The sequence below is a fragment of the Bidens hawaiensis genome, unplaced genomic scaffold, assembly GCF_021521415.1.
Source record: "Bidens hawaiensis isolate Kalapana, Puna unplaced genomic scaffold, B.hawaiensis_p1.1 tig00013005_1, whole genome shotgun sequence".
Classification (NCBI taxonomy): domain Eukaryota; kingdom Viridiplantae; phylum Streptophyta; class Magnoliopsida; order Asterales; family Asteraceae; genus Bidens; species Bidens hawaiensis.
The window spans coordinates 277529-349617 of NW_027492091.1; the positions used below are offsets into that span (position 1 = coordinate 277529).

The 72089-nt window shown below is 38.1% G+C and overlaps 3 protein-coding genes across 4 annotated transcripts; 1 reads left to right on the plus strand and 2 right to left on the minus strand.

Moving 5' to 3' along the window:
* Positions 1-14375: 14375 nt before the first annotated feature.
* LOC143542929 (E3 ubiquitin-protein ligase RHF2A-like) lies at positions 14376-20525 on the plus strand. The gene is made up of 8 exons (XM_077035387.1): positions 14376-14445; positions 14664-14826; positions 14885-14931; positions 17790-17852; positions 17965-18070; positions 18849-19234; positions 19972-20076; positions 20146-20525. The coding sequence occupies exons 2-8, from the start codon at positions 14695-14697 to the stop codon at positions 20426-20428; spliced, it is 1122 nt and encodes a 373-aa protein (XP_076891502.1). The 5' UTR covers positions 14376-14445; positions 14664-14694; the 3' UTR covers positions 20429-20525.
* A 2317-nt stretch (positions 20526-22842) lies between these two features.
* On the minus strand, positions 22843-27914 carry LOC143542927 (uncharacterized). 2 transcript variants are annotated; one of them, XM_077035385.1, is made up of 3 exons: positions 27682-27914; positions 27372-27604; positions 22843-23482 (listed from the first exon to the last, which is right to left on the minus strand). In XM_077035385.1, exons 1-3 carry the CDS (start codon positions 27839-27841, stop codon positions 23096-23098), a joined length of 780 nt encoding a protein of 259 aa, XP_076891500.1. In that variant the 5' UTR covers positions 27842-27914; the 3' UTR covers positions 22843-23095. The 2 variants fall into 2 exon arrangements, with proteins under 2 accessions (XP_076891500.1, XP_076891499.1); XM_077035384.1 differs by having other exon boundaries at positions 22844-23482; positions 27372-27610; positions 27682-27907.
* A 16825-nt stretch (positions 27915-44739) lies between these two features.
* Positions 44740-46341, minus strand: LOC143542931 (putative monoterpene synthase 8). The gene is made up of 5 exons (XM_077035388.1): positions 45971-46341; positions 45660-45878; positions 45449-45587; positions 45130-45381; positions 44740-45030 (listed from the first exon to the last, which is right to left on the minus strand). The coding sequence occupies exons 1-5, from the start codon at positions 46339-46341 to the stop codon at positions 44740-44742; spliced, it is 1272 nt and encodes a 423-aa protein (XP_076891503.1).
* Positions 46342-72089: the final 25748 nt, after the last annotated feature.

Below are 72089 nucleotides of genomic sequence, written 5' to 3' on the forward strand. Positions count from 1 at the left end.
ACACAGCCATCTTGTTCGCCGGAGGATTAGTGGCAACAGATCCCTTCGTCGGATACTCAGGTTCCCACTCTGGCACTATGCCATAAACGTTGACAATGTCTTGATAATCCCTCTCCTTCCAACGTTGAACAACGTTATTATTGAAGCGTCACCTTTCTTCTCTTTACCCATTTTAGATCATCGAATTATTAGATGCTAAAAGCAATTGAAAGTTTCAGATCTGGAAGTGAAGAGAAAAAGAAGTGGAAGATAAATATGAAAGAACGGGGGAAACACCCTATTTATACACATCGCAGTTAATGCGATGAATGGGATGCCAGTGGAAAGAGAAAAATATAATCCAATCAACAGGTGACACGTTATGCGGGAAAGACGAAAAAACACAACGAACTGTAGAAAGACGTTAGAAACGTCTTATCAACTGTCCAGCAATATTTCTCTTTCCGCCACGTCATCTTTTTTCTCCCACTTGCAAAATCCAAAAATATCCCACAAGATATTATCATAGCAAAAAATAATACAAAACTCACAAGAAGACAAAAAGATTTCTTTTCATTCATAATATAAGATAATTATAAGATATTAAAAGAAATTACAAGTCCTAATCTACCCCAAGGGTCTTGGCGGATGAATCTTCTGGAGGAGTGGGCGAAGTGTCTTCTGTCCCTTCCCCCAAGTATTCCTTCAACTGCTCCACGCCGACACCGGCTGCTGCAAATTCTGGAAACATGTTCTCCAAAGGGAATGATAAGTTATCATACTCATTAAGGCGCATACATACTATTGGGCAACATTTCGTCCATGCAGCAGGTGTTCTTCAAAAGGACGACCGGCTTGGGCATAGCCCATTCCTTCGTTAAATCCCAACACACGGCCGGAGTTAGAGGAAGCAGCATGCAGGAAAGCCAGGCTATCTGTCAATTCCATTCCTTCCTTGATATGCTTGATAACCTATATAGAAAAAACAGATTCGGTAACGATGGCTAAACACAATAAATATTGGTAACATCGGAAGAGTGGGATAACATACCGCGTGAAGACCTTGGCCCAGTAGCCAATGTCGTTCCCTCTCTGCCCGCTCCGCCCTCTCCTGAAGCTCATTATACCCGTCAGCTATTTTTTGCTTTTCATTTAAGTGTTCCACTGCACGGGCTTCCGCTTCATCACGCGCCTGCAGATGCGAGTCATAAGCGGTTGCATGTCATCAGCTCTTTTTTCATTAAGCCCCGCCCGCTCCTTCTGCACCTTTGATTCCGCCTCGAGCTCCTGGATAAGGACGCCTTGGCGGGCCACTTGTTCTTCCAACGCCGAATTGGCTTCAAGTGCCTTAGCCAAGTCATCCTTCTTCTTTTGAGTTTCAGCCCGAGCAGGTTGAAGAACGATGTTTTGCTTCTTGCAAGCTTCTTCCCATTGACGGGTAGCAGCCGCATGCCTATATTTTTCATTTCTGAGAGTGATTTCAGCATCAGACTACTTCCACTTGGCAGTATTGGCAGCCTAGTGTTGCTCACGAGCTTCCTTCTTCAATTCTTCGGAAGATTGAATTAGCTCACCCCATCGTTCCCCCATTGATCGCCACTCGCGTAAAATTTCCTGTCCGCAAGCCATAGTATTGGCTAAATATGAGGAAGAGTCGAGATAAAGATCTTGGCGAGGGCGACCACACTGATGGGTTCGCTCCGCAGGCGGGACACTATGATTGACATAGGCCACACAGGTGTCTGAATCGGTAAAGCGAGATCCCTTCGCAAGATTCTAACCAGGGATAAATAAATAATCATCTTCTCCCGAATTTGCCTCCCAATAGTATTCGGAATTTAATGCTTGTGGACGCACCGGGATAGAAGAAGATGCATGAGGCAGGGATTAAGGTTGTGAACTTCCTCCTTCACCCATCAGAAATGGTGAGGAAGAAGTCAGAAACTCTGGGATAGTCTGGAGTGGCGACGTCTGTATTTTAGATGCCTCCGCATCAGTAGCCGGCTCTTTTTCCTTCGAGCTGGAATCATCCCCGTCCTTAAACAGATATGCTAGAGGATCTTCAGTTTCCGATGGAGGAAGCGGATCCTCTTGATTCCTTTCAGGCGGAGGAGTCAGTGGCTTATCCTCTTGCTGCGGAGCTGGAGATGGTAGTTTTTTACCTTGAGGCGTTGGGGATGGTAACTTGTCTGATGTATTACCTCCACCAACATTCGCAGATGGATCTACATAGCACAATCACACATAAGTATTGGTTAAAACACAGAAGCAAAAAATAAGGGTGTTAAGATAGCTTACCAGCCATTCCCTTCATGCGTTAAGGAAGGCTAACCCTCTTCTTTGGGCGTTGTGTCCGTTGTTTCTTTGGAGCTCGACCTTCTTCGGTATAGGCGTGGCCAGCACCCGCGTCACCTGCCTGAAGAGATTGAAGAGTTCTCTTCCGCTCCAACTCTGCCAACAGATGCGAAACAGATGAAATTTCAGGAGCATCATCAGAGTCTTCTTCTTCCTAGGACGAAGATTCGTCACTCGAGGAAAGAATGACGATATTCCCATCAGAAGTAAGAACGCTGAGCGGACAAGGGTTAAGGGTATACGCACCTGTTTGGAAGGTAGCCTCTAAGGCTGCCGGTTCAGCACACACTTTGGTAGGAAAAAGAAACTAACCCCGGGTCCTCTCCAGGACGGCGTTTCTTTCACATCACGGATATGCTTACCCGTAAAACCCCGTTTCTCGTAAAGGGCATTCAGCATAGGCCCTTCACCTGAAAAATACAAAAACAAGAGATCAATAAGAGGTTTAATATGAAACAAAAGAGAGGAAAAAGAACAAGACTTACGTTTATTTACGCCGTTAAAATCAGGCTCCAACTCCGGATATGGCCACTGGCGGCTCATTCCCGTCTATACTAGGGCCTCCTCTGGCAGGGCCCGCATCGGAGATGGTTTTGACACCAAAGTGCGGAACCATTCTTGGCCTTCATGAGGAGCCGTGATGACTTCCGGAAGGGCCTCGTTGGCTGGACGGCGGACCATAGCGTTAGGAAAAACGTCCTCAGAAATCCAAAAAAACTTGTTGCGCCAGTCTTTGGAACCCCCCTCGGGCACAATGTCGATAACCCGGTCGGGTATCGGAGCACATTTAAACCACCCGCCTCGGTTAACCATCCGATAAAATGCAGGGAATCGGTTAATTCGGGGCAACATCCCTTTCGCCTTACACATGAATTCTAAATGACGAATTCGTATAAGTGAAAAAGGATGTGACTGGGATAAATGAATCACGTAGGCACTTAATACTTTCATGAGGAACTTGGTTATCGGAAACCTAAGATTACCACAAGTAAAGAAGTCAGTGTATACTGCCATCTTGCCGATAGTAGGCAAGCTCGCAATAGATCCGGCAGTGGGAAACCCTGGTCCCCACTCCATTGGAATACCATAAATACGAAGCAATGTTTCATACTTGGCTTGATTCCAGTTGATCTCTACAGAATCGATGTTTGGTATCAACGATCCTGTTTCACTAGCCATCGATCCAGCAGAAAAAGGGAAACAACGAGCAATCTTGAAACGAAACTGAAAGGATCGACAAAGATCGAGAGAAAACAAAGAAGAATTAAGAAAATTAAGGGTGATAAAACTTCGAAAGGAAGATAATCCCCACTATTTATACCCATAGCAATTAATGCGATGGGATATGAACAGTGGAGAGAGAAAATCATCGCCCACTCGGTAGACGCTAGGTCACGCGGGAAATTCGAAAAAGAGTAAAAGGTGTACAGTCGAGTATAGTGACAGCCGTCATAAACGTCCCATCATCTGTTCACGCGTCTGCAAGTGGTCAACTTGTCCTTTTTCGCGGTTATCCACACCACCAACAGAAGATATTTCTACCAAACTCCAAAATTCAAAAATCCCCAAATATATCTTAAGTCCAAAATTTCACCCGCAAAAAAACTTCACGCGGAAGAAACACTGGAGTAGGGGGACTTATAGAGGTAGGGTACCAAAAAGACCCACATACTTTTAAGTATCACCCGTGGGTCGGAGAGAAACCCCTCGTATGCCACCCGCGGGGCATATGGATCACCCGCACAACTTATCTTACGCGGAAGCATCCAGGCACCTTCAAACATCATCTGTGTGATAGCACATATACCCGCCAAGATGACCGGGAGGCAATGCCAATAGGACAGCTGTAAATAACCGACTGCCTTCTAGAATGTTTACCAAAATGCTTTCTTGGGCAATACGTGATCTCTCAACCAATGGATGAAGGACACCTGGCCAGGTTGTTATAACCGGGCACATGGCCAGGAGTTAACTCGTCCTATCATAGAGCGACACGTGTCCAGGTTGTTATACCCATGCACATGCAACATATAGCTCAACCTGTCATGTGAGGGCACGTGTCCAGGTGGTTACGAGAGCATTTTCTAGAAAGGGACAGCTGGCCCAATCACATTCCCGAATCCTTCGGCTATAAATACTCTCTCAATCTCCATGAGGCATTCATTCACTCTCAACTATCTATTTACGTTACTTAAGTACTTCTTCTCTGAAGAACGGTACTTATTCTCACGCCGGAGGGTGGTTACGGGAAGACCCCCCTCTTGTCCCACCCGTAACGAGCTCACGGTGTCTATTTTGCAGGTTCCAGTCACTGGACTTTGGGAAGTTGTGCTCATATCGTGTTAGTTGTTATTGTATCCAACCCGGTTGACTCATTGGATCCAGGACCCGTCTAGGGGATTGGATCTGTGTTTCTTCAAACGAAGTTAATTGGTGTTACATGTCTTGGCATGTTCCTTGTAAAGATTTGACTGTCATGATTATTATTCTTTATATACTTGTCTATTGTGGCTAGTAATTCAAGTTAACAGGTCGACGAATTTCAGTCTTAACTTTTAATATTTTTGCAAGACAATCTCATTGTAACGAGGAAATAACTTTTCCTGAATCTCACTGTAACGAATAATTAACTTTTCATGCCCATAATAGTGTGACAGTTGACGTGCCAATTGTGTTACAACCTGATATTAAATACCCTTTTTTGATTAGTTACTGTTTGCAAGTAAACTGTTGATTTGTTAGATTTATATTTTTAGAAAAATGTAAGCTATGGAATGAAGTTTTAGTTTAGTTAGCAACCTTTTTGAAACATGTTGCAACCTAATATCAAATATTTTGTTGAAGAAATTGTCATTTTATGTTGATGTGAATATTCTTCCTTCCAATTTTGAATTCAAATTAGTATGTACGCTGTTATGATGCTATTGAAGTACATTTATATGTGAAATCAATAAATAAAATCCTGGGTCAAACAGACCATGGTCATCCTGTAAATATGTGTGTCTAGTTTCAGTTTTGGTTTGGTGTGATGCATGTTTTTTTTATTGTATTCAGGTTATATATATATATGTGTGTGTGGGAAGGTTAACGTACAAATAAAATTAACGTGCTAAACGTGAGAATCAAGTAGAGTAATTATATATATAAGTAGAGTAATTATCATAAAGTAATTACATAATTAATCTATGATAATTACTCTACTTGTATATATAATTACTCTATTTGATTGTCACGTTTAGCACGTTAATTTCATTTGTATTTGATCCAAACCCTATATATATATATATATATAGGATAAGAATCATGTGAGAACCATTTTGAAATTGAAAACTTTGAGAACCATTTTGGACCATAAAAATATTCTTTTTAAGAAAAATAAAAAGAAATTATAAAACAAAAATAACAAAAGTAAAAAAAACAAACATTTGTTATTTTTCATCCCGGTTTCATAAAAAAATAAAAATATAATAAAGAATAAATATCGGTTTAGCAAAATTATACATATATGTATAATACGTGTTTTTTAATTTTATACAAGTTATTCTTTATACACATATGTACAATCAAGATAAATGATAATATACATGTGTACATTAAGTAAATCTAGATTAAATAAAAATATACATATGTTATAATTATTTTTATTTTATGATAAATAATATACATATGTGTATACATATGATAATATACATATGTGTACCAATTCAACTTCCCCTAAGGATGCAGAATCTAGTATAGTCATTCAATATACCTCTTGGTCGCTACAAACCTAATACCATTACTACACCGACCCATCTCCAATTTTGATGTAAAAATTAGCTATAAGCATTTTAACAAACACCTTATGAGCAATTGAGAAAATAATGGTTATTCGTTTGATGAAACCACTGTCGCCGGCAACAACAGTATGTACAAGTGTTGGTGGGAGGCTGTGAAACTGGGATGAGGACCACTGATTGTGTAGGAGAGGGTTTTGCGTGTGTAATCATGGAGAAAGAAGAAATAGGTGATGAGAAAAAACACGTGGTTGGTGTTAGGTTTCATTAGTATGACTCAACAAGAAACATTATATAAAGTGTAAACCCCCGTTACCGGTGCCTCACTTTAACATTGGATTTACTCATAAACATAGTTCTGAATATCAGAGTTAATTAAAACTTTCGCAGAATAATATTAATAGTCAATCATTCATTACAAATATTCATAACTTGTCTTTTTAAAACATAAATAAAACATAGTATCGATACATCATGACAAATCTTCAGATGCCAGCCACTTCAATTTTGCCATGTGTCCTGCTCAAACCAGCTGTCTCAATCTGTTAACCTGCGTGCATACTAAAAGTCAGCTATGCTGAGTGAGTTCTAGTTAATCAGACAACATACGATACATCCACATACTTACATATGCACCCGAAGGTACATACCTTCATATTTACTTACATACTTACATACATACGTACTTTCATTCTTTCTTTCATACTTACATACATACTTTCATTCATACACATACGTTTAAAGAGCATTTCGCCCTATAACCTTCGTCTATATTATTAGGGTCGGTTCCTACATTCGCCGACATTATTAGGGTCGGTTCCCTACATTCGCCGACATTATTAGGGTCGGTTCCCTGCCGACATTATGATGGTCGGTTCCCTACATTTGCCGACATTATTAGGGTTGGTCCCCTACATTTAGTACATTGTACCATACCTATCTTACATGCTTTCCTTGGAAATACGTGCAATCTCCGAGAGCGTTCACGTACCTTCAACATGTCATACATACCTTATTCATACATCATATATATATTCGAACATACATCATTCATACATCATACATATCAATCATATCTTTAACTACCACTTGACGGTACATGCAATATCCGAAGATCGTTCACGCACCGTCAAGAAATCATCATACATAAATTATACAAGGCATACACTTACCACTTAAGGTAAGTGTATTAACTATCACATCGAGTATGCACACAGCCCCGAAAACATAACAATGAAGTGGGGCTAGAAACTCACCTGAACTCGATTACGTTCACAGTTAATTGTTATTCCTTTCCTTAGCTGTGCTCGACTAACTGTATAACAATTACACGTATCAATTAACTATCACTACTCACATCGCGTTTGTAGTCTAGTAATAACCCTCAATGAACGGGGGTCCGGGGGCAGCGCCCCTGGCAGCGGGGTCTAGGGGCGGCAGCCCCTAGCAGGGTCCAAGGGGCAGAGCCCCTGGCTGGGGTCGAACTGCCAGGTCAGTTTGGAAAAATGTTATTTCCATTAACTGTCTTAACACATTTTCCATTAGAAATTTGAATCATTAATTAATTGGCTAACTTAAAAGTTCAAGGGCTTCTTTGTAATTAAATCGTTCTTTGCTAAGTCTAGGGACTGTTCTTGTCATTTATCAAACTTCTAATTCGTTACTGGTTCATAAAGAATTGGCTTATCTTAGCGAATTGGTTCCCATAGCGAATTGAACCCTTTAATGAACTGGTTATTAACGAATCGGTTCACGTAGCGAATCAGTCCAAATAACGAATCAGTCCATGCAACGAATTGGACTTTCCAATTCGTTATCTCCTTTAACGAACGACTGTAACGGATCAAGGGTAATTCGTTATACTTTTTCCCTTAACGAATTGAAGACGAACTAAAGCTAGTTCGTTATGTTTCCTTTAACGAATCAACTAGCGAATCACCCCTAGTTCGTTAACTTCCCGTTAACGAATTAGGGTTAGGTCAGAGAATGTCAGAACATTCTCTGACATTCCTCTAATCTCGTACCCCTTTTCCGGCGCCGCCGCCGGAAAAACGCGGTTTCGTCCCGTTCGATCCACAAACTGCATGGCATGTATTTTTGCTCCATTTTCACCGTTTTTTCGTCCCGTTCGATCCAGATCTGAGCTAGGGTGACCCCTAAGCTCATCTTAGGTTTGGTTTATACCCAATTTCACCCAGATCTCGTGACTTTAATGGTTTAAAGGTGTCGTCTGGTCGTTTCGCAACTAGATCTAACGGGTTTGAGCTCAAATAATATCATATTATCATTACCTTGTATCGGGATCTGTTTTCCTTGGTGATTTCGGCTAAAGAGAGAGCTTAAGTGTGTGTTTAGGGAGGTGTATGGAGTGTGTGTGAAATGAAATTAAATGAGTGATTAAAGGTTTTATATTTATGGATCATGGGCTTAAGCCCATGGTCTTTTCCTTCTTTCATAACCCAAGTCCATAACCCATATTCATATAACCCAACACTAGCGCGACTAATAATAACTCATATTCCATTTATTAACCGGAACCTGAAAAATGGGATGTTACATAAAGGAGGAGAAAGTTACAAAGTTAGATGCACGTTTTACAACATAAGAAAGTTGCGATCTACCTATATAATAATTGATAAACATTTGTCCTGCTCCTAACATTTGTGTACACATGTCAAGCTTTGAAGTTGTTTGCCGACTTGGCAATCAATTATGATGTCCACGCGAGTCTTCATATACAAGCTTTATGAGAAACTTTCTCCGGAAGTTTGATGCATTTCTCTCTCTACTTTATCTACTCTCCCTATTTCAATTTTCAAATGCAGATCCCATTAAACATTCATCTTCTAGATAATCATAGATCTATGGCTTCATCGTGCTTCTTCTTTTTCCCTGTAACCCTAGAACTAATCTTTTACCATCAATCAATTATCTCCCTAATGTTCCACCACGAAATAACTCTCTTTACAAAGCTACAATTCCATATTTGAGGACACAATCAGGTATCAAATCCAAAATTATCATTCATTTAATCTCATCACCACATTTTCAATTCTCATTATCATTAATGTACAATCAATAATGCATTAAAATTTTAAAATCTAGGGGTAATATGATATTTTTGCCATATGATGTATGGTTAAGTTAAGTGGTTATTGTGACTTCGTCAAAATCGGGTCCCGTTTATACTCGTTATGTTCATTTTATGGTTCGTTTATTATGTAAACCGACCCGTTTTGTAAACCAAAACTTATGATATAATCAAAATGATGGTTTTTATGTTACAATATTGTTTTACACTTGTCGGGTCTTGAAAACATCCTTTACGGGCCTTAAATCGCGTTAAAATCACTTAAAACGAACTTCGGGGGGCCAAAAATGTCATTTTTGAAAGTTTTAAAAAAACGTTTCAGCTCTACCCCGCCATGCCGCGAGACGGGGAAACCCCTTGAGGTCGCAGGTAGCGGCCACCTGCAGACATAAATGTTTCTTATGTTCCCTTGCTTGTTTTATTGTCCAATGAATCCAAATTTTAAGCATTAAACCTCTTGTTTAACCCACTTAAGCTTGTCCTATAAATACCTAACCCTTTCCAACATAAATCCCTGCTCATAACTCTTTCCCTCACTCAAAAATTCAAGATCATACAGGGTTATTTTCAAGTTTATGTCAAGTTTGACTTCCAAAGTCAAACTATGCTAGTTTTTCATTATTGTTTGTTTATCTTAGTCTAAATCAATACCTGAAGCATATGGCACAACATATACATAATACAGCCCTTGTTACCTTTGGTAGTTACTTATCCGGCCCGGGTTGGTTAAGTTTCAGGTCTCGTAAGACAAGGCTACATGGACGACTTTTGTGGTCTTTGTTATATATTTTCCGCATCTAACCATCTAACTTTATAATTGCTTACTAAGCATGCTAACTTATACTTATCTTGCTTATTTATCAAGTTCCATGGTTATGGGTTTGAAGATTCTATGCCTCGGTTTAACCATAAATAGCTCAAAATCGTAAACCGAACTTTGTTTACTAGTTTTGTTAAATAATTGTTTAAACATGTTTTATGTAGATTTAAACTTCTAAAATCATTTATACAAGTTCTTTGATATTTGGGCATGCGGAAACCATCTATGAACTTATTGTGAGATGGAAACCGAACCAAACCGAACTAAACCGATTTTCACTCGCTTAAGACACACACGTGTGTTTTTAGCTATCAAGACTTGTATATTTATTTAAAAATACTTTACAAACTGACTTTAAATATTTTATTAAAGTACTTGGAATGTTGAATCCAACTTGATCTTATAACAAGTTTGGACCGACAAAACGGACACTCGCTTAACGTGCGTTTTTAGTTCTAAAACAATAGAACTACATATTTGGTTAAGTGTTAATATATTTTTATGAGTTATCTCATAACATTTAATATTCCGGAAAGTTGACTTTGGGTTTGACCAAATATCAAGACCTGAACCAACAACCCGAACACTCTTTAAAACCCATTTTAGTATCTTTATTATAATGGAACTTGCATTCTTGTATTTTTACCCACCTTAGTACTTAACATAGGTTGAGTAAATATTAAGTTAGATACTTTAACCCAGTTTCGAGCAAACTTACATTTTTAAAGGGTTATTATTTTAATTTCTTAAATAGTTACACTTTAACCTTAAACTTTAATTGTTTATATTTCTTAACTTTTATTTTAAAGCTTTCCCAAAACAACCCTTCTAATACAGGCCTTTTATTTTTATTTAGGCCTTGCTCGTTAGACTCCATCCTCCCAATTTTCTCGTCGTTTACCGACCAAGTTTTATACTTGAATGTGAGTACTTTCATACCCCGTTTTCCATCTTTTGTTTTGGGGGTGACATTTTATACTTATTAAACTAAATGCTTTATACTTGAATCTTAAACCACAAACGTTATTGTATACTTAACTTAAATAATTGCTCGATTTGGTGTTCTATGATTATATTATGTTTATCGCTTTTGGTTGGTGGAACTATAAAATCCTAGTCTATTTGGCAACCCCTTATAGCAAGGTGTCGTTAACGTAATGCAATTATAAAATCCTAGACTATTTGGCATCGCCCCTTATAGCTAGGTGTCGCTAATGTGTTAGCGAGATCTATTTATCCAAGTTCTTGTTCTTATTTATTGTTTAGTATACGAGTTTTGTGGCTTTCCTTACTATATACTAATATGCTCAAACTTATGAATTGCTCACCAACCTTTGTGTTGATAAACTTTATTTTATGAAATGTTACAGGTTTGCATTTAGGTTGACAATGGGAGCTTGAAGAAAACGTCACAAATACCTTTAGGATACTAGCAAAACGAACAATATATTTATTTCTATATTTTGTGATGATCATTGTATGAACAAGTATGTTATGTGACGTTATGATTTTGTGAAATTAAACGAGTTGTTAAATATTGTCGCTTTAAATAGTGTCATGCGCTTATGAGCAATCCGTCGCATCCCGACACGTTCCGCCGCCTTTGGTCGGGGTGTGACAGATTGGTATCAGAGCCTTGATAATATGATAAGTAGTTAGACGTAACGACCTAGTATTGTTATGCTTTAGGGACCTATACGTGTGCTTATACGTGTTTACTCTATTTGATTGTTCATTTCGCATGATTATCTATAAACTTGTTTGAAATTCACCAATATCATAAATGTACACATACACATACACATACACACACTTTCATAGAAATTTCAAGGTATCCTTACCTTAAAACGCAAAAGTTAGATTTTTATTGTGTTTTATGGATCACAAGATTAACTTGGATCCCGTTATTTAAAATCCCTTAAAGATTGCATTTTTAGCGGGTTTGTAGCCATTTTAGAAAGCGAGACAATATGAAACGACCAATTGACAAAAAGATTCCATGAATCGAAGGTGAGTTACTTACCTGGGATGGTTGAATAGTAGTGGTCGTTTTCTAGGCCAACGAACCGTGTTATATATGTCAATACATTAAGTAGTCGAATGCGAGCGTTCCGGTCGCCATCCTAATTTTCGGTGTTAAAACATTAGAGCCACGGTGGTTCGTAGACTAGTGTTTTGACATGACGTTGTATCTCGATTTATTGTGTTATTATCGTTATTTGAGTCGAAAACATGAAAAAGTCGCGGTGGTTCGTGCATATGTTTAGACTCCAACGTGGTGTTTTATAAAACTTTTTAGTGTCGGAATATCAAATCATAGTGGTTCATGTATGATTTTCCGACTCTACAAATCTCAAAATCTCAAATTTTCAAGCTTTAACCTCTCAAAATCATTTACGTTTTGTTTACGAATTGTTATTTATATACAAAGTTTTATATAAATTTTTATTTAACACTAACATCTCCCCCTCACTAACTCTAGGATTCACAATAAAAAATTGAAGTTTATTTTATTTTTATACACCCTCATATTCATTTCTTTTTACCTCAAACTTATCCCATTTCTTTATAATTTTTAGCATGCCTCCAGTAAGTCGCCACCCGCGCAAGAAATCCAACCGACGTATGGCCGCGTTCGTCGTCAAGCAAATGGCCGTTGTGATTCCCGAACTTATAACCCAAATCCAAGCTACCCAACCTACACCCATTGTTGCACCCGTTGAACCCAAACCCGCATCTTACTTGTTTAAGCAATATACTAGTGCTAACCCAACCGAATTCCTTGGAACGAACTGTGCGACTACTTTGTTGCAATGGTTCGAATCTATTGAGAATGTGTTTCGATACAGCGAGTGCCCAGATGCGAAAAAGACAAATTTCGCTTCGAGCATGTTTAGAAAAACGGCTCTTACATAGTGGGGTAGTGTTATGCACGTCCAAGGTTCGGAAACGGCTATGGCTCTTCCAAGGTCCGACCTCAAAGCACCCATGATGAAGAAATTCTGCCCTAAACACGAGCTCTAAAAGCTCGAGGAAGAATATTGGAACCTAAAGAAAGATAGTGGTGATAATGCCGCTTATTCACTATGTTTCCACGAGCTAATCATCCTCGTCCCTCACTTGGTTACCCCTACCGAACGTGAACTTGACAAATACATTGGGGGTCTACTGATGCAAATCCGGGGCTCAGTAATGAGTAGCAAACCCGTAAACCTTGAAGACGCTATCACTCTAGCCGGTGCGCTATCGGAAAATCATGTGAAGGCGGGTACCCTAACCCTCAAGAAATCAAGTGAAAAAGCCAAGCCCGAACCCGCACCACAAGCGAAGGTTGAACCCGCACCACAAGCCATTAACTACTTCAACTCTTCCTGCCACAACAACAACAGCAACAATAACAACAACAACAAAAAGAAACCCAAAACCAACTACCGAAACAATGCCGTTACTCAACTCCAACCACAACAACAAACCCAAGCCCCTCCTCATACTTGAAAACCCTATGTTGGTACCTCCCCGCTATGCAACAATTGCCAACTCCACCACCCGCCAAACATTTCTTGCCGCCATTGTACCATTTGTAACCGACTTGGTCATCTCAACACCACCTGCCGATCCGCCCAACGAACCAACCTAATCAACCAAGGACCATTCCCCCAAACAACCAAAACCGATATGCACCCTACCCACAAAATCCTCCCCAACAACCCCAAACTTGCTTTAACTGTGGTGATCATAACCATTTCCACAACAGTTGCCCTCGCCTAGCCTTTGCTAACCAAGCCCAAACCGTGATCGTTCCCTATTACCAAACCCAAGCCTACCAAGTCCAAACCTACCAACCTCAACTTCCCCAACTCAATGCACCACTTATATCCAAACCATGCAAGCCATCCAACCCATGCAAGCCATACAAGCACCTCCTCCTCCACCTCAAGTAACCTAAGGAAACCATGGCAATCAAGGGCGAACTTTTATGATGAATGCAAATCAAGCTCAAATGGCAAACGATGTTGTGAACAGTATGTTTTTGGTGAACCATCATTTGACTTCTATTTTATTTGATATCGGTGCCGATAGAAGTTTTATTTCTTTGAAATTTGAGTCTAAACCTGCCGATATAAGTTTTACTAGATACACGTTTCACAAAATCTAATAAAATATTTCTCAAGAGAGTAAAGAGAAAGAGAATTAGGCTTCCATCCCTGTAGAGTGTAGACTATAGTTAATTTATTTTTACTGTGGTCGGCAAGATATTACTTACTTTCTAAACGCGTACTTTGAGAGAATAACAATAATAATGATAATATATAGTTGATTGAAAAGCGACCTGGTCTCTCTTTCTATCTTGAACATTTGATCCTTGTCTCACCGATTACTTCAACCACCGAATCATTGATTCATCCTCCGATTCGATCCCTTCCGTTCAATCAATCTCCGGTAACTTTCACTTCCTACTTAGGGTTTACTTTTATATCTGCAGATGCTCTGTTTGTATACCTTTCTTTCTAGTTAGTTATGTCAACATATTTTGAATTAACTTGATTGATTGTGTGAATTAAATTTCTGGATGTTTATTGACATGTGATGAGTACTGTAGATTTGTTTTAATGACTCACTTTTTATTTGGATGCCAAAGCAGGTTTTCTTTTGGTGTTTATATCTGCACTGCAATGGAGGAGGGCACCAAGTCTAAAGATCATTTGATATCAGCTGCCGCTTTTGTTGAAGCTGGAGCACAGGATGCTTGTGATGATGCTTGCAGCATATGCCTTGAACCATTCTCTGATAGTGATCCTCCAACGGTACCATTTATATATTCTAAATAAATATAACATACATATTATATTTTTCTTGGTGCAGGTTACGGGTTGCAAGCATGAGTTTCATCTTCAGTGCATTCTTGAATGGTAATCTAAACTTCACTCTACTTTGTGTCACTCTTATAATCATTTATGTTTAAACTTGCGTCTCTTTTTCTCAGTTTTAATTTTTATTGGTCTTATTGTTCATGACATTTATATATATATATATATCTGTTTTAGTTGAAGTTGAAAACATACATAGTTACATACTAATCTTAAAACCTAAAATGTGATGTTCAACTACTCCACATAGTTCCATAGTAGGGGTTCAAATTATAAATTTGTCTATTAGGATGATAAAGCGGAGTTTGTCATTTACTTCAATAATCTCTCTCATTAATTATTGAATAACTTTAGCAAAACCTAGCTTCTAGTAGATTTGTTTGATATTCGTTAGAGAGGTGAAACATCAAGCACCGGGTGCTTCATAGTTCATGCTAGCTGTAATGTTGGCTTACTGCTAGAATCTAACTCATGCCCTGTGGAAAATATAAATGTTATGAAACTATCTTTTGGTTACATATAATATAAATTTATAAACAAATCCATATATAATATAATTAATTTAATAAATAATAAAAATAATATATATTTTAATGCCACATCATCAACAAATAAGCCATCACCATGTAATCACCACTTTACCTGCCACATCATCAAAATTTAACGCAGTTAACAATTTGTTAAACTAGGACTGTTATTGGTAATAAAAATGAAAGTTGGGATTGCCTCCGGTCAGATTGTTAGTTGGGATTAATATTGGCCAATAGTAATAGTTTGGATAATCCATTTTTCCTTTTAATTATTGTTACTTTTTTGGTACTATCACTATTTAGGTGCTGTTACTACTTCAGTACGTGCTATTTTCTTGGTTGGTTAGAGTTTTCTAGCATATTATTTTTGTACATCTCAGATCTTCTAGTTTGTAATGAATTTGAAACTGGAAATAGCAACCATAGCGTCACTTTAAGATCAAATCTAATTTTATTATAGACTTAACAATCTTCTCCTTTTAATCTCAAACTCACTGAAGTAACTTGTCAGACTAACCAGTTTAAGTTTATGAATAGAGAACTGTGGAGTCAGTTTTAACTTTTAAAGACATTATGCAAGTTGCAAAGTTTATATGTAGAAAAGTCGGTGTTTTAATGCTAAATAAATTGCTATCTGTATTTCAAATAGTTTGCCACCTATTACGAGTAGGTTGTCATCAGTTATTTTTTTTTAATGTGAATGAACCTAACAACTCTGTTCTCTTATGGTATATATAATCTTCATGAATTTATATCAATTTTAATTTCCGGTAAGAGATACCATTTATTAGTTATTTGGTGTTATTTCTCATTAGTTTTTAGGATCTAGAGGGCTTGATTTTAGGAGTAGGCTGTTTCTTGAAAGAAACACATGGTGAAAGTCCAAGAAAGAAGTTTAGAGTGTAAATTGGACTGAATGTGTAAGTGACTGTTATAAAGAAACAAGATTTAGGAAGAATGTTTCTGATTTTCTGGTTGCATTTAAAAGAAACATTGACAAGGTTATTATTATTTCACAGTAGTATGTAATTAATAAGAGAGATCTTGCCATTATTAGGTTTATGATTTCCAGATTAGTTAAATAAACTAACCTAACCTCTAATTAGTGGAAAATAACTTACAAGAGTTCAGCTAATCTCTAATAAGATAAACTAGACAGATTTTATGCCGAAAAATTAATTTAAACTAAAAGTTCTCTTGTATGCAATTACTCGCCTAGTCACTCACTTGTATAGAATTAGTTCTCTAGAATCCTAATTCTAATGCATATTCTTATCATAGACAAATCTTTATAAAGTATAAACTACTTTTTAATACATACATTTTACGTTTATTGACCATTGACAATAGCAATCGGTTAGTTTTAATGGATTGCAAACACAAACAAGTGGAAATAACCTCAACTCTGGAAACATTCAATCAAAAATAAATATCATGACTTTAGATAAAAATAATTCATACCCCACAACTTGCAAGGGTTTTATCGTCACAATGTGTAAACGAAATCTACTCCATACTCATGGAATAGGAAACAAGAATACAAAAGAAAGCAAATCTCCTGAAAAGTAAAATAAAGAAGTTTAGACAAAAACTAAGCCAAAGTTGTGACAAGTTTGATTCTTGAAAATGCACCTGTCAAATGTTGTTACTTAAGATCTGGTAGCTCGTATTTAGATACTTGAATGAAAAGATGAAAACTTGACTTATTTGGTTGCTTGAAATATCTGGAATTCCAGTTCTTGAGTGTTGGCAGCGTGGTCAACATGTTTGACTTTATTTTCTCTTATAGGCACTTCAGCCTTCTTATAAAGTATTCATTTTCCTTTTACCTTTTTAAAGAAAGTTTCAAAGCAGAAGTTGCCTGCTCTGGTGGGATGAGGCATCTAATTTGATTGGTGTTATGAATTTTTACATGTTTAAGTTACACAAAAAAATGCAGAAAGAAAGGAAACAGAGTTCTGTATTTTTTTTTCCTTACTTTTTTTTTTCCTTTTTAGTCATGGGCCTTTAGAAGGTTTAATTCATTTTGTATGCACCTGCATGCCTTCCAAGTTCCAATCAGTTTGACTCGTTTTTATTCAAATGCTTTTTAAGTTACACAAAAAAATGCAGAAAGAAAGGAAACAGAGTTCTGTATTTTTTTTTCCTTAATTTTTTTTTCTTTTTAGTCAAGGGCCTTTAGAAGGTTTAATTCATTTGGTATACACCTGCATGCCTTCCAAGTTCCAATCAGTTTGACTCGTTTTTATTCAAATGCTTGTTAAAATTGCAGGCTTTTGACCCGTTTAAGATAAAATATACATCTCAAAAGCATTTAAACGGATCAATATTACCACTTTTAACTGAAGTTTATGCAACTTAAAAATGTAGGTGCCAAAGGAGCTCCCAATGCCCGATGTGCTGGCAATCCATCAGCTTGAAAGACCCAAGCAGGTTATGTTTTTTAAATAATCCATATGTCAATTTCCCTAACATATTTTTTTATTTTTTCTAATTTATTCATCGCTTGCTACCGATTCTTACATCATGGTATTTTGATTGACAGTCAGGAGTTGCTTGATGCAATAGAACAAGAAAGAAGCATTGCAAACAACCCATCTATGAATACTACAATATTTCATCATCCAACTTTTGGTGATTTTGAATTACATGTACCCAACTATTCCTATATTCTATGCAGGTTGGGCGGGGTCAACATGAACTAAAAAGTTCTAGGCCTGCAAGCAAACTGAATGAACACGAACAGACTGTTCGTGTTTGTTTTTTTAACTTTTAACCAACAAATGATTGAACAGAACAATTAAACAAGCGGGGTGTCATGTTGTGTTCGTTTATCAAAAAAATGATTGTGTTCGTGTTTGTTTGTTAATAGCATAAGCGAACGGTTCACGAACTGAAATTAGATGAACATAAACGATGAACGTCAGTTAAAAGTAGCTGCGAGCATCAATCTGTTGGGCCTAAAAAAGTTATTAAAACTAGTCCAAATTGTAGTGGGTAAAAAGTATTTTAATGAATAGAGAAATGAACGAACGTAAATGCACAAACATAAATGAGTGTAAGAGAACGTTTACGAACATAAATGAACGAACAGGACATGTATCCATGTTCGTTCGTTTAACGAATTGAACACAAAGTCCTATTCATTATTGTTTGTTTATTAAATAAATGAACATAAAGGAGCATAAATTAACATAAATGAGCATGAAGGAATGTACGGGACATTTATTTGTGTTTGTTCATTAAACTAAATGAAGAAGGTTTTGTTTATGTTCATTCCTTTATTTAATAAACGAACTTGCTGCCAAACAGTTCACTGAACATTCAGTTCGTTTACCTGCCAATTTTTGACCTATAAGTCAACCTGTTCATTTTGCTACCTTTAAGTTTAAACCTATTTACATAGTTAGATGTTTTTTAACATTGCAGTTGCCTGTTAGTGCAACCGAGGCCGAGCTTGAGGAGCGTATAATACAACACTTGGCTGCAGCAGCAGCAATGGGCCGAGCCCGCCATATTGCTAGGCGGGAAGGTCATAGAAGTCGGGCATCAGCCCAGGCCCGTCCCCGATATCTGGGCTTTTCTGCACAACCTAGTGTACCTTCCCCGACCCGACCCGCTTCAACTGATGATGTGGAACCTACTACCCCTGTAGTCGGTGGGCCTCCCTTAGGAACCGTGCATGAAGAATCACTAAGAGGGACCGCACCATCGTCATCATCTTCATCCTCTGTTCATGCTGGTGAACCGCCTTCTTCACCATTGATCCCGACAATCGTTCCTGCACGCCCACGTGAATCTCCCTCTACCGACAGGTTTACCGATTCTTATAATTATATTTTATATACTTGTAAATCATATGACTTACGGGTGTAAAGAGTTGGGCCCGAGCTCGACTAGGCTTGAGCTTGGTTCGTTTAACTTACTAGAACTCGAGCTTGCCCGCTTTGAGCTCTATCTCGTGAGTAGTTTTAAGTTCAAGCTCGTATACATTTTTTTTATTTTTTGTATATATATTTTAACTATTTTATATATTACACAACATATAGATTATTTAGTTATGTTTATCATAATAAAATTTATAGTAATAGTTATATATACTATAGGGTCCGGATCAGGTACAAATAAGAAAATAACATGCAAAGCAAAAAAACGTGGTTGTATCTTTGTAAATAGCGTAACTACGCTACAACCATTTTGAACTGGCGTAATAATAAATTCGCTACAGTTTACGAGTAGCATGATATTATTGCCACCTGTGTTTCTTTCTCTTCGCTTCGTACACTTTGCAAGCTAAGAATGATTTGTATTTGATCCTTACACTATAAATATATATTTAGTATGTGAACTATAAATTGTATTAATGTAAATGATAGAATCGTTGTCTTTTGAGGTAGCCCAAGCTCGATAAGTGAACCTTGGGATTGGGCTTATTTTTGAAACACACTTATTTTTAGGCTCAAGCTTGTTTAAGCTCGGCTCAATTCGTGCTATTAGGGACCCGATCTCGATTAGCTCACGGTAATATGACTGATTATTCGTCATTTTTTAGTAGGTCGATTATGCACTCATCCCCAAACTACCAAGATAGAGCAGGACCTTCTGAACAGAACTCGTTTTCGGATTTCAAAACTCGAGTTAATGCAATATCTATGAGGTAACTTATGTTTTCATTTGTTAAACTCGTTTATTTAATTTTAGTATTAATTTAATTTTTTTTATAAAGATACAAAGAATCGATTACACAAACCACAAAGAACTGGAAGGATAGATTATTCTCCCGCAACAACAGTCCTACGGAGCATGGTTCTAAAGGCCCTGGTGAGAGTAGTGCCGGAATCGCGACATTATCGCGTATGATGGACCATCTTCAACATGATTTGTCACCTGTCAATTCAGCCAACAATTCTGCACGTCGGAATGAGATGACAGGCTTACATGCACCGCCAACACCGCCACCACCATCACCCCCAACACCACCATCACCACCTACACCACCAGCAGTGTGAGACATTATACAGTTTTTCATGTTACTAATCTCATATAAACTACAAAAATTTGTAGTATTTGACCTAAGACTCGATACTTGTGTTGGATGCTGATTGTTATAGTTTGTACACTTTTAAACCTTCTTGTGTCCATAAAGGTTGCATGCTAACCTTGTTAGATCTAGAAGATTTTATAAGGGGTGTGCATCAGATCAAAATTCGGCTTGACTGAAGATAATGGTTAAAAAATTTTAAACCATGTATCTTTTACCATGTAATCCAGTTAAAGATAATAAATAGCCCATTTGAGCTGGAGCTGACCTCAGAGTGACGCCTTCGAACTTTGCAACCTTTGCCGCTCTTGCAAAGTAACTGGAGTAATTACTACAATGTTGTCTTTCCACAAAAACAAGATATTGCAAAAAATAGGGATTTTAGATAAGAATGGGTTCATGGAGAAACCAACGTCAAATGATGATTGTTTGGCGCATTTTAGCGTTGATTCTAAAATCTCACGACTTTTATCAACAACGAATGTTATGAGCGAGCGAATGTTATGAGTGAGATTGTACTTCGATGTTTGGTTCACAAGCTTACAGTATGGCATCGTTGCATGCATCTTAAGCTAATTTATCATATGATTATGTTAAATCATTAGATAAATTATGAGATGTTTCTGTAAGAAGTTCTAAGAATAGATCAATAATGTTGGGATTTTTTTTAACCACCAACAAAGCCTGGCCAGCTACACCCACCGGCAAAGGGCAGCCTGCGATCATAGACAGCGCCGGTGATCTGGCTTGTCATCAATTTCAGGGAAACACGTCGCCTAAAATCCCTATGATAAAACCCTTTGCTCGCAAATGACATTTTGCCCTGTAGACAGAGTCCCAAGGGTACTGAAGAACACTACTTCTTCGGTAAGTATACAGTGTCATTATTGTGACGATTAAATTGGAGGATGTTTTACTCTTGAAATTAAGTATAATATTGTTTATCGATATTAGTATTTTAAATTTGTTTTATACTGAATAGAACAGGTTTTTTAAAATAAACCATTTAAATAGTTCAATTAGTTATTTAGTTTGGATAATTCTTGTAAACACTGTTAATTAAAGATATGCTAACTATGAAAGTAAGTTTCAACTGAAGCGACTGTGGCGATACTAAAGTTAAAAATACTGAAAATTCGTACTACAAAGTAACTGGACAAGTAACGGAGATCAAAATCGATACTATCATAAAAGGAAAACATAAACCCTACATTAGCTAAGAGGCAAAAGCTTAACAATAAAAGTCGTCCTCAACGAGTATGTGAACCTACACTTTAATTATAGTTTGCGTAAATCTACATTGTGCGATTAGTATACCGATAGGTTTTAGGACGACCTATAACTATTTTTAAATGGTGCGTTTATGATATACTTTGTAACATAGATCCAAGCTCAAATAATGTAATGGAACAATTAATATTCTAGTCACACAAGCCACATATTACAACAAGATTATGGGTATGTATATGATTTTTGGAGTCAAGGGTCCCTGGAAGTAGCGTTTCTATCTTTCGTGATAGTTGTATGATTTGCCTACATTCTACCCTCTCCAGACCTTGCTTATCGCTCTGCTATGAGTGAGACTTTACTAGGTATTGTTGTTTAATTGTATAAAGTTAATGGGAAAGTTAATTAGGTTCTATATTAATCAGTGATCAACTCTTTGCCCAGCTAAATTCTAAAATCGCTTAATAAATAAGACTTGTCAAACATCTACAAAACATATACAACTGTTCAACTAAAAAATTGTCACGCCATAAATAAAACTAATGGAATTAGTGTTCCCTTAGTTTAGGAGCGTCAGAAGAAAATAATATGTTGAAAGTTTAGGAGTGATGATAAACATTTTGTTAGTTGAGTGTGTTCCCGGTCGAGAAAGTTAGGATTGTTTAAATCTAATAATCCTATGATAGGAGGCTAAATTAAATGGACTCACTGTTAACAGAAGCTATGGGCCACATTCAAACTAACAAGAGCATGGACTTATAGAAAAGGTTTAGAACCTGTAGCTTCAAGGTCTTCAACCAACATAAACACAAGTGCCCGATTTAACTTACCGTAACAGACTACGTGGCGTTGGCCAGTGGTCAAAATAAATAAGATAGAAACGACCTTGTATGCCTCCACGCACGTGTAGCCGTAGGTGATCAAAACAAGGTTTATCAGGAGGTGAATCTTCTCTTCAATTAAACTATATAATCAAAAGATCCCCGCTAGCATGTGTCTTGATTTTAAAGTCAAGATTAACCAATGGAACAAAAGAGAAACAATCCGAGATTTAATTTAATTTCGTATATTGAGTTAGTTTACTTTTGTTCCGAAACTTAACAGAGAAACCATCGATTACGATGGTGGTTTGAAGCAGCATACCAGAAGGTCCAGATCCTAGCAATCTGATAGATGGAGGGTTTTTGCAATGCAAGTAAATTGCAGTATGAACCTGATCGATGGAGCGTAGTAGTAATAAATAAAAACAAAAAAGTTACTGATTTAAAGATAATAAAAGTATTCATTTGAAACAAACAACAAAAACTAAACACTAACCATCTCACTGGAACCATACCCTCCAAACAAATACCGAAGATGCATCCTTAGAACCACATTCTAACAAACTAGCATGCAGCCGAAAACAGCATCAATAATACCGCGAACCTGAACCAGAACCATAAGCCCGACCACCAGGGTACTGCCCTCTGGGCTCAAATCCAGGGTCCCGAGAATCCCTTCCACCAAGCCGCGGTCTGTCTCTATAAGAATCAGCATGAGGGGCACTATTATTACTATTATTATTATAGGGTCTTTGTGACTCTCCTCCACCAGTAGCATTGTAACCATGATGAGGGTCACTGAACCCCATGGGGTTGGCAGTGTACTGGTGGTGCTCCATGGCTGCAGCCGACTGCTGGTACTGCTGTTGTCGGGCATGTGACTCGCGTCTCAGAAATTCGTCTCTGCGGTTGGCGTGCCTAGCTCTAAGTGCTGTCAGCTGTTCCTCATATTGTGCATTGATTGCATTTACTCTCTGCAAACATAGAAAACCAATGAGCTAGACAATCTTGCATTTACGTGGCTGTAATGTTTTGGGTTGTTAAGTTCGCCCAACAAGCAAAAATATAACCTTTAACAAAATACAAATGCAATTAGGGTTGTAAACGAGCGGATCCGAGCCGATGGAGATCGGCTTGATAAAAGCTTAAATTATGCTGAGTTTAACAAGCTTGAGCTTATAGTGAACCTCATTTAATAAGCAAGCTAAATGCCGAGCTTAAGTAAGCTTGCAAGCCTAATAGAACTTTTATTTACACAAGTTTTATTTAATATATTTATAATATATTCATATGATAAATAAATTAATAATTACTAAGTATTAAACTATGTGAAAATAACTAGATAACATATACTATTTTACATAAATATATTTTAAATAAAAAGTATATAAATATAATTAATATGTAAATAAATATAATAATTAATAAACAATATATAAGCCGAGTTTGGGCTTTAAAAACTACAAATGAGCCAAAACTGAGCTTTAAAAAATGATTTAAATAATATATAATATGTTATATATTAAAAGTAGAATTATAAAAACACTAAAACATAATTATACAAACAAAAAAGTATAAATCTATAAGGCAGATCTCCAAAATAGTCTATGGCCCTAATAGGATGTTTCAACAAAATAATCACAATTATATAAGTAGGGTAAAGTTAACGTACAAATGAAATAACGTGATAATTGTGAGAATCAAGTAGAGTATTTATATATACAAGTAGAGTAATTATGTAATTACATTATAGGAGTAATTATGTAATTACTCTGATGTAATTACATAATTACTCTATTTGTATATATAAATACTCTACTTGATTCTCACAATTAGCACGTTAATTTCATTTGTATTTGATCCAAACCCTATATAAGTATTTAAAAATAATAATTAATATATGCCCGAGCTTTAAAAACAGAGCTCTAAACGAGCCACCTCATGCTAAGACGAGCTTGGACTCGACTTGGCTCGTTTACACACCTAAACGTAATGATTAAAATAATCATTATTATATAAAACTATGATATAAATAATTCAATAACACATATTACATTATTATATAAACTATATTTAGACAGAATTACAGATATTGTTCTTTATGTTTGCACTCAATTTCACTCGTTGTCCTTTATAATTGTTGTGTTTTTTCCTTTAAGTTCCCAAATCTCACAGCATTTATCCTTTGCCCCTAACCTAGTTAGTTTTTTCCGTTAGGTTAAGTCATGTCCAAGACACATGAGGGTAAATTGGTCAGTTTACCTATTTAATTAAAAATGTTTTATTAAATAAAAAAATTAAAAACTAATTAAAAAACTTAATATAAATACCCTCTTTCAAAACCCCTAGCCCACCATCACCAACAAAACCCACCATGGGTTCTCCCTGCTGACAACACCACCAACACCTCCGTGCAACCACCCTACTGCCGTTGTTTGAATGTGCCGCCATCACCACCATAACAATCATCTAGGGTTTGAAGCATCGGTATCTAGCGTGGCGGTATATCCTGTCAAAGATGGCAGATCTGGTGGCGGCAGGTGGTGCCGGAGGTTTGTTGTAGGGTCAATAAACCGGTTTTTCGGCGCGTTAACAAACTGGTTTTTCTGACGGGTTAGTTAACTGGCTGATAATCTGTTTTTTCGGCAACGAGGGTACTAAACTCATTTCTCCGGTGATGTGGTGGTCATTTAACGGCCGTGGTGGTGGATTTGTGGTTCTGCTAGTGTGGGTTGGGGGTGAAGGTGATTTGAGAGAGAGTGTGTATAAAGTTTTTTAATGTTTATTTATTTAAACATTTTAATTAAATAGGGTAAAATGTTGATACGAACCCGTTCAGATCCAAGGGAGCTGAAGGGTTCAAGGAAAATGAAGAGCTAAAGGAAGTCGAATAGTCTAAGTAACCGCTTCAATAATTACTACAATTAGGTCTATATATATGTTTGTGTTTTGAGTTAATGGATATCCATGTTTTATATATTGAAAAATATTAGGGTTTGTTAACCTTGTATTTGGAGAATTGCCCTCTCGAATCGGCTAACCGGAGACTAACCCATCTCGAATCGGGTCAACTATCATTTAATTTCTTGTTTCAAATTCGGGTTCTATCATTTGGTTCCATTGCCGGGAAACACGATGGTGCAGACCCGGAATAACCAGAAGGAAGGTAGCGATGGTAGTAGTATAACATCTGATCAAATCGCCGCTCAATTAGCAGCCATCGCCACTAAGCTCGATGCCATAGTCTGGCAATTGAAAGGTGATGTTGCAGAACTCAAATCTGTGATGTTTGGAACACCCCTCCTGTGCAACAATCAAGATCTGGTCAACAAAGAAACCCCTGGCGACAGCACTACCGTTGACGAAGATCAATCTGAGCATGATTTTGGTGTTCAGTTGAAGATCGAAGATTGGGAAAAAGCTCAAGATGCCGTGAAATTGTTGCATACCAATTTGGAATCTCGAGAAGTACCAGATTTGGTCAGAGAGGAAGTCTCAAATGATAGCCCTAGTGATGACAGAAATCTACCTGAGCAGGGTGTTGAATTGAAGATCGGAGGTGGTATTCTATTGAAGGTCAGAGAAGATTTGGAAACAAACCAAAATCAGATACAAACTCAGGCCTACCTAATGCATCATGAACTGACTTTTGAGGTTGTGGATGTGGACTTTCCACAATTTCAGCCTCATAGATGTCTTGGAAAACTGTCATCCAGGTTTTTCGGTCCTAATCACATCATTCCAAAGATGGATCAGTCCCAGAGTCATCAGGTTTACCGTGTAGACATGTTGAAACCCGTATGGGTTAGAGTCCCAACAACATTTATAAGTTCCTTCCCACCGATTATCAAAGATTGGGAAACCAATCTTCAACTTCATTCAGCTCTAAACAGTCGCGGGGTCCGGAAAGCCGGTAAACCTACAATTGAATGGCTAATCGCTTGGCTATCAAATTCTAACAGGAGTGAAAATTATATGCCACGTTCTATGAAGTGGGCCTATGAAACATGTGCGGCTACAATAGAATGGATGATCTTTTGGCACAAACATTATCGAATTTCCGACTTGAGGACAAGTCGATTTTCCGGGCGGGAAGTATTGATACGAACCCGTTCAGATCCAAGGGAGCTGAAGGGTTCAAGGAAAATGAAGAGCTAAAGGAAGTCGAATGGTCTAAGTAACCGCTTCAATAATTACTACAATTAGGTCTATTTATATGTTTGTGTTTTGAGTTAATGGATATCCATGTTTTATATATTGAAAAATATTAGGGTTTGTTAACCTTGTATTTGGAGAATTGCCCTCTTGAATCGGCTAACCGGAGACTAACCCATCTCGAATCGGGTCAACTATCCTTTAATTTCTTGTTTCAAATTCGGGTTCTATCAAATGTCCAATTAACCCTCATGTGCCTTGCACATGACTTGACTTAACAAGAAAAACTAGCCAAAGGAAAAACGCTGTTAGATTTGGAAACGTAAAGGACAAAACACATCAATTTTGAAGATAAAGGAGAACGAGTGAAATTGAGTACAAACATAAAGGACAATATCTGTAAATTTGTCCTATATTTATAAATCGATATAAAAGTAACTATACATTTATATAACACTAAATTATTAGTATACATCGAACAAGCCGAGCCAAGCTTGAGCTTTAGAAATAGAGCTCTAAACAAGCCGAGCTCGGGCTCAACTTGTTCACACCCCAAGTTAAAAACTGTAGAGACTATGGTTAAAAAGGAATAGCCTTTTTTCTGTAAAAAAGCATACACAAAAATGAATAAAGAGAAAAGTCAGATAATATATAGTTTTTAATCACTTGTATTAAACATAGAGAAATCAATTTAGATATTATACAAACCTCTCGGTGGCGTGCATTCTCCGCATCCTCTGCATCGTTCTGTTCTTTGGAGAGTTTCACTATATCATCATAAAACCTTTGTTCAAGACCTTCGAACGTCTGGCCTGCAACATTATCCTCGTAACCTATCTCCATATTCTCCTCACGGGACATAGATCTGATATCATGACCCGGTTTCTCAGACCCTGATCTTTGACCCTGGCTTTGGTAATAAGATCTAGACACATCAGCCCCTTGACCTAAATAAACCAAACCAACTAATTATAAGAAGCCAAATAATCAATGACACTTATAAGTAGATTACGCATACCTTCATTGAACATGTGTGATGATCCATCTCTCTCCCATCTCCACTTGTCATTCTCGGGTTTAATATAGTTACTGGATTTTTGATCCATTCGCTGACTGGGCATGCGTTGCATATCATATGCATTCCCACCAGAATCAACATATTGCCCACCTTGTCTCATATTTAAACCCTAACAAAAGATAATGAAAAGAACAATTTAACATGATACATATATATAACTTAGAAGTTACTATGGCAAAGATAATATTTTGAGATAGTGAACCCACAAGAAAAGAAAAGAAAAGAAAAGATTGTATGGCTTAATCTTAACAAAGGATATCTAACATATTCTATCAACATTGTGAAGAAACTTGCAGTGATGCTCATAAACAACAATTACAGTTACAGAGTTAATGTCTTAGATACATAACATAAGCGAATTAATCAATCTTTTTTCAACCGCTTCATGTAGACAAATAAACACCAAAACAAGGACTAACTCTAATAATGATAACACCTGTAACGATGTGATGAATTAGTCAGCTTTTTTTTTTTTTTTACCAAAATCACACTTTTGAGAGCCTAGCACAAATTCCACCGATTTAACATCCCTGTCAACAAGTTCTACATCATCCATGTGGTTTTCATTAATAAATCATCATCATCATCATCAGGATCTGCCCTAGGCTTTTCAAACTAAATCTATTGAAACTAGAATCCTCTGAATATAACTTAACCGACAAACATATGAAAAGTTTTGTCACAGGTTAAGCACGTACCAGGGCCGGATTACGCTGTTAAGTCTAACCGGCATTTAAACACGAGAAAAACCCATGAACGCGCGTAACTGAAAAGCAGAAGCAAAGCTGAAATGTACAATAATATTAATTTTTTTTTTAACGAAGCCGTTTTGACCCGTGAACTAAACTTGCCCGCCTCAACCCGACCTGTTTGTCAGTCCTAATGAAAATCAAAGGTTCATAAACAAAGTTTAATTGGATTGAAATTTCAGTGAGAAAAAACTGAGACTGAATTACAAACCTTTCTAAATTAAATTATAATAATCAAATCCTAGGGTTTAATTGATGAAATTGAAACCCTAATTACACCTAAACGGAGAAATTGATATACGAAAAGAAAAGGATGCAGTGATGACGTAATCAAAATCGGATTAAAAACAGACCTTTAATCAATAATTCCACAATCTGCTATACTTCCTTCCTCTCAATCTTGTTAATACTTCGAACTGGAATTTACGAAAATAGTCCTTGGATTACCTCTCAGTGCCGATTTACTCCTTTAACAACAAATAACATTATGATTTGCCTCCCTATGGTTTAGGGGCGGGCACAACTTACGTGTTCCGTTGCGATTTTGCGCGTTGCGTGTCACCGTTGCTTATCGTCGGGCCAATCTGTATTTGGCTGTCAGTTGACGTTTAATGGCAAGGGTACTTTAAGTGCTGTTTGTTTTTCTGAAAAATGTATGCGCGGCCTCTTTTTTCTGCGCCGTGTAGATCACACGCATACATTGCTATCTGCAGTCTGTTTGTTATCTCGAAGATGTTTCATTAAAAAACGTCTGCACAAGCTCTTCTTGGTGCAGACTTGACCCATCAACTTCTGAGATCTTATAAGGTCTGAAGAAGTTTAAAACACCACACCTACCAACACCCACTGTCCACCATCACCACCACCCACCACCACACACCCACCATCCGCTACCACCACCGCCACCCACTGTTCGCCACCACCATCGCCCACCCTACCACCCACCGCCATTGTCCACCACCCACCATCACCGCGTTTTTCCATTGCCACCATCCACCACTACCACTACCACTATCACCATCCAGCACCACCACCACCCAACGTCTGCCACCACCATCGTCCACCACCACCACCACCACTGTCCACCACCACCATCTGTCACCACCATCCACCACTACCGCTATCACCATCCAACACAACTGCACACACTACCATAGTTCATACACCACCACCAGTTTATATAAGCAATCTACATACGTTAGCATTTATTTTAGCAATCTACAGATGTGTTCTCTACATATTACAAATGGTCATGTATGTTTATCGCTAAAGAAATAATGTTATGAGATTTGACGAGAATGAACCTAGGATTATATGATTGGATATTTAGGCTTTAAAATTTGATGAATTGGGTTTGGGTTTTGTTGACATCTAATAATCTTTTTGAACATGATATTTTACCCTAAAGTAAGTTTCTTTGTATTTTCTATTTGTTGTATATTTTTATATGTAAGCAAAAGAAAGAATAGATACAGAACAGGAAATGTTCTCAACTTTCACAATTCACCTTTCAACATTGTTTTAAGCATAATATCTATTAAATACAAAGTACGGAACAAGTGATTTTAAAAAAAATTATTGTGGTTTTATAAATATTATTTCAATGTTGTTTGACTATTATTTAAATTTCTATGTTGAAGGACTTTTTTATTTAAATTTCAGCTTATTTAAAAAATTTTGTTTGACTTTAGGAGTCTACAAACGTTAAAAAACAAACAGTCTTATTTTTGCAGACTGCAGAGGTTGGTCCACCTCTTATGCTACAGATGACTGCAGATGTGGTCCGCAGACTGTAGGCATTTTATCTATGAAAAAACAAACAACACCTAAATAATTAGATAAATAATAATAATAATAACAACAACAACAACAACAATAAGAACAACAACAAATCGATGATTCTGGATCTCATCTCATCTTCATACAAATCCCTTCCTCTGAATCTCATCATCAAATCCCGACTCATCTTCATCACGATCTGAACAAACAACAAAAGTCTCCTTTTTCCACCATTCATCTTCATCTTCTTCCACGATCTGAACAAGAATGTCGGTGGCGTCACCAACAGATCCCTGTCACCGTCACCACCACATCCCCGTACACTGTCACCCTTATCCACGAACAACATCCCCGTCCCCGTCACCAATGTGAATCTTTGAGATTGATTGGTGAGAATTTGGGATTCAGGGTTTCAAATTTGATATTTTGTTCTAGCACACCAGGTGTTCAAATTTGATATTCGCCTCCTTGCTCGTTGTATTCCGGCAAAAATCAATTTTGTAGTGTTAATTCATAACCGCACCTGAACCATATATTGAATGCATGTCCTCTTAAACAGGTTTGGCGAGTCTGACTCACGAAGTGCTCACCCCTATTTGGAACCGGTTTTGAACGAGTTTCCATGGAACCAGTTTGCATGAAATTTGTTATGTTATTGACTTCCCGCGCAAGTAAAAAAAAACAGGTGTTTCTCTGAACAAATGAAAACTATGATGTTTATGAGCTAACAAGTTATGTACTATCACACCAATGAATACATTATATATGAGCTAGCAATTTGCATATGAAAACAAACTTGCATGTAAACTATCCGAACAAGTAAACAACAATTCATCCAAACAAATCATGCACATAATAAATTACATAGAACACAACATCTAAATATACATAAAACACTAGCAGCCCAAACAAACACAACAAAGCCAAGAATCAATAAATGTATAAAAGTAATCATTTCACCATAACCAAAGATAATTGTTCTCAAGATCCATAACAAACAACTACAATTAAGTGCCATCTTTGCCTAAATAACCAAAAAAACGCACATCTAAAGATGACAAATAATAATAGTATCAAAATACATAACCAACAACTACTAACACTGTCATCTTTACTTTAATTACTGATGGTCGGGTATAAATCTTGTATATTATTGCTTTAAGTGTATAGTTTTAATTAGTTTTTCATTAGAACAATGGCACTTCAAGATTGCTTTTGTGTTTTAGGTCATGAGCATTAAAGATACTAATTGGAGACATTTACGAGCATGTGATGTTTCAATTTTGAAAATCATGTTATCATTTATTTTTGAGATATTGAATTAAAATTACTTATAAATTATTTTAATGTAAACAATAAATATGAGTGGTCAGTGATGGAATATGAAGATGATTTTAAAAAGCTGCTTTTAGAATCGTGGGCTGAAGTTAACATTTTGAAGATAGACTTATGTTATTTATTTATTGGAAGGTCCATAACATCCCACAAGAAAAAGCCCACTTGATCTTTGATATAAAAACAAGAAGAATAGTTTGATGTGAAAGGGACGCACATAATAACAAGAAAAAGGGGCAGCAGTAGCACAAGTTAGGAAGAAGAAAAAGAAGAAAAGTCAAGCCATGGTCACCTTCCAATCAATGTTAAGGCTCATGGCCTACCAAACATCAAGTGAATACCAAATCATCACCATGAGCGGCTAGCCTTCTCAAGTCATACCCGGGATGTAGAGTATTGTATTTTTACAATTTCTCACGTGTTTAAGAACGAATGATTTTGTAATTGTCTTTGATTAATCTATAAGTATTGATGTTTGGTATTGCTGTGCACTCAGTCGGTTTATGTTTATTTCGATCAGAATGATTAGTTTGCTAGTTGCTATTATAATTTCTTATAGTGTTGTTTGACTAGTTAAATATGATGAAGCGTACAGTTGCCCTTAGTTGGGTCACACTGGCAGGGATTGTTTGATAAATAGTGCTGTGTATTATCTATTGTTGATGCCTAAAGTTTACCTAGTTAGTCAGTATGTATCGATCGTTGACAATTTATCTGTTAAGTTAACATGAGATTACTGCCTATTTTCTTACTTGAAACCCGGGTGTGATTTGTCTTTGTTAATTATTTGAAAGTTGTTACTTGCTTGATTAAAAACCAAATTATTTGCTAGTGTGATCAACACTTTTGACATTCACTTCATAATATTAGAAATTGGTTGAACGGTACACTGACCACATATTACTCGTGTCGACACCCTACTTACCCTAGCTTTCTTAGGTGATTAGGAACTTGATTTAATTATTTTTTTACTAGATAGCGACAGCCTAGCAACAATTACCAAAAACAGACAACATTTAAAGATATCTAGTAAAAACAACATCAAATTCATAACAAAAAACTACTAACAATGCCACCATTTCCTGAACTCGCTTACTTACCGTCTTTTATCATATCTTTCAGTATACCCACATGCATATGATGAGGACAAATAAATAATGTCCTTTTTTTTGCTTGATTGTTAGCCAAATAAATTAAATTGTTCCGTATTTCATGGGGAGAAACCACATTAGCCACATTGTCAAGGAAATTCACAATCTTCGAGTTAAACACTTCATCTTCTTGTTGTAGTTTTCTTTTTTTTTCTTTACAATTTGTTTGCATTTGAAGAAGGCTCAGGTGGAGAAATTGTATTGGTTCTCAAGCTAGTAAGTCCTACAATTCAACAAATGTTTCTACTTTATTGTAGTTTTTCTTCAACAATTGGGCATTTCTTTGTTTGCGGTTTCAACATGTGCGCTGGATGTCATTTCCCTTTCAAATAGTCTAGCATTTCATTGTAGTTTGCCACTCTTTTCATCTTCAACATTACAGCATCGAGCTTTGACGTTTTAACAAAATTAAGATAATAAGTATTATGATCGACTATGTAACTATTTAAGAAAATGCTTAAAATTCTTACTACATTTATCATACTTTGTCCTCTTCCTCAATTAGTTGAATCTCATAATTCCGTTAGAAACCACTCAATGAAGTTCCTTAAAACGTATCATACCATTGAGAAAAATGGTCTTTCAATGTTTTTAAATGATGCTTCAAGTGATTTTTGGTAAAATGCATTTGAAGCTATGTAGTTAGCACCTCAATCATATTAGTGTATACTTGTGAGGTAAATGTCTTGTTTATCCTATTGCCCTTATCTTTTTTGTGTTATTATATCTTGAATGAATGCATCATCCATCATCTCTGTCCACTTAAAATGTTCATTCTTACTAGTGTTTCCAATGCCTTCTTATTTCCTAATGATTACTTTCTACATAGTAACAAAAATAAAAGGATACATTGTCATAAAAACTAAATGATGGTAAATATCATTACTATGATATATACAAAATAATTAATACCATAAATAAGTTCGAACACTAATGCTCATTTTGGCAGTTAGTGTGATTAGGGGTGTAAATGGGCCGAGCCCAAGCTTAACTCGTTTTGACTTACGAGAGGTAGAGCTTGAGATTGACAGTTTCGAGTATTTTGTTAAAGCTCAAGCTTGACTCGTGAGTTGTTTTTTCAAGCTGGGGCTTAGCTCGTTTATTACCTATTAATGAATGTATTTGAGTTTGATGATACACACTGCTTTATTTTGAAACAAGAATTTTTCATTCCTCCTGACATGATTATGATGATGGCTCCTAGAAATGGAAACTTTTATGAGCTAAGAATGAAATATGTTATTTCTAGAGGTGGTACATTCTTTGTTTCTAAAGTCGCTAATAATGAAACAAAACTGTTGCATAGGAAATTGTGTCATGTTAATCTAAAGAACATGAACAAACTTGTGAAAGGTGAACATGTAACTGGTTTACCCACAAGGGAGTTCAAGGTAGATGAAAAATGTTCCTCATGCATTAATGGAAAATAACACAAATCATCAAATAAGACAAAGTTGGTGAACTCAATTGATAAAGTGCTTCAAATGCTTCATATGGATCTTTTTGGAACTATGAGTGTTCCAGGTATTGTCAAGAAGAGATTTTGTCTTGTTATCATTGATGATTTCTCAAGATTTACATGGGTACATTTTCTCTCAACTAAGGATGAAGCTGCTGAGTTGATCAAGGGATGTGTAACTAGAATGGAAAATGAATTGGACAAAAGAATTAAGGTGTTAAGGGTGGCAATCTCACAGAGTTCTAGAATGGGGTGATGTATGAATTTTTTAATGCAAAAGGAATATAACAACAATTTAGTGCCCTAGAATCCAGAACAAAGTGGTGTTGCAGAAAAAAAAAATAAAACACTTATTGAAGTTGCAAGGGCCATGATTGCAGATGCCTATCTACCTATCTCTTTGCAGAATAAGAAACAGAACAACTTGTTATGTTCAAAAGAGGGCGCTCCTCAATAAAAGCCGTAACAAAACTCCTTATGAAATTTTGTTCAATAGAAATACCTATATCAAGTTCTTTAAGACTTTTGGGTGCAAGTGTTCTTTGTTAAATACTAAAGACTATTTTAACAAGTTTAAAGCCAAATCTTTTGAATGCTTCTTTGTTTGATACTCTTCACAAGCAAAGGGTTGTAGAATATATGTGAAAGGTTATCTTAGTGTGATTGAGTCATCTGACATAGTGTTCAATGAGAAAACCAGTTCAATACTGTTGAAGGTCCAAGTTGGTTATTTGATATTAAGAAGCTCACCAAGTCATTAAAAATTTACCTTGAAGACATTAATCAAGTGCATACCAAACAAGCTTTCCTGAAGCAACAACTTAAATGAAACTAGATTTGATGAAACTAGATTTGGACAAACTGTGGTCCAAAATTGCTAATGATGGAAATGGGTTTAATTTTGTGAAGAAAAAGGCTGATGAAGCTGAAGTTGCTGTTGAGGAAGATGACAATTCTAAAGAAACCCTTGTTGTAACCATTGAAGCTCCTATTCATATAGAAAATGAAGGAGATGTTCATGCCACTATGTTTGAACCTTTGTTCAATGAGGAAAATCCTTCTACCTCATCAAATTAAGCTCAAACAATTGAAGAACTAGAGTTGAACACTTCCAACCTTGATCCCAAAGTCACCACATGTACTATTATTCAAACAACTGCTACACAAAGGAATTATCCTCTTGAGAACAATGGAGATTTACATGAAGGAGTGACCATAAGTGAATCTGAAACTTGCTAACATCTGCTTATTGTTCTGTTTTATGTCCCTAGTTGAACCAAACAACATTGAACAAGCCTTCAAAGAAAACAACTTGGTGGAAGTTATGCAGGAAGAATTGGCTTAGTTTAGAGATCTACATGTATGAGAACTTGTTAATAAGCAAAGAGGGAAATATGCAATAGGTACCAAATGGGTATTCAGAAACAAGAGGGATGAAAGAGGCATTGTGATGAAGAATAAAGCAAGACTTGTATCATTTGGATGTTTACAAGAAGAAGGAATAGATTTTGAAGAAGTGTTTGCACCTGTGGTTAGACTGAAAGCCATAAGAATTCTTCTGACATATGCAGCATCAAAGCACATAAAAGCATATCAGTTGGATGTCAAATCTGCATTCTTAAATGACAAGATATATGAGGAGGTGTATGTCACTCAAACACCAGGTTTTAAGAACCCAGATTATCCTAATAGGGTGTATAAGCTTAGCAAAGCCCTTTATAGATTGCATCAAGCACCTAGAGCTTGGTATGATGAGTTGTCTAATCATCTACTTGCTAATGGTTTCTGCAAAGGAGCCATTGACAAGACCTTGTTCTACAAAAGGACGGGAAGAAATTTGCTTCTACTTGAAGTCTATGTAGATGACATCATCTTTGGATCAACTGATGAAGCCATGTGTAAGGAGTTTGAAGAGGTAATGAAGTCCAAATACAGCATGAGTTCAATGGGAGAGATGAACTTTTTCCTTGGGTTGCGAGTTCAACAGAAAACATGATGGAATGTTAATTAACCAATTCAAGTATGTGAAGGAAATCTTGATCAAATTCAAGTACAATGATGTGAAGGCTGTTAAAACTCCTATGGATACACATGAAAATATGGTAGCTGATGAAAAGGGGGAGTCAGTATATCAACATGAGTACAGAGCCAAACTTGGTTCATTGATGTATCCGACTGCATCCAGGCCTGACATTGTTGGTACACGTTTTGGCATATCGGTCTATGTTTTAAGTTTGGAGACTACAGAGTTTGTGGCTCCGTTCCGTGATGGAGCGTTTCTCCGAATGGGCTATTCTGGTCCTACAGAGTAGGGATGACCCTACAGAGTTTGTGGCTCTGTTCCGTGATGGAGCGTTTCTCCGAATGGGCTATTCTGGTCCATTAGGTGATACTCAGAGGAGGAAGGGTTTCCTACTCGATCAGTGGCGCTTCCTCATGCACGTAATGATTGTCTGCATGTCAGGGAGGAAGGCGGGCACTGACGGGATGGGTGCGACCATGCAGTCCGCAATGACTACTCTGACTTATAACAAACGTTATAGCTTTAGTCAGATGGTCTTTTATGAGATCGATAGACAGAGGAGAGCGATGGCCCGTGAGAGGTTCATCATGTATCCAAGATTCATTCAGATGATCTTGAATCATGTTGCTCCCACGTTGCCTCAACGACGTCCAATACGATACGTGGAGAATGTGAGCAAACGTATCTTCGCTCAATGCCGAACATCCAGTGCGAGGAGCAAGCCTGAACTGCGTCCAAGGCATACTCCACTCTTTGGGTACTTAATAAACCCGGGGTATGTGCCAGCTCGTGGGGATGAGTTCAGAGACCCTCAACCACGACAGGTAGGAGCACCTCGAGATGTACCTGCTGTGCCTGTTGTGTCGGCTGAGGAGGATGTAGACCTTGATGCTGCATTTGGTGGCCAAGGATTCTTCGACATGGACCGGTTTGATCCGCAAAAAGAGGTGCAGGTCTCTGCTGCACAGGTTCGGGAAGTGAATGTTACTAGAGCAGCTACGATGGTGGCTGACTCAGATCTTGATGATGTTATGGATGAGGCGAGAAGGATGTTGGTGACACGAGAAAGGACGTTAGGGAAGAGAAAGAGGACAGTGGATGATACTGAGTCAGAAGAAGAAGAAGAGGATATTCACAAGTTGATTAGACGTTCAAGACGGGAAAGGACAGGTGCAGGTATGGGAGCTGGAGAGACTTCAAGAGTTGTACGTTTCGCTCCATCCGCACTGTCAGGTATGTCGATTGTTCCTACATCTGTACAGGTTACAAGTTTAAGCGCCGCGGAAGTTCCCGTGGTGGCTACATCAGTTGTCGGCATCCCAATCACTACTATCCAGATGACGACTCCGGAGATTGTGTCTTTACCACCTCCAACGCTTACTCCTTCAGAGGTGGTGGCACAATTTGTAGAGTCGACAGTCGTTGCAACTGCAGGGTTGTCGGTCACGATACCACCTGCGGTTACGTCCACAACTGCTTCTGATGTCCCGGTTACATTCGAGATCTCTGCTGAGTATACTCAAGACACATCTAACATGAGGTTTGATTTCGATGCAACCCTCTCAGACTCCCTCTCAGACTCGGAGAGAATAGCTGCACTTGAACGGGTCGTGGCAGAGCAATCGAGGATAAACTTTATCCAGACCCAGGCTATTCAGCGCCTTGTAGTAGAGAATCAACTACAGTCGTCCCTCCTGGTTGAACATGGGCGAATTATAGATGCTATGAAGGAGTTCTTGGCATCTCAGGGGGAGACAAGCTGTAGAGGCGACGAGTTAAGGACAAAGAAGAGAAATGATAGAAACGATGATCCCAATGCATCGAAAGGTGCAGGTGGTGAGTTGCCAAGAACAACTCAAGCTCTTGGGACTTCCACAGCTCAGGGGGAGTCTGCAGGTGCAGTTGGTGGTGATGAGGTGGTGATGGTTGATGATGAAGATGATGTGATTGATGCTTTGAAAGAATTAGATGATGATATGCTTGATGATGATGTGCTGCCTATTGAGGAGATTGAGAAGATTGGCGCACAGATTGTGATTGAAGAAGGTGAAATAGTAGAAGAAAATGTTGAACACGAGATCCCAGATATTGAGAAAGCCGATATGGGTAATGAGATGGAAAATGATGAGACTGAATGGGAAGAGCAGCCTAGGTGGAAGGAAGGCTATGCTCAGTGGTTCGTCAAAACGAAGAAACCAGCGGTCCCTACAATGTTTAAGAAGAGTTACAATATTAAAGGCTATGCTGAAGCGAAGATAGGGATTATTTGCTGGATCTATGATGAGCAGTTGAAGCTCTTTGTGATTAAACGATATGACGGCGTTCAGTATTTTAAGAGAATGTTAAGGTCGTTGAATACACTGCCGGAATGTGAAGTGAAAGACTTAGCCAGATTGGGGTTAATCAATCGAAATGACGATAATATGGCTAGAGTCATTGAGAAAATTGTATGGAGAGAGAGTATAAAAGAAAAGAAGTTTGAGCTGTTGAAATCGCAGAAGGGAAAACTTGTTGAAGACAAGGATAGAGGTTTGAGAGCTGATGGAAAACCTTGGATGGTCATGAAGTATAAACCGATCCGGTGCCTTAAAGAAGTACCGATGAAGCTAATGCCCAAGGATGTGCTTAAAGACCTAAAGTGGTGGTATGTGGATTGTGAGACAGCAGAGGCGGTGATGGAAGACGAGGATGAACAAGAGCTCCTAAGAGTTTACGATCCGATGCATTTGGTAAACTTATCGCAAGCTGATCTGAAGGTGCTTAATGAGAAGAAAATCTTTTATATTCCTGCTTGGAAGGACGAAGCGAGGAAGTATCAAAGAGTTGTGTCAGTTTGTGTTAGAGAAGGAGTGCATGCGTGAAGATACAAGATTGAAGATTACAAGACAAGTGCTTAAAGATCAAGATATGAAGCTACTGCCAAGGGGGAGTCTGTTGGTGCATAATGCCAGTAGTTCATAGTCTAGTGTCTGTAATCGAGTCTGTAATGTTTAATTATGTTTTGTATGTTTAAGCGAAGTTACTGACAAGTTCGCTTAACAGGCGAACTTGTTAGTCAAGCGAAGTTATGGACAACTTCGCCTGAACATGCCAGGCGAAGTTGTCGTGTATTTATAGTCCTAGGTTACGGCTTGGTTCATAGTCGTTTAAGTTCGTGTCAGTTGTTCGAGTTCATTGTAACGTGAGGACGAGAGTCTGTAACAGTGATATTACATCACGTGTTTGAGTTATAATATATAACGTGTGTTCGTGTTTCGTGTGTTCGTGTGACTCGTGTTCTATACTCGTAACGATCTACGCAGGGATTCCGCACCTGAGTAGACCGAGATATCTCGTGCGATCCGTCCAGGGAACCTACAATCAAGAACAAACAGAGGCTATTGTGACACTAATTAGAGATGAAAACTATTTATTAAGTAACATGATTGTTAACATGTTGTCAAAACACAATGGGATGGTTGGTTATTAACTGTCCAAGTTAAGTCTTCTATTTTTTAAGTTTGCACACCAAGTGTTCGATGTATTGCTTGTGAGAGAGCGGAATTGGGTACTAGAACTAATGTATGGTCTCAATATGCATCGTTGGACAATGGGAATACACGAACCCAATCACATCTATTTTTATGCATTATCAACATCCTTTGGTCATATTTACATGATTTGTTAAGTATTACATATATGAAGTGCAATGCATCACTTATCTATCAAAGTAAATATACAGTCGATTATATTACATATGTATAGCACTTATCTATAATATGCATATGTACTCTATTTTAATACATGTATACAGTGCGTGTCTATTAAATTCATATGTTGTATGTTGTATTACATAGATGCATCACTTGAATGTTACGTGCATATGCAGTCTATTGTATTACATATATGCAGTAGTCATCTATTATACGTATATGCAACACTAATCTATTACCTACATATATAGTTTGTTGTATTACATATATGCATTACTTTTGTTTGAATAGGCAATTGACAACTTCAAGATTGTGGTGTGTTTGCTAAAAGACGTATGGAATGTTTCAAGGTATTGTATTTCATATATGCACTTATCAGCTACTAAATTCATATGGACTGTGTTATATTACATATATGCAATGCTATTGTCTGATGTATGACATATATGCATTACTTTTGTTCAATAGGCAAATGACATCTTCACATATGCATGCATGGTGATTGTTATGAGGCATATGGATTGTTCCAAGGTATTGTAGTACATATATGTAGTTATTTATTACTAAATGCATATAAACTATATTGTATTACGTATACAATGTTATTGTCTGATGTATTGCACATATGCATTACTTTTGTTTTGACAGGAAAATGTCATTTTCACATAATGTGGTGTGTATGATGTGAGGCATATGGAATGATGCTTGTGAGTGTGGTTTCATCGGTGAAGTTATTGGAAAGATTGAACAATTAAATCTTATTTGAATATTCTATGTCATGAGTATTTTGCTTTCTTTAGTAAACATATGCAAGCAACATGTGATATAATATGTAAGAAAACATCGCAATAGAAAAATCCAACAATGGGACTAGTTAAAAGGATGTATTTTTAGTAATTTATATTATTTTTGTGTTGATGAAATTTGTGCATCCATTGTTAGAGCATGTGATTAAATTTGAATATGAATGTTATAATATACTTACGTGATGTTGGTAATCGATGTATGAAAGTTGCAGCTGTCTATTATGGTTAAAAATCGTATCATATGTTCATAAATGCACGTGATACGTGTACATAGTACAAATATGCATCACATATATATCATACAAAAATATAAATTTACATTATGGGGTGCCAATATATAGGTTAATATGTTTACTCGGATGACTGATTTCTATGTACGTATGTTTCGGAAAAAATTATCCCCCACTTTGTATCTTCAAATATATATTCCCTTATGCTTAAGTTTTACTTTGTCCAAAACTTAAGAATCCAATGCATGATCAACGTTTATTTAGAGCAAGCAATGATGTCTATGCATATAATATACTGTTATAATATGGTAATTAAGACAATAGTATGGACAAATAGGAACTAGATCCTGATTAATTAAAGTCAATTTGGCTACCAAGCCTGATACATCCACTTGCTGCTATAACACCATTCATGAGCCCACTATTACAAGTTCATCTAACAACCCATTACATGTTCCACTATAGTCAAGTAGCATAAGACTATGAAAGAAAACATAACAAAAAACAATTATTAGATCATAAACTCGAAAATTAATTAATTAATCATGAGTTAATTGATTATTAAGAGATAACTAAGTATTACAAATGGGTAATAACGTGTCATATAGAGTATTACATATGTGTAATATTGTTAGTATTGCATATGTGTAATACTGTTAGTATTACATATTTGTAATAATAGCAGTAAAGAAATACCCTAATATATAGTATTACATTGTCAAATAAGAGTAATATAGAATATTACATATATCTAATACCGAGTTTTGAGTATTAAATATGTGCAATGTTGTTTAATACCAAGTATTGCACGTATGTAATACTGTTGTTAGGCCCACATTTTTCCCTTACATGCTTACAGCTTCAACAAAAATTTGGGCGATACAAATTTGTTGCTCCTCCAATCAAATAAATAGATGCAGCTAGATATTTTCATCAGCCCACTTTTTCATATTTAAAAATTGAAACCCATTTGTATCCGAAATAGGTGTTGAGTGTAACCTAGAGCCTAGATGTGCAAAAAATCCCGGATCCAAGTCCCTGAAACAGATCTGACACTTCCTAAACCGTTGGTTCAGTTCCTTAGAGAAAATGGAATCGAAACCAAAATCACTGGCACCGGTTCCACCTTTACTCGTTCAAAAGCCACAACTGAACCGACCAAAACTCGATAAAAAAATCGGCCAAAACCAAGTCAAAAACCTGAACCTACCGTGAACCAGTTCCATCTTTACCCGGTTCTTAAGGTACCTTGATCGATTCTTAAAAAAATTAATAAATAAATAAAACCAACAAGTTTGTGTACATCTAGTTTAACACCATGGAATAATGTACATTTAAAAAGTGTTTTGGTTAGCTATGAATCAAAATTCACAAGTAAAAATGTCTAGAGCACCCAAACTCCCGGTAAAAAGCCATCATTTTTAAAGGAGTAAATTGCTTTTTCGATCCGTGTGTTTTATAAAGGAAAAGGATGAAAAGAACACACGAAGGATTAAGTTGTGTTGTTGTGAAACCCACACAAAGTAAGATGAAAGCAGCCCACTAGATCTCGCTTAACCTGTGTAGAGTTATTGTAAACTGTAATGTAATATTAGCATTCTAACCAAATAACAAACAATGTGTGACAGGGTGGTAGGAGATTTAAGTTCATCCTTAAAGGTAAGAACACATACCTTTTCTTGAGAATTATGCGGTATAACACACCGTTGCTGATAATATTCAGTTTTCGAGTATCTAATACCGTTGAGTATATATCCACATATGCAAAGATGTAGTACAGCCTAATACACAAACGCAAAACACACAGTTAGAATCAGAAAAGTTAATAATGTCGGATTAAACAATGAAAATAAACCTAAAGCAAATTATTGATAAGGTAAAGTGATGGTAGAATAGGTTAACACTAACTTCATCCACAGTTGTATTTCAAGATTACATAATTTTAAGGGGTCAGTCCTTCAAGTTTTAACAAGCTATAACAAGGTAAACAATGAATCATTTCATTTGTAATCTTGTTAGAGACAAAATGCAAATGATCTTGTATTAGTGAAATGCCACTTAGTCATTTATATTATTGTAAATATTTTAAGCAAACTGAGGACAATTAATAATCTCAAATTCTAATGAAGATGCTAATTATATTGAATTAGAGGTAATGGTGTAAGGAAGATGGGAGAATATGCACAGAGTCAAAAAATCCATGTGAGTCACATGCAATGAACTTCAGGACCCTGCACATTTGTGTTCTAACCTATTGTAGTTCACATACTAAATATATCATCATATACCGAAAATTGTCTTGTAATATTTAAAGATTAAAGTTATTATCTCAAAAAGTGATTGTAGATGCAAATAACTTCACATTTAAGTGGTCATGCGGGAAAATATACTACAATGCCATGTCGATTCCAATCATGTAACTTTAGTTGAATGTTGTTTGTTTAGATTGGGTGCCTCAAGCAATACGCATATTCAATAATTACTAAATCTTCATGTGTACAAATATTTAACACTTTTACACATATGCAACATTTTGTATGACACAATGTTACCCATTTGTAATTCTCATTTATATCCTAATAATGTATTAACTCGTTATTAATCAAATAAACTTTCAAATCAATACATAAAGAAAACAAAATAATGTTTTTTTCGTTGAGTAATAGTCTTTTTTGACATATAATCTGCAAATATTGTTTGTTTTTTACATATAATATGCAAATAATTTCCCTTTTTTACCTAGAATCACCAAACTCTGAAATTAGAGTATAATAACTGAATATAGAACTTGCAAATACAACGATATGTAATCAATTTAATAGGTAAACGATGAAAATCAGCTAAAACATGTATGATTAAGGAAAAATAGAAGCCTGAGATCAAAGATACCTTCAATTGTAATGTTCAATGGTTGAAATCAAGGCTGAAGATACGATTAACGACCATATATGCTTAACTACGCACAATTAGAAGATTGATATACAATATATTCAATGATTTAGGTTCTTAATCATCAAGTTGCGTTGATTCACGATCTGAAGGTGTTTGGGGAAAGTCCATTGCAAAGAGAAAATGTCATACAGGGGATGAAGACGCATGTTGTTATCTAGTGGAGCATTTTACAAAAATAACCTTCTACTTAGGAGTTCTCTGGTTCTCTCCCTAACATGGAGTTCTTTCATGATCATTTCCCTATATATATATATATATATATATAGGGGAGGGATATTTTGAGAACATTGATGAGTTGTAAGAACTTTAAGAACTTAATATGGACCACACATTTAATTAAATGAGTAAGAAATACGTGGCTGATAATAAATCTAATTAAAAAATTAATCAGGAGAGAAAATAAATATTTTTGATGATTACACAAGTTTAAATGTTAGTTACACATGTGTAATAAATCGATTCGGTGTGTAAAAAATACTGTAATTTTTTTACGTTACTTACACTTACGTATCACATATGTGTAAAAACAAATTAAAAAAAAATTGTTACGTTGAGTTCTTTCGAGTTCTTAAAACTCAAAGTGGTTCTCAAAAGAAATCAAACCAATATATATATATATATATATATATATATGATAAATAAGAACTCGACAAATGTGATATTTTAATGAATAAATTATCCGATCATGAAAACGGGCCTGCCATGTATATTAATATAATAGATGAAAAATATGAGTTGTTACACAAACTACCTGATACTAATAACCATTATAAAATAATCATATCCTTACTTTAATCTGTCTAACATCCTGATGTTCCGGAACTAGGTAGCAACAGGAATGTAGAACAAAGATTTTACATGATTTTCTACATTAGATAAATAACTCTTATCATGGTGTTGATAAACAGCGTGGCAAGCTCTTGACATGTTCAACACAACTTTAATCATTGGCAAGAGCATGGCATCAGGAGATGCTAGATCGCCATTCAGATCATTCCATAGCTCAGTAATCATATGCAGTATTTCTTTCCTTCCCTCTTCTTCACATGCTATGTTTTTCTCTTTCATTAGTAAATGTATGCTTGTTACTACATCCCCTCTTTCTTGTTCCTCCTGTGCATTAAAATATTGACATCTTTATTTCAAAACAAACATTGACATTTAATATGTCATACATTAAATATCATTTCATTCTTATTTTGTGTGTAATACCTTAACGGTTCCTAAGTCATCCCACAAACGAAGAATGGTTCCAGCCAAAGTAAAAAAATTTGGGTATGGATCAAGAAGATGTTGAGTATTTTCCGTTGTAATCATGTTTGATATGAGAAAGACAAGATGCACCATTGCCATATATGTCCCTGAAGTTGTAACCCCATTCTCTATATACTCTTTAAGTGTTGGTGTTTTACCACTTTTCACCCATTCCACCTCCATCATGTAAGCTTCCACCATGTCAATCCACTAAAACATAAAAGAACAAACAGTAAAACACGCTCATTTATATGTAATCAAAAATAAAAGAAATTACCGTCTTGCATAGAAATGGTTGGGCCCTCAACCCTCGTTCTCTTAGAACTTTGTCACAAATCTCGTTGTTTGTATTATACAAAGCTTCGTAGCATATTTTCATGTATTCAGGAAGTTGTTCCGTCTCATTCAAATCCCATCTGTTGAAATAAAAGGTAAGTTTCAATTCAATCTAACATTTTAGTTAGGAAACTAATTAATGAGAACAGAACCTTTGAATTGCTTTGGTAAAAAGTAATAGATCATCATAGGAGCCATAAGTGTCATATATATCATCAATAACCAACATAATGGCGATGATCTTAGCCATCTCAATCCTGCTACCTGAGAAACTCGGTTCTGGTAAAAGTCCAAAAGTCCACAGAAAACACTCAACATGCCGATCTCGGACAAAACACAACTTACTAGATAGACCCAAATGCTCCCACCATCTACAATAAAAATCTTATCAGATAACCTAGATATCATTGAACATAAAAAGAAGGTAAAAAGGTTTTCTAACTACCTGGTTACCTCAACCTACTCGCATAACAGGAGTGATTGGACCTTATTGTAATCAATCTTTGCGAACTCTAGCAAACTTGAGATGTGATCATCTTCATTACCATATTCATCAATATATCTTCTTGCTTCTAACCTTTCCATTCGCAGGTGCCTTGGAAGCTTTAAACACTCCAGAACCTTTGTTTGAAGTTTGGGGCTCAATTGTGAAACTGAACTACTTAGATGTCTAGTAGTAATTTCCTTGGCATGTGATAAAACATATTCCTCACTTGAACCCATATATGAAGCCTCATATAAACTTAACAGCCCTTCTATGTCATCAGTTGATGACTTTTTTAATTCACCATTTGCATCCATGAAATTTTGGAAAGCTTCTGCTTTGTCAATCATGCATGCTACTTAATTAGTTTCAATTGATCCAATAAGGTTTATTGGACGACAACTTATAATATAATGAACGATCGCAGATTATTAAGTTTTAATAGAATGGTGTCGCAAGGGAAGATACAATTTACGTTACAAAAATATAATCCAGTCGTAAAACCGGTAACAAACTGTAGTTATTATATATATTAATTTTTAAAGTCGGTGATACTCAGTTCTCCTTTTATCAGGCTTATTTTATTTGTATTGGTTGCTCAAAGTGTTATATACGTTGGGTTGTGTTGGGAGAGTAGCACCTGTCTATGGCCTATGGGCTTTACAGTACCGGTCAGCTCCTTGGGTTCCACAATTGCTTCATATGGGTTGTTGAAACATTGTGCATACACCCTGAAGAAACGTGGATCGGCTCACTGGTAGACGATCAACTTTCCTCGGGTATGAGTATGCTATTTCACCGATGGTTCTCCGGAGTATGAGTTCTTCCACCTACAAAACGAGCAGCACCGTGAACTTACCCCTCAGAAAGGGACAGAGGGGTCCTCTTTGGGGTAACCCTCCGGTGTGAGAATAAGAGATTGTAGGAGAAGATAATAATAATCAGAGAGTGAGTAAGGAATTGGAATGTATTTTCTTGCTTACCTCCCCTTGTGGAGGTGGTGTGGTATTTATAGTGTTAGGGTTTCCAATGATTGGGCTCAGATCCCATTAGGGCCTTTTTGGCCTCCTCCTGTTGCTTTGCGCCACGTGTCCTTAGGACACCTGGTGCTTTTTCATTGATTATTCTCTGACCCAGGCATTTTACCTGACCCATGTGCAATCACGTGGTAGCACATGGGTTTTGCTGAGTTGTCCACCTTTCATTGGCAGCTGTCAACATCAGCATATTCTTATTACTTAAAGGATACCTTCTGGAAGGTTGTCTGACGAGCACAATCAAGGTTGTCCTTATCCTGATTTGGATAAGGACGAGGTTGATTATGTGCACGTGTGATATGCGCCTATCCTGAGGATGCGCGAAGTCTTCTCTTTATTCTCATGCGCAGATGTTTCATGCGCAGATGTGATATGCGCAAGCATATGTAATATGCGCCACGCGCAGATGTGATATGCGTGAGCATATATGATGCGTGAGCATGCGATATGCGCCACGCGCAGATGCGCCACGCGCAGATGTGATATGCGTGAGCATATATGGTGCGCGAGCATGTGATACGCGTGAGCATATGTGATGCGTGAGCATATATGATATGCGTGAGCATATGTGATGCGTGAGCATATGTGATATGCGCCGTGCGCATAGGTTTTGGCTTTGTGCCTTCATGATATCTTGATTTCAAGCCTCGTCTATATCTTGTGGGTTGACCCGCCCCGCTCGATGTTAAGGCGGGTACATACCTCTTCAAGCCCCCCCAGTCTAATGTGTGTCTTGTCTCGCGCGAGCGAGGTAAGATAGATATTAGACTTAATAGTTCTCTTTTAATAGGGTTTTGTCTTTTCCTTTTTTATTTCTCATCGTTGCGCGAAATTCTATCCTTGTGGTTGAAATGAATCGTCCATGTACGTGGTTGGTTGGTGCTAACATGCGTCAGAGATGGAGACATGTGTCAGACTTTTCGTGTGCTCGAGGTGCTACAGTTGCCTTTCATGTCCCCTCACACAGTGTCAGGAACACGTGTCGCGCTCGCGTTGGCTTGCACCTGCGAGTGGGGGCGCGTGAACTCTGATCAGTACCTGTTTCGTTCCCTTTTATGTCCCCTCACACAGTGTCAGGAACACGTGTCGCGCTCGCGTTGGCCTGCACCTGCGAGTGGGGGCGCGTGAACTCTGATCAGTACCTGTTTCTCTCTCTCCTGGGCCTATAAAAGCAAGCCTTTTGAGTTGTTATTCTTCATCTTCATTGTTATTTCAGAGCTTTTTCTTTCCTTCCATTTTTATTCCGATTAAGAGCTTGTCTTTTGCTTCCAGATTTCCGTTCTTGAAGTAACCTCTGTTTGATTCACAGTTGTATGTCTGATAACCCAGACACCACAATCTCCCCAAGCAAACGCCGTGTAAAATCATTAGTCATGTCCACTTTGAAGAAGACCGGCAAGGGAAAACGGGCTGCTGAGGCCTCGTCGGAGGAGGTGGGGAAGGGCAAGACAGTAAAGAGGTGGGATGAGATTCCCTGTAAACTGAGACAGTCTGATTTTGACAGTCTCATCGCCTCTCAGGGTTTTCTCCCTGAGTATGGCTGTATGCTTCCAGCGGCCGGGCAAATGGCGGCAGATCCGCCCACCGGCTATATCTCCTTATATTGCCATTTTTTCACTCACTGCAACCTTCGTCTCCCGATGACAAGGTTTATGGGTGCGCTGCTTAAATTTCATGGGATTCACATATCCCAAGTCCATCCTTTTGGACTTGTGCGCATGACTCATTTTGAGTTCATGTGCAAAGCTCAGCGCGAGGAGCCAACCCCTCGGCGCTTTCAATTTTTTTATAAGCCAAAAATCCAAGATTCTTGGTTCTCATTCGTTCCTCGCAGTCAGAAGGTCAAGTGCTGCACTGTTTCCTTCAAGAACCTTCATGACTGGTCTGAGAAATTTTTCTATATTAAGGCTGGTGTGATTCCCATCCGCATGACCATGCGCGCGATCACTTCTGCGCCCGCGGATGTGAATGTTCTTAAGAACCCAACTGGCGCATGGGTTAATAAGTTGACTGCTGAACCATCCCCCGCCAAGAATATTTGCGAGGAGGCGCTGGTGGGGGTTGGCATGAGCAGGAGGTGGGCCGACAGCGCGACTGAGCCCGTTATCCAAGTTGATGGATTATGTGAGTTATTAGCTCATTGCATTATTTCTGCGCGAATATAATTCGTTTTGCTGATATCATTTGTCTTTGTTTTATGCAGTAAGCAAGGAGTACGTCCACGCCGCCTATGATGAGCATATGGAGGGTGGCTCTGTCGCGCTGGGCGCTGGGGAAGTTGGCTTCCCCGATCGCTTCGCTGATATGTTCATCCCTGTTGATTTGGGATTTTGCTTTGACAGCGATGCGCCTGGTAGGCCTTTGTACATATGTTTATGCCTTTAGAATACCAAATTTGGTTAACATTTCTGTTGCACGTATTGTAGATGCGCTCGAGAACTATGAGCTGGAGCTCGCGGAAGAAGAGGTGGAGGAGGAAGCTGAGGTGCCACAACTCAAGCGTAAAGCTAAAGGGAAAACTGGCGCAGGGGCCAGTAAAAAACATAAGAAAAATGATGCCCCTGTTACTCAGGATCCTCCTACTCAGGCGAAGGGACTTAAGAAAACCAAGGGGTTTACCTCCAAGGTTTCCTTGTCTTCTTTGCCTCAAGGTGTGGGCAGTCCTCCTTCCACACGAGGTATGGTGCCGCCACCTCCTCTCTTCGCGCGGCGGAAAAGGGAAGCGGCGCTGCGCCTGCTGTTTCCTCTTCAACAGGTATACTTTGTTTATACTTTGTGGTTTTATGAGCGTGATTCCGATAGAGTTATTAATGAATCTTTGCTCACTCAAATGTTTGTAGAGCCGGCGACCTTGGTGGATCAACCTCAGGCGCAACAAGGTACCGAGGCTGCGCCGACGGTTGCTTTGAAGTCCCCTGTTTTGCCCTCAAAAAGGGGGAAAATGGACTTCATGGCGATGTTTAACTCGCGAACGGCGGTGCGCCAAGGTATATATTGCGCTTTTATTTTCTGACTTTTTTCTTTTTAGATCAAGTCTTGAATCATTTCTCTTTGTTGGTTTTTTCATAGGCATTATAGCTGGCACACAAGCTGCTGGCGGCACTGCTGGCGCCGGCGCCAGCGCCGTTGGTTCTGCTCCTGCTCCTGCAAGCACTGAATCTCCCCTCATTGGGATTACTAAGGAGCAGGAGGCTGTTTTACGCGCTGATCTCGCGGCGTCGAGACCTCCCTCACCTCCTCCTGCGCGCAGCCCTCCTCGCGAGACTGGTTTTGATTTTTCCAGGTCGCAGGAGAAAAGGCCTGTTACAGAGGAAGATGAGGAGGCCCATTTTGAAGACTCCGATGGCGGCCGCGCAAGCCCTGTAGCGCCACGAGATTTCGTGGCGCAGTCTTCTCATGGGGCTGGCGCTGACTTTTCTGCTTGCTCCCCGCAGGTATAAGTTCGTTTTGCTCCGCTGCGCGGACTTCCATATTAGTGTTTAGATGACCAGAACGTTGCTTTGTGTTTGCAGGAAGCCGATCACATATACCGCCCGAGATGGAATATTACTGAGGATAGCTCATTTCAGTCCATGGGGGTGTGTGAAGACTTCTGGGCTCACTCCGTGCCTCTAGCTGAAAGGAGGTTTCAGAAGGAGCGCGCCCGCGTGGACTTGCTCAATGACCATCTTTTCGCTGGGTCAGCGTTCTTTGCTGCCTCCCAAGAGCTTCGGTATGATTATGTAAAGTGCGTGATGCTCTTGCGGAGGCCAAGCAAGAGGCTAAGGTATCTGCTTGGAATCTTTCTGACGCTCGAGAGAGAGCTGAGAAACTCCAAGCAGAACTCAGCGAGAACCGAGCAAGTGCCAACGCTGCCTTCGTGAAGCGCGGGCATGAGCTGCAGGCTGCGCGGGAGAAGCTGCAGGCAGCAGAGGCGGACGCGGCCAAGTATGCGCGGCGAGTGCGCGACTTGGAGCTGGATGCAGAGGCGCGTGACCAAGCGCTTGTGCAGTCTATCACTGACAAATCTTCATTAGAGAGTGAGGTTGCGCGCCTGAAGAAGGAGCTTGAGGCCGTGCGGGCAGAGAAGGATGAAGCCCTGGCGATGGCAGCGTCTAGCCAAGAAGCGCTCGATGCTGCGCGAGCGGAAAGGAAAGAGGCCTTGGCGGCAGCAGCGTCCGACAGAGAGGAGCTGAAACAGACCAAGGAAACTGTTGAGTTGTTAAACTCTCAGATTCCTGCTCTTGAGACGTCTGTTTCTTTCATTGCGCAGGATCGCCAATGGCTAGTCTCACAGGGTATGACTCGTTGCGCTTATGCGATGAAATACTCAGACGAGTTTCAGACCCTTGTGATGGATTGCAACGCTGCCTCGCGCTTGGTGGGTCGAGCTGAAGGGTTTAAGGATGGCTGTGAATATAGCATGCTGAAGAAGAACCCCTCCGACTACCCTTATCAGCTCGACGTTGTCTGCGCGGACATGGCCGAGGTGGGGGAGAAGTATTTGAATACTCCCATTCCCATCCTTGAGCAGGTATTTTAACCTTAATGAGTTTACCTTGACTTATTTTCCTAGTCTTTTTGTACTCACACTTTTCCTTATGCTTTGCAGATAGCCTTGCTTGCTGATCAGCCCGATCTCGGCGCTCTAAAGAAATTACTTGACGAGTGTGAAGGGGCTGGTGGCGGCGATGATGGCGCGGGCAATGCTGCCTCTGCTAGCGGCTCTGGCGTGGCAAAAGGACCCGCTCCTGACACTATTGTGATAGAAGACGACTCCATTCAAGACGAACAGCTTGACTATGGCAAGTTTGGAGATGACGAGGAGCGGGCTGCGCCAGATGCTGAGGGAGGTAATGATGAGGGCGATGAAGAGGCTGACGTCGACATAGAGACTTGAGAAGCCCTTCATGTTTTTTTTTTTTTTTTTTTTTTTTTTTTGCAGTTTGTATCTCATCATTTTGTAAATTTGTAACCTTCTATGTTTTGGAATGAAATTTTGTTTTTCCCTTATTCGCATCTTGCGCATTCCCCATTCATCTCTTTATATTGTATGTTTGCTTGTTGAATATAAGATATGCTTGCACGTTGAAATAAGAACAAGGTTGTAAGGAAATTATTTTACTTAATCCTTGTCATATTTTAAGTGATTTTGCAATATCCTGACTATGTTGACACGTGCCTTGGCGTTTCATTATTCCTCTTTTGCGCGACGTTATCGCGCATTTATTATAGGGAATTATGAGTTTTTTAGCCTTTACGTGTCAGTATGTGTTACTCTGATATCCATTACAATTCCATGCGCGACCTCGACCTGAGACCTTAACAACTATGTTTTGGCATGTGCTTTGCCTTAGTTGTGCTTAGGTATTTTTATGGTGTAGCTGGGCAGCATGTAGGATGGATCTTGTGAGTGATTTGAGCTAAGGCTCGTATTATTGGGCTAAGGCCCTGAGCTAAGGCTCATATTATTGGGCTAAGGCCCTGACGTTTGAGTTAAAACTCGTTAACGCGTTTGAGCTTGAAGCTCGCGCATGTATGTTTTACTTCGTTTTATTTTTGTTTTGATGTCAATACAATGTTGTCATATTGCTCAAAATTAATAAAGGGAAGTGTGAAACATGTATGCAAAAGGTAATAGAACACACATTAAGAGAAGATAGCGCGTATCATTATTCATAATGGCTTAAAAAGCCTTGATTACAAACTTGACAATTTTTACATGAAACATTTTCTAAGCTGTGCTGCGTTCCATGCGCGCGGGATCTTCTTTCCATTCAAATCTTTTAAAGCGTATGCGCCTTTTCCCAATTCTTCCGAGACTTGATAAGGTCCCTCCCAATTGGGGGACATCTTTCCCGGGGGTATCGCGCGGCTAGCTTCATTGTTTCGAAGGACAAAATCATTCTTCTTGAAGTGGCATTCTTTCACGCGCTGATTGTAATACTTTTCTAGTTTTTTCTTGTATTTGGCTTCACTGATGATAGCCGTTTCTCTGCGCCCTTCAAGTAAGTTGAGATCCAACCTTCTTTCGCGCTCGTTATCAATCTTACTCATCATGAGCACTCTATGGGATGGGCATCCAATTTCTGCTGGAATCATAGCCTCCGTTCCATAGGTTAGGCTGAACGGGGATTCGCCATTGCTGGTTTTGCTTAATGTCCTGTGCGCCCACAGGACATTAGGTAGCTCCTCGACCCATGAATGGGATTCTCCCACCAACCTTTTCTTCAGCCCATTTAGCAAGCTTCGGTTCGCGCGCTCCACTTGGCCATTCCCCTAAGGGTGGTATACTGAAGGGAAGATTTGGTTGATGCGCAATTCCTTGAGCCAGCTGGATATCTTCCTGTTGGTGAATTGTTTTCCATTGTCGCTCACAATTTCCATGGGCAGGCCAAAACGGCATATGATGTGGCTCCAAATAAATTGCTTCATCGCCTCGGCTGTGATTTTTGCTAGTGGCTTGGCTTCAACCCATTTTGTGAAATAGTCTACTGCCACTACCAAAACTTTTACTCGCCCTTGCGCTTGCGGTAGGGGACCCACAATATCGATTGCCCATTTGTGGAAAGGCCATGCGGAGGTTACCGGAATCAAGTTGTTCTTTGGCCGCATGGTGTTTGGCGCATAGCTCTGACACGCTTTGCATTTTTGGATCTCTTTTAACGCGTCCAAGTACATGCCTGGCCAATAGTAACCTGCGCTCATTGCCTTGGCAACCACCATGCGCGGGCCAGCATGTATTCCACAGATTCCTTCGTGTATCTCTCTGATCACATAGCTTGCTTCCTCAGCATCTAGGCATTTCATGAGCGGTCCAAGATAAGAGCGTCGATATAATGTACCATCAAGCAGTTCATAGTTCTGCGACTTGTGTCTTATCTTCCTCGCCTGTGCGCGATCTTCCGGTACCTTTCCCTCCTTCAAGAATTCCATTATTGGAGTTATCCATGATGAAGGGGTTGTATGAATTACAAGGACAGACTTCGCTCCCACCGACGGGTTGCTCATTACTTCTACCCTGACATCTTTGCCAAAGTGATCGAAGCTGGTTGATGCCATCTTACTCAGCGCGTCAGCAGACTTGTTTTCACTGCGCGGAATATGTATGATTCTGAAGAAGTCAAATTGCTCGATGAGCTTTTTCGCCTGCTCTAGATACAGAGGCATGGTGTTCTCCTTGGCATCATAAAGGCCATTGACCTGTGCTGCTACCAAGTATGAATCAACATGGGCCTCTAGCTTTTTAACTCCGAACTTGTGCGCGATGCGCAGACCAGCCAGCAGGGCTTCATACTCAGCTTCATTGTTGGTGCTCTTGAAATCCAATCTGATTGCGTAAGTATACTCATGACTTTCTGGATCCACCAGCTTGAGGCCTGCGCCGGACCCTTCATTGTTTGAAGCTCCATCTGTGAATAATCTCCAAACATTTTCTTCATTATTGGCTCGCGGAGGGTCTACCTAGCGCTGAGCCTCTTCAATTTTTCCTTCAGGGATTTCTGCGATGAAATCAGCTAAGACTTGTCCCTTTATTGCTGGACGGGGCTTATAGGCGATCGTGTGCTCTCCTAATTCCAGCGCCCATTTTGTCAGCCTTCCTGAGAGCGCGGGACGCCGCAAGACTTGCTGGATGTTGTAACCAGTTAGAACTTCAATAGGATGACCATTGAAATATCTATGAAGCTTGCGCGACGCGTGTGTTAGTGACAAAACTAACTTTTCCATGATGGAGTAGCGCGTCTCAGGATCTGTCAGCACCCGACTCACATAATAGATTGGTGTTTGGATTCCCTTGCGATCCACCAACAACACTGCGCCGATGGCGCGCTCTCCTGCTGACAGGTACAATGTTAAAGTTTCGCCAGGAAGTGGAGCTGTGAGCGCAGGCAGATTTATCAGACATTCTTTTATCTCACTGAAAGCTTGCTCGGCCTCAGGCGTCCACTTGAATTGGCTTTTCTTTAGGCAATTTCTCAATGTGTTAACGAATGGGGTAGATTTGCTTGCATGGTTCGCTAGGAACCTGTTGATTGATACTAATCTACCATTCAACTTTTGAACTTCTTTTATGGTGGATGGTGAGGGCATGTCAAGGATAGCCTCCACCTTCTCTGGGTTCACCTTGAAACCATCCTTGGTGACCATTACACCGAGAAATTTCCCTTCTTCTACGCCAAATGTGCATTTGCTCGGGTTGAGCTTCATGTTTACTTCCTTTAGGCGCCAAAGGGTTTCTTCGATGTCTTTGAGCATTTGTTTTTCCTCCCTGCTTTTGATCACCAAATCATCCACGTAGACTTCTAGGTTTCTTCCAATTTGCTCGTTGAAAACCGCGTCCATGAGTCTTTGGTAGGTGGCTCCCGCATTCTTCAAACCAAAGGGCATTTTTGTGTAACAAAAAACACCCTTGTCGGTTCTGAAGGCAGTCTTGTCCTCGTCTTGTGGTGCCATTTGAATTTGGTGATAGCCCTTATAGGCATCCAGAAAACATTTGAGCTTAAATGGCGCCACGGAGTCCACCTTCGCGTCAATGTTTGGGAGGGGGGTAACAATCTTTTGGACATGCTTTGTTGAGGTCTTTGAAGTCAATGCACATCCTCCATGACCCGTTGCTCTTCTTTACCATCACAGGATTGGCTACCCATGTCTGGTATCGTATTGGGCGGATGATGTTTGCGCGCAGTAGATCCTCTACTTGCTCATTCATGGCCTTTGCCTTCTCATCCCCCATGATTCTCTTCTTTTGAGCAATTGGCTCTACGGACTTGATCGTGTTGAGAGAATGTTGCGCCAGGTCTCGCGGAACCCCAGTCATATCGGAATGTTGCCACGCGAAGACCGACATATACGTTGTGAGCAATCTTTTCATTCTCAACCTTGTGTCGTCTGATATCGTAGCTCCAATTGTGATTGTTTGCTCTGGTAATTTTGGGTTGAGAATCCATTCCTCTGGCGCGTTGTTTGCCATTGGAAGTTTCATTCTCCCTTCCCGCGGAATACTTGTCACTGCGCACAAATGATCTCGGTATACAAATGTTACACCTGTTGGTGTTGGGAACCCCAACGCGCCGTGCGCTGGCGACGGTTATGGCGTTGAATTGGGCAATCGTTCCTCTACCCAAGATCATATTGTGGCATGAAGTGGTGGGCAAGACCAAGAAGTTGACAATTTCAGCTCGCTTGTGTTTCTCATCCCCCATAGTTAGTTCAAATTGTATCTGACCTAAGGGGTGAATGATTTCATTTGAAACACCCGAGATTGGTGCATTCACAATTTCGAGCCTTGCTTGGTCTGCTGGATCCAACTTCCTGAAACATTGCTCATACATGATGTCTGATTCACTGCCAGTGTCCACCAGGACTTTTGACACTTCATAATGAGCAATGTGTGTAGTGATGACTAGAGGACTGCTGATAGAAGGGCCTCCCCTGATTCTTGGGAAGATTACTTGTTGCTCGCGCCAATCTCCTTGGACTTGCGCGCTTCTCTTTCTCGATCTTTGCCCTTGCCTTCCTCCCTCGGCTACACAGATTCTTTTGAACTTTTTGCTGGCTGAGGCTCCATCTGGTTGTTCATTCTCTGGTCTTGGGTTTTTCACCAGGTGAGCCAACTTGCCTGATTTCACATCTCTTTCAATCGCATCCTTCAAATGGTGGCATGCATCGGTGTTGTGCCCTGTGGACTTGTGAAACTCACAATACTTGCCACTGTTTGGTGGTCCCTTATAGTGTAGTGGCTTGGGGCTTTTAAACTGGACATTCTCTGTGCTTAACACTTGTGAAGGAGTTTTAGTGAGGGGAGTCCATATTCTTGGTAGAGGTCTGTTAGGCTCTCTGCCCCCCTCCCTCTTGTCACCCTCTCCGCGATTACGACTGTCTTTTTGGGGCAGGGGTGAGCTTGGTTGCGCCTGTTTTTCTGCGGGAGAAAAACTGGTTTGTTGCAACCTGGACCATACAGAGTTTTGTTTGCCCCTCCTTTCGTTGTTGCGCGGTGCTTCTGCTTGGTGCCCTCTTTCTCTTGCTCTATCTTGGGCAATTTGTTTTTCATTTCGCGCGAAGACTCTTGATGCTTCCATTAGCTTGGCCCAAGTGGTTGGCATGCCATCTCTGCTCACGAGAGCTCTGCGGAGTTGATCACTGCGCGCACCTTGTATAAAGGGCCACGCGCAAGAGTTGCTCAGTGATACCTCCAATTGCAAGAGATTCCTGATTGAAACGAGTTATGTAGTCTTCAATCGTTCCATCATTCCTGCGCACGCAGTGCATGATGTCATCAGGGTCGCGCGTGTGTCTGCGCTGCTGTACGAAGTGAGCTTGGAACTTCTCCAATAGCTCTTCGAACCCATCGATTTTCCCAGTCGGAAAGCTTTCGAACCAGACACGCGCCGCGCCCGTGAGGCAGCGAGCAAACATGTGACACCATGTTGGCATCGTCCAGCTTTCTAGGTTTCCAGTGTTATAAAAACCTTGTAAGAAATCGTCTGGATCTGTTGTGCCATCGTACTTGCCCAACCCACTTGGCATCTTGGTTTTGTGTTGAATGGGAGCCTTCGCGATGCGCTCAGTGAATTTTGAATGCTTCACCAAGATGGCTGGCCTGTACGGTGTGGTTACGTCCACTTGCCCTCTCGCTGGTGGGTTGTACGGTGTGTACAGATCCAGATCGGCTTTGGCTCCAGGCGCCATGTTCATGTGCGCGCGGAGCTGTGAGCCTCCTGCATGAGTATCTCGCGTCTTCCTCATGCTGTGCACTTCTTCATCACTAAAATCAGCGTGTTCAGTGTGAACAGAGTGACCATCTTCCGGCGCGCGCGCCCTTTTTGTTGTTCCTTGAATGGTTTGCTTATCAAACGCGAGCCTTTGTGTTAGGTCGGCTAACTTTTTGTGTTTGACCAGCTCATTGTATTTGTCCATTAAACGCCGTTGTTCGTTTATGAGACATTCTTTAGGGTCATTTGTTTCATCTTCTGGACCCATTGGTCCTTTTTGTTTCGCGCCGGTCAAATTTTGGAACGTGAGATCGTCTGGAGGAGTTTCAGTCTGGCTATGAGGAGTTGTGATGAAGGGATGGTTACTGGTGGTGCGCGCAGAATCACGCGGCACCCTCAGAAACTGCTGTCCCTCATTAACATCCTCACGCTCAATATCCTCCAGAACTTGATCGCTGTTTCGAACACCAGAAACCATGGTGAAGTTTTTCAGAGAGAACTGATGAGATTTTGTTGCCGTTGTAACAGGTGATGGCGCCAATGAAGAAACGTGGCGCGGCTCACTGGTAGACGATCAACTTTCCTCGGGTATGAGTTTGCTATTTCACCGATGGTTCTCCGGAGTATGAGTTCTTCCACCTACAAAACGAGCAGCACCGTGAACTTACCCCTCAGAAAGGGACAGAGGGGTCCTCTTTGGGGTAACCCTCCGGTGTGAGAATAAGAGATTGTAGGAGAAGATAATAATAATCTGAGAGTGAGTAAGGAATTGGAATGTATTTTCTTGCTTACCTCCCCTTGTGGAGGTGGTGTGGTATTTATAGTGTTAGGGTTTCCAATGATTGGGCTCAGATCCCATTAGGGCCTTTTTGGCCTCCTCCTGTTGCTTTGCGCCACGTGTCCTTAGGACACCTGGTGCTTTTTCATTGATTATTCTCTGACCCAGTCATTTTACCTGACCCATGTGCAATCACGTGGTAGCACATGGGTTTTGCTGAGTTGTCCACCTTTCATTGGCAGCTGTCAACATCAGCATATTCTTATTAGTTAAAGGATACCTTCTGGAAGGTTGTCTGACGAGCACAATCAAGGTTGTCCTTATCCTGATTTGGATAAGGACGAGGTTGATTATGTGCACGTGTGATATGCGCCTATCCTGAGGATGCGCGAAGTCTTCTCTTTATTCTCATGCGCAGATGTTTCATGCGCAGATGTGATATGCGCAAGCATATGTAATATGCGCCACGCGCAGATGTGATATGCGTGAGCATATATGATGCGTGAGCATGCGATATGCGCCACGCGCAGATGCGCCACGCGCAGATGTGATATGCGTGAGCATATATGGTGCGCGAGCATGTGATACGCGTGAGCATATGTGATGCGTGAGCATATATGATATGCGTGAGCATATGTGATGCGTGAGCATATGTGATATGCGCCGTGCGCATAGGTTTTGGCTTTGTGCCTTCATGATATCTTGATTTCAAGCCTCGTCTATATCTTGTGGGTTGACCCGCCCCGCTCGATGTTAAGGCGGGTACATACCTCTTCACACCCTTTTATTTTTTGTTAGAACGGCTCACATCCTCTCTATCTGTACAAATAAATAATTGAAACTTTCAACTTCTTCCATCGCCACCGGTTCTATTGCCTTCCCCTTTCCACCGTCTCGTTGGTGGTGATTTTGAATCAACCCATTACACTCGTCTCCCACCATGGTCACCGTCGGGTTTAATTTACGGTTTCGGTGGTGGTGTAATGTTGTTCCGGTGTCCTTTTGGCGTGGATACGGTCGGAATGGGATGGATATGTGGCGGTGTTTTCGACGCTTCATGGTTTATTAGCTATATATCTCACGTTTGCTCTTTGTGGTGCCGGAAGAGTGTGGGGAGGTGGTCTGGCGGCCTCTTTACTGTTTCTTTTAATGATGTTTTTGTTGTTGATCGGTTACAAAACCTTAGGCGGCGGTGTTATGGAAACGGCTGTCGGTGGCCTCTGTTGATTGTTTAGCCGTGGGCTACTAATATGCATAGTAAATAAATCGACTATATACTAATGCACTGTAGTGGACTGAGTTAATGATTTGTGGTTGTCAAAATGTTTACTTTCAACATCATATACCCTATTCTTATAATAGTGTGACTATAATTTGGGAGAGAAGGGGCGCGAACACCGCCCCCACCTCCACCCACCGGGCGATATGTGGGCGAAAAGGGGTGGAGGCGGAGTTCTTTTATCGCCTGTGTGGTTTAAAAATAATAATATTTTATTATTATGACCGTTTACAAAAGGTCAAAATAAAAAAAATTAATTAAAACAATATATATAAACATACACCTTCTTCCATTTCATACACAATTTATACCCAAATTCTTCAAAAAAATCTAGCAAAATGAATCCTACAAACAACCCGAATCAACCGAAACCCATTGAACTCACCGCTATCATGACCGAAATCATCAAAAAACACGAAAAGTTTGTCGAGGAACTCAACGATACCATGAGCGAAACCAACAAACAACACGAAAAGATTGCCGCTATGATGGAGTTGCGGGAAATGAGTAAAGAATACGAATCCCTCAAAGCGGACGGGTCACACGAAGAGGCCGCATTGTTGCAACGACGACGAGTCGAAAAAATGCGCGAATATTGTGGATTTTAGTTTTTTTTTAGACATGTTTTTTTAGTTATGTATATTTTTTGTATTTCTTTTTAATTTTAATGCATTTTTATTTAATTATTTAAATAAATTGGTTATTATTTGATTAGTTTAATTATAAAAAGAAAATAATAAAAAAAGATACTGTGGGCCTAATTTGTAGCCCCTAAACCATTGTACCCTTAAAAACAAATTTCTATTCTTTACTGACTGGGAAACATGTGAAATATTTGAAACATGATAGGATATGCGTGTCAAAAACTGGAATAGCACCCATGTCACTAGAATGTGTGATGGACTATTGGACTTTTTCAATGGTTGTCTAATGAAGTTATCGTATCCCTTTTTATTTGTCCTTGATACAAATCATATTTTTTAAAGAAGTATTGCGCAAAGTTTGATCTTTATAAGCCAACAATTCGGTTTTAAGTTTGTTTGTGAACAAGATTGTGATCTACGATCGTGGCGTGGCAAGATTCGGTTTCTATATCTAATTTAGTCGGCGATGAAGGTAGTCAGCTACTTGGCATGGCAACCTCAGTTGCAGCCGCGACGACGCCGAGTAGTACTGTGTTCACGATGGCAATGAGAAATTGTGTCTACAATGACAATGAGGAATTGTGTGTCTGAGCCTCTTTGATTTGTAATGACTATGGTGATATGAAGATATGAGTTGATTAGTGTTATCTTTTTTTTTTCGATTTCAATTTGGGTTAATTTGGTTTTCGTAGCTCATCCCTCCCCGCCGCAACACGCGGGTTCTAATCCCTATTCAAAATAAAAAAAACTAACGCAGTCCCAAAATATGTGGCAACTTATATGTAAAAGATAAAAATAAAATTTGGTCGTTATCCTTCATATTTTATTTATCAGTTTTAATAATGTTCATGCGTGATTGATCATGTTTGGTTTGGATTTGTTAATGTCAAGTTTTAATAATGTTCATGCGTGATTGATCATGTTTGGTTTGGATTTGTTAATGTCAAGTTTGTTTAGTTACTATTAGTTTTTTTCCCTGGGCTTGTTTTACATTATTTGTATATAATATTTATATATTATTTAGATTTTAATTTTATTTATTGTAAGGAAGTTAATATTATACTTAAGATTTAATGATGAAAGGTTTTACAAATAAATGAGATATACGTTATAACTCGGTTTAAAAGCTTTTTGAGCTTGGTAAGACCCAAGACCCGCTCATTTTTTTAACTATAAAATTGTTTCTTGATTATAAATAACATCTTTTACAAAACTCGGATATTAAATTTTAGTATGTCCTCTTTTTTTTTATAAGATTTGCATATCAAATATTTGGTGAAATTTATTTTTAATTTAATGAGATTTTATAACCCGTGTAAGGGTTATCTGGGTTTGATAAGACCCATACCTATGAATTCAGGTTAAATGCATAAAAAACATAAATTTACAAATAAAAAAAATCTGACAATTTTCGTTTATATATATTTAAGATAATATTTATTACTGTTTTAGGTACGTAGTGGACCTTGAGAGGCGAATATTGAAGTGTCGAAAATCAGATTTAGATGTATATAGTATATTAATTTAATGTGCAAGTTGTTCAATAATTGCCTTTACTTACAATCATTTCACGTGTCTAGTTATTAAACAATTTTAAATTAAACTATGGTTCATTAAGATACCGGGGAAATAATGTGTTAATTTGAGGGAAACTTTTAAGGGAAGTTATTAAGATACCGTGGAAGGGGGGTTAGATCTGGGATTAAGTTTAGAGCAAATGATATACTGTATATAGTTTGTGGTTTTAAACAATAAGAAATTTTATTTTTATCCATCCCAATCTCTTTGCTAAGCTAATGACGAATCTTGAAGTTGTTTTTACTGAGGTTTATAGTTGGTCGGTAAATTTGTGACAATCAACACAATTATAGCGAACGAATTAAACTCCGTTGCATGGTATAGTCGTAAGTAGTTTGCAAGGTTTTCAAACCTATCCTGTAATTAATGTTTATTCTGTTTAGGTTGAAAGAAAGTTCAGCATAATAATTACCGGTAACTTAAATAGATAATTATTAATGTTCAATGCAAACAACGTTGTAATGAAATAGTACCTGTTGGATTGGTAGGAAGGCCATTGTGACGTAGAAGGCGAAAATGTAAAGCTGCAGTATATAGATCGTCGTCATGGGGAAGCACTCGTGTAAGTTCTTGTAACATTATCTTGATTTCGTCTTCAAAATAGTAGCCAACTCCCAGCCTTTGAATCGTATCAATTAGTTTTTAATTTCTCTTTTGGATCTGAAGTCATCATTAAAGCTCTTCGCGTATTTTCTTTGAGTTCATCGATTCTTTTGTTAACATCAACTTGCGGTCGAATAACCTATTAGTGTTATCGAAGGAAAGAAGATTAATTTACACAATGATTACATGAATACTAAAGTTATTTCATTATCAAAAACAACATGCAACTAAAATCGTACCTTCATTTCGTAATAATCCGTGAGCACAAAGCTTGTGACCTGTCGGATGCTTGATAGAGTTAGAGCGGACGATCGTAGGTACTAATTACTCTGTCGCCGTGTTATTGTTGATATTGCACAAGCCTTAACTGATGTATATATATATATATGTATATATTGTATTAACATACATATATATATATAGATAGAGAGAGAGAGAGAGAGATGTTAGCTCAAGTGGGAATGGGCCATTAACGAATTTATGAGGTACGTACTACCGGTTGTGGTTGAAAGGATTCATGGGCAGCCATTATAATATGGTCAAAATTAGTAAGACTAAGGGGTGTGGGGGCTCCAGTAGAGCCAAAAACCAATAATATTAAGACGTGTGGCAGAGAAAGAAACTGGATAAGGGGGGTGTTGGAGCCCCTGGCCCCTGGTGTGGAGGGGCTCCAGCAAGGGCTCCGACGGAATTTTTTTTTAATTTTTTATAAATATATTCAAACAACATATTATTAAAAAAACACATAAATTATTAAAAAAACACACATTAATAAAAAAACACATTAATAACTAAAAATTAAAAAACCAACAAAAAAAATAAAATAAAAATTAAAGTAAACCGCCAAATCATCACTTCCACTTGGTCTCATACGACCGCTGTTCCTGTTGAAAAGATTAGTAAACAAGCCGACAAATTTTCTGATTTCGGACCACCGACCCGAAATCATATCGGCGTTCCGCTCTATACTCCCAACGAGCATGTGGAACGTCTCCCTAACCTTTGTCCAAAAAATCTTTCTCTGTTGGTAGTCGGCTGCAAAATGAATAAATAAATTAGATTTTCATTTAACTTTTTTATTAAAAATCTAAAATAAAAACGTTAAAACAATTACCGCAATGCCGATCCTCAGAAATGACTATCCAAGCCCGACACAAGGCTTCCTTCTCATCCGATGACCACGGAGTGGTTTTCCGTTTCGTCCTCGGAGTCGAAGCCGGTTCCGACCCGTCCGTTGCAACTGATTTTTTCCGGTGGACGCGTCTTTTTGGTTCCGGAGCTTGTGATTCTTGTGTCTCCAGAACAACAAAGTTAGGAGACAGTTGTGTGTTGGATGGTTGAAAGCCAGATGATTCTTGCGGCTCCGAATAAAACATCGGTTGGTGCGGTGAGAAACCCATAAACGTGTTCAATGAATCGTCGTCAAGATAATCTGAATCAAGGTTTGGGAACCAATTTCCAGCCATTTTTTTAAAAAAAAGTTGAGAAGATGAATTGATTTTGGATGAAGGTTTGAAGTTTTGGTATAAAAATGGGTGAAATGGAGTATAATTATATAGAAAATATTTTTTTTTTGTTTTTTTCTTCTCCCCAACGGTTGAAAAAACATCAAAAGATGTGCCCTCCTCTCTCTCTTCTCCCGCTACCATGCTCACCGCCCCCTCTACCGCCCCTCTAGCGCCCTCGGTGGTGTGGTACTAGCGCCTCGGGGCGCGAGCGGAGGGGCTCTAGCGCCCCCGCTGAAGCCCCCACACCCCTCAGTCTAACTGATGGAATATGGTTGCATTTTATTCACAAATAAATCAAAATATATAGTTTTTAAATATATTGACGTGATTCCTCAACACATCAATACATATTCAATTGTGTGTCACCTTGGGTGTTCTTTGGGTTTGTTTTTCGGGTTTCGGGTTTTTCGGTTCGGGTTTCAAAGTTTTAAATTTTGACTCGAAACCCAACCCAAATCTCTCACGGGTTTTTCGGGTTCGGGGTTTTTTGAGTTGGGTTAATCGTGTTTTGAGTATCATAAAAATAAAAACACAAAACCAAATATTTTTAACAACTGGGGAAGGTTCATGTGCATTTTAATTTTAACATAAGAATGTAGGAAATAATACCAATTCTTAAGAAAATGAGAACGTAAGAAACAATACTAACCACAATACCAATATACTTAAACAATGATTTGTAATAACAAATAAAAAAGACCTAAATATTACAACAAAAGAATCAAAATCAAGAACAACATAATAACAGCAAATACCAACAAATGCTGATAACAACAAAAGAAAAAATATAATAATAACAACAAAATATAAATCAGCAAATACTTATAACGTCTCATAATCGATAATTAGCAAATACGAACAAAAAATAACAGCAACCACCTATAAAAATAAACCTAGTAATAACAACAAAGTGGTTCTCACTGTTTTCATATTAAGAATAAAATGTATTTGATCCTGTTTCTTTAACAACTACAATGCTAAATTTATAAAAACTTATTATTCTTTGCTTATAACACAAATTATCAAATAATAAACTAACCTAACTTGATAAAATAATTCAAAATATGAGTAAAACTAACTCGAACCATAACTGTATTCAACCGTGCGTGATTTGGTTGTTCGATTACGGTTTCTATTAGTAATTAACGGAAGGCATAAATTAATAATAAGCAATTGATCTATAATAGTTAGAATGAAAACAGTTAATTAAAGCCAGATTCTGATAACTTTAGTGGTTAAGATTTAGTCTATTATACATAAAATTTATTTAATTTTAAAACTAAAAGTTTATTCGGGTTTTTCGGGTTGACCCAAATCTTATAAATCAAACCCGAGAACCAACCCGAATTACTTCGGTTCAGGTTCAGGTTCTTCGAGTCGGGTTAGTTCGGGTTTGGATACGAGTTTTTTCGAGTTGGTTTCGGGTTTCGGGTAAAAGTGACAGCCCTAGTGTCACCTCCCCAAATGGTTATGGTTTTTGAAAACAAAACAAAAGATAGAGAGTGGTTTTTCTATATTGCTCTCATTATTTTGTTTGCCACATATCAAGATTTTACTCCTTAAACCTTCCATAAACTCTAACACCGTGTTCCCAATATCATTTAAAGGATGAAATGGTAGGAAAATGAGAAATGAAAAAAATTCCACACACTCAAAACACACACACACCTCCTTTCTCCATTCCAGATCCAGATCCGAAGAAGATTTGAGGCTAGTTCGGGTCCCATATTCCCTAACAAACGAGAAACTAATGTGAGATGAGTGAACTTGGGTTATTGGCTTATTATCTTAGTATAGAAGTTACACAGTCAGGGAGCGAAAGATCTATCAAGCAAACTAGTTACATTACAAAGATTCTAAAGAATGTTGGAATGTTGGATAGCCATGAAACCAAGATCCCTATACGCGCTTGACTAAAATCGAAGGTGGAAAAACCATTTGATTTCACTGAATATAGAAGTCTGATTGGATGTTTAAGGTATCTACTTATTGTGAAATCGTTATACGAGCCAAGATATAGTCATAATTGGATACATCACGTATAATAGATCAAACCACACATGAATAGAACGATAATCGAGTCAAATGATTGTTTCATTAATAACGATAACTGAATAATTACATACACACACACACATACATACATACATACATACATACATACATACATACATACATACATACATACTCGGTTAAGCTCGATCCGCCTCGATGTGCACCTCGAGACGGCCTATCATTCTAGAGAGAATCTGGCATGTTAACGGTATGAATAGTGTAAGAATGGCACGCATCCTTAGGCAACATTCACTAGGAAAGGTCTATTTTTAGGCAACCCCCATTCACTGGACACAAACTAGTGAATGGTGCTTCCCAACTAGTGAATGGCCTCCCATTCTCTAAACAGGCTTAGAGAATGGGCTCTCTAGTAGCGAATGAGCCATTATACGCTACACCCTCAGTGTATGTGCTTCAATGCTAGCGAATGGGTTGTCATTCGCTAACATCTTAGTGTATGGCACTTCATCTAACGAATGGACTCCGTTCGCTAAATAGGCTTAGCGAATGGGCCACATTTCAACATAATACAATGACTGAACTACCCCTAGTTTATTCGATCACACCAATTCATTCACACGAGACCTGATTTGTCATATTCATGTTGTTTACTCAGTAGGTTTATGCAAGAACGTAAAGAGCACCATTTGAAAGCCACTCATCAAGTGCTTCGTTATATTAAAGGCACTAGAGACTTTGAAGTAACTTATAAGAGGAATGAAGGATGCAAAATAACTGGCTACAATGATAGCAATTATGGTGTTAATACTAAAGAAGGAAAAGGCACTATGGGGGTAGTGTTCTATTTTGGGAATTCTCCCATTACTTCGTGCACACAAAAGCAACAAATTATGGCACTCTCTTCATGTGAATCTAAATTCATGGCTGCAATGGCTGCAACATGTCAAGCGCTATGGCTAAAATGATTGACAAGGGAACTCACCGGATGGAAGGAAGAAAAGATTACCGTATATGTAAACAACATATTTGCTATCGCGCTAATGAAGTCCTTGGTGTTTCATGGAAGAAGCAAACACATTGAAACCCATTATCATTTTATAAGGGAATGTGTTGAAAACAATCACGTCGTTGTTGAACTCCAAAGTGGAGAACTTCAAAGAGCAGACATCTTAACAAAAGCATTAGCAATGATCAAGTTTGCTACAATGAGAGAACTACTCGGTTTTGAAGACTTACTTGTTCATGATTAAGGGGGTAGTTGTTAAATTTAATCCCTGCAAGTTAAAGTTTAGGGTTAGTTATATAAATAAGTCATACTGTGTTTTAGTTAGTTTTTATATTTAAATATTGTAGAAGGGTTGAAGTTGTATTAGAATTAGGTCTAAAGACATGAAGCTGGTGTATTGCAAATCAATGAAGAATCCATACCTTTTTGCAAATTGTTTTGTTGTTATTTTGTTTGATCGATCATCTATTTTTATATTTTGGGCAACAGAAGACAACTAAAGATAATATGCCAAGAATAAAGTACTATTTTGGTTCTGATCATCAACTAGCTTGTTTTAAAATGGTAATAAATTGGTTTGGAATCAACTAGCTTGTTTTAAAATGGTAATATATTGGTTTGGATTATTTTAAAAGGTATCTATTTAGAAAAGTCATTTTAATGAGGTATCAATTTGGCTCGCAACTTTATGTGGTTAAATAGCCACAATGGTGTGGAAACAACTATAGAAGGATGTGTAGTTGTCTCCTAGTAAAATTTATTCAAACTTGACTTCTTTAAGTAACACTTCATATTATGGCTTCTAAGTAATGTTTCTTTCTGTTACAATATGAAAAGTTTATGTGGCATCGGTTTATCCATCTGTGTTTCTTGTTGCTGCTGAAGCTGAAGCTTCAATGGTCTTCCCCTTAACTTTTTTCCTTTTGAGCTCATAAGTCATAACAAATATCCAATCAACTGATTTTAAATAAATAAATGTTATATGTGGGTAGAGATTGGGAACTATGATGACATAATTTTTATAGTAGAACATGTTTTATAGCATATGGTTACGGAATAACACTTGCTCTTCTTTTAAGAGGATGTTTGGATTTTGGTTTTGAAAGTAATCTTTTTATTCATACCCATTTTTTGGTGTTTGGATTGTGTTTTGATTAGTTGTTTCTACTGTTAGATTTTAATCTTATGCTTTTATATAGATACTGGATTTAACAACAAAACCCGAAGAATTATTCCACTGGTTACGTTATCCGTGAAAGTGCCTCACACACTAAGCCTTCATGATTAAGTAAGATTATCAAGTCAATATACGTTTTTATGAACAATCAAGATCCCGCTAACAATGAAAGTTAATTTTTACAGACCAAGTTGACGGAGCTTTTGGAACAAGAAACTACTGACATCATTCAGACAGGGGGGGGGGGGCACTACTACAGAAAAACATCATTAACAACGGTGTAATTTACTCATTTAAAACGGTTTATAATAAGACGTTTCATAAGTTAAGGAACCGGTGTTAAAGGTCCTAATCTTAAAAATAAGGTGTACCATTTAAAGCGGTCAATATTTAGAAGAACAAATACGACGATTTTAAATTTTAAAAATGGTTATATAAAATGGTTTTAAGTTTATTTAACGACACCATTTTATTTGAGTAAATTCACTTAAAACGATTTAAGTTGGACCACTTTATTTGGTGTTATTTTAAAATTACATGCATTGTAATTTTATCTTAATATGCTTATTTAAAACGGTTTAAGTTGAATAATTTTATTTGATATGCTTATTTAAAATGGTTTATGTTTGAATCGTTTTATTTGGCCTAAATACAACTGCGTTTTATTGTTACACCTTAATTTTGTTTAGGCGGTTGTATGCCAAAAAATTAATTTTCACCGTAAAAAATAGGTCTTCTACATAATAAATCTCAGAACTCACAACAATTGCTTTTACCACTTTTGAGGGTTTTTTCCCATCACCATTAACTTCCCAGAGATATGCCAATACGCCATCGTTCCCTCTGTTTCTCTCCAGGTATTCAAATGTTTATCTTTTTATATTGATTCATCTATTATTGTCATAGCTTTAATTGTGTTTCTGATTTATAACTATCAACAGTTTATGAAATTGATACACTAGGGTTATTAGGCTTTTAAATGTGGCTAATTTTTCAAGACAAACACACATTACTGATCGATTTAATAATAGAGTGCAATGATTAAGATAAAAACAAATAACCATTAAATTCGTATTTGTTGTTGTTAGATAATATAATAATGTGAGACATTCTGGTGAGGTTTCATGTATTTTGAAACTTAAAAAAAAGCATCAATTACATGTATGGCTGTGCCTTTGTAATGTTACACAATTATGGTGTTTTTCGTAGTTCGTTGTCATACAATTGGTGTTTATTTGTTGATATGTTAATTTGCGTCTCAATTTGGCACACATAATTATTGATTTGGATTCATAGAGTTTAAATAACTTGTACTTTAGATGTTTCTCAATATTTAATTTTGACATAGATATTAGGTGATTATCAAACTTTAAAGAGTTTATTGTTCTATAACTTTTAGATTAATTATTCGTTTTATGTTTAGTGAAAATGTCTAGTAAGCGCAAGCGAGGACCTGCAAAATGTAAGAAGATCATTAAAGATCCGAACTAAGTTACAATTGAATTCGATAGTACATTAGTAATGTTTTGCGATTGGCAAAAATCCAGGGCTTTTTAAGTCAGTGCTTGTCTAGAGTTTAGGAAACGTATTCTTTATTATAATCAGGCTACGAAAAAAAACTGTATGATGATGTATGGGAGTACATTAAGGTATTGTATTTTTGTTTTTTAATTTTTAGATATTATATGTGTTACCATTTATATTTATATATTGCTTTTAAACATGTATGCATTGTGGAAGATACCTAACGATGACGCAAAAAATACAATTGTTTCGACATACATGTGTAACAAAATTCGCTTAAAAAAAAGAAGACACCTTTACAATAGACAACTTTCTAGTAAAAAGTAACTAGAATATTTTGTTGAAAGAGTAAACTCTGTAGCTACATGTATATTTTAAATAATAATAATAATAATCGCAGTGGCATGCAAGTGAGCTCGGATAGGCGAGCTTGCTATCTGTCTGTTGGAAATTGAGGTATTGTACTTTAAAGACAAGTTATTTATTTTATTTATAGAAAGTATGTTTACTAACATTGTTCACGTGTTTGCAGTTAGTAAGTACTTGTGATATTCTATGGTCATTTGACGACTCGTCTTTCGATACGGTTTTTGGACATGGGCAGGTTTATACTACTTTTGTTAGGATGTTACGTGAAAATCCATATGGATTTTATAAACGAAAAATATAAATGTTACCTTGTTACGCCACACACAAAGACTCATGAGGAAGTGATTGTTTGTTTACTTTTAAGTTAGTTATAGTTCTAATAAATTACGTTCACGTTGTTTCTATTTTTTCAGGAATATGTACATAGTGAGCTCCACTTCAATCGTATTATTCTAAGTGTAACTTAAAGGTTCTTTTTTTATTTTGTATTTTTTAAGGACTAATGCTAAAATTATTGACACTTTTTAAACTTTTATTTTAGGTAGTCATGGTTGGTATTTTACACTAATTCAAGGATGTGAGTATCTTCTTTTGTTAAGCATTCATCAGTTCTTACGGGTTTTGATGGTCACTCACAAAAGGCTCTTGTTTGTGAATATCGCAATATTGAACTATAAATTATGCAAAAACATTAGATGGTTAATGATGTTTAAAGTTTTATTTATGTATGGTTTTAGTGATGTAGAAAAATTATATGATTAAATTTTGGTCATTGCTTTCTGTATACTTGTATACTGGATTAAATATTTTGTTTTGGTATTTAGTAGCCGCTGAAAAAAATATTATAAACCATTTTACATCTTAATTGTAGATGCCATATCTATATTTCATATATACAAAATCGTTGTAATCGTTGAATTTGTTAATATCAAAAATGTTGTATTTGATAATATTAGACCATATGCCATATGATAACAATTGGGGCGTTGTATTTGAAAATATCATAATGTTGTTTTTGCTAATAACTGAATCGTTGTATATGATTTTTCTTTTCTTTTATGAAAGATCTTTTAAAACGGTTCACCTTTACTTTTTAAAACGATCTTAACCTTTTAAAGCGCATGCATATAAAGCGGTCATTCAACCGTTTTATTTGTGTTTAAAACCCGTCGTAAATGACCTGTTTTGTAGTAGTGGGGGTAATGCTTTAACCCCTCAAAAAGCCTAGTGTTCTTGGTTTAATTGTAAAGGTAAGCAAAATTTAAAAAACTTTGTGCGCCAAAACATCAATTATCTGGTGAAACTATGGCTGATTCACTCATTTGTTTATGAGTGGGTTGATTCAGTTATGATTCAGCTCTAACAGATCCTAAGTAAAAAGGATAATGTGTCTATTAGGTCAAAATTTACCAAGTATAATTTTAATGCATACAACTTTTTTAATAATTTTAGAAAATAGATTATCTTAAAAATGTTGTAAAAGTATGACTAAAAGACCGAGTACTCCCCGAGTAATCGTTAAAAGGTTTGGCATCGAGACGACTTTCTTTAACGCTGCCTGGCGCCTAGAAATCATGAATCGATCAAAGGTGGTCAACAATCAGCAAGAATAAGATCTAGTCGCTCAACTTGGACCTTTTTTGAATTAAAAAAATAAAAATAAAACGTAATTCTGATTTTTTTTAACTTAAAAATGAATATCTATTCCTTTCCCGGGGGACCCCGGCCATAATGTTTGAACTTATAGGCCAAAGCAAAAGCACACGTCATGTGATTGAAAACTATAAGTGGTCAACGTAATCAATGTAACCATTACATTCCTTAATTGAGAACTGAATTCACAGTGATTTCGTGGCTAAATTCAGTATTTCTGATTGTTTTATATTTA

Coding starts and splice junctions, on each gene's coding strand:
- LOC143542931 (XM_077035388.1), bottom strand. CDS start 46,341: ATGATTGACAAAGCAGAAGCTTTCCAAAATTTCATGGATGCAAATGGT. Junction 45,382..45,448: donor AACCATTTCTATGCAAGACG/GTAATTTCTTTT, acceptor TTTATGTTTTAG/TGGATTGACATGGTGGAAGC. Junction 45,031..45,129: donor ATGACTTAGGAACCGTTAAG/GTATTACACACA, acceptor TTTAATGCACAG/GAGGAACAAGAAAGAGGGGA.
- LOC143542927 (XM_077035384.1), bottom strand. CDS start 27,841: ATGAGACAAGGTGGGCAATATGTTGATTCTGGTGGGAATGCATATGAT. Junction 27,611..27,681: donor ATCACACATGTTCAATGAAG/GTATGCGTAATC, acceptor TGGTTTATTTAG/GTCAAGGGGCTGATGTGTCT. Junction 23,483..27,371: donor AGAATGCACGCCACCGAGAG/GTTTGTATAATA, acceptor CTATGTTTGCAG/AGAGTAAATGCAATCAATGC.
- LOC143542929 (XM_077035387.1), top strand. CDS start 14,695: ATGGAGGAGGGCACCAAGTCTAAAGATCATTTGATATCAGCTGCCGCT. Junction 14,827..14,884: donor CTGATAGTGATCCTCCAACG/GTACCATTTATA, acceptor TTCTTGGTGCAG/GTTACGGGTTGCAAGCATGA. Junction 20,077..20,145: donor GTTAATGCAATATCTATGAG/GTAACTTATGTT, acceptor TTTTTTATAAAG/ATACAAAGAATCGATTACAC.